This window comes from Gossypium hirsutum, chromosome D01 (genome assembly GCF_007990345.1).
Source record: "Gossypium hirsutum isolate 1008001.06 chromosome D01, Gossypium_hirsutum_v2.1, whole genome shotgun sequence".
Taxonomy (NCBI): domain Eukaryota; kingdom Viridiplantae; phylum Streptophyta; class Magnoliopsida; order Malvales; family Malvaceae; genus Gossypium; species Gossypium hirsutum.
Genome location: NC_053437.1, coordinates 61,036,519 through 61,108,607, shown reverse-complemented (window position 1 = coordinate 61,108,607; position 72,089 = coordinate 61,036,519). Strand labels below are relative to the sequence as shown.

The following is a 72,089-nucleotide window of genomic DNA, read 5'->3' as shown; positions in this document are numbered from 1 at the left end:
TGCTCGACCAGTTTCTTCTTTGCCTTTGTTAAGGCTCTACCTTCTGCTGCTGCATGTACCCTATTTTCCACTATGATCCAACATTCTTTTGATCGCAAAAAGGTTTTCATGAGCATTGCCCAGTGGTCATAGTGTCCATCAAATTTTGGAACAGCAGTCTGCACAAATGAACTTTCTGTTGCTATCTTCATCACCTAAAATATCATGTAAAGAGCTGTCGCTTCTAAATCAATTAGGTCCCGTGAGGAATTGCTGATACCAAATGTAAGGTAAAAAGAATTTTAAAAAGAATTGAATATCAATTATTGAAAGAGAAAATAGCTTTTTATAGTCATACATCACAACTGAAAAGAGAAAAGAAAGGAGTCCATGACTCAACAACTTTGAATAAATCAAACAAATAAATATCCTTAAAGAAATGAGATTTATTATCCAAACAACCTAAAACATATTATCAAATCCTAAAAATAGCAAGTACAAGTATTAATAGCATAGAAAAATGTGCTCCTCGTCACTAAATTAAAGTGTTTGTTAACAGTAATTGTGACCTCTCGAGAAAAAATCAGGGGTTGCATTTTTTAGGCATTTGCTAAATGATAAGTCAATAACACTAAGTAAATTTTTCCTAAATTATCCAACTTGCCTTCATGATGCAATGTATTGCACATTTTGAAGTGAAGTTATATACCAGTAATGCAATGTGATTATATAATGCATTGAGTTTAAGATATATTGGATTAACTAATCAAAATCTCAAAATATTTTTATTTTTTTGGCCAATTTTTTTAATTTTAATTTTAATTATTACATTGCTAATTTTTTATATATTAGAAAAATTGAATCATTTCCATCATTTGATAGTAATTAAAAAAAATATTTGTAAATCTATTAAATTTTATTTTAATGTTTTATGAAACAAAATCTTAAATTTAAAATTGTTTCAAATTTGTTTCAATTTCAAAAAATATTATAGTTATTTTTTATTATCCATAATTATTTTAACCAAAATTTAATTAGTTTAAAATTAAATAGATACATAACAAGAAAAATAGAGACATATATTGATATCAAATTTCATTATGAAAGTTTCACAGTTTTCAAAAGTTAGTATTCAATTTATGATCAAAAGATTGAGACTGTGACATAGTAATTTAATAGTATCACATGTAGTTAGATTTGGGTCAGGTCTTGATAAATTTTTAGGTGTATTTGATAGGTTAGGTCCGTAAAATTGGTTTAAAATTTTGTCCAAACTTGATTCAGATAAAAATGCTAAATCTGAGTCTGGTCAGGCCCGACTGTATTAAATTTTTTATATTATTTTAGAAAAATATATAAAATATTAAAATAAATGTTTCCCAACAAATTGAAAATAAATTTTTAAAAAATCTTTATACTTAAATAACACAAAGATAGGTGCAAGTTAACAAGTAAATGCCTCTAAAATAGTAGCAAAATTAACAATAAAATAAGAGTTGTACAATATCCAAACAATAACAACAAAATAGTAGCAACGTAACAGTGAAATGACAGCAAAACATCAGATTTTTTTTTCTTTTCGCAAATTTGGATCGGGTTGAACTAAAAAAAACCTTACCCGAGACTCGATCCGTTTTCTAAACGAGCCTTATTTTTTTACCTAAACTCTCCTACTTTTTAAGCAAGCCTTCGAGCCGAGCTGAACCATATGTAGTATAAGGAATAATTTTACGTCGACGTGTAGAATAGACTATAAGCTTGAGGTTAAAACAAATATTAGTGGATAATGCAACCTATTATTTTAAATTAGAGTGAAAATTTTAATAACATATCACTTACATCAACAACAAAGATTATAACAAAAAATAAAAAATAAGTAACTTATAAACTCACACAAGGTTTAAGAAATTATGCACTTATATCTTCAAAGACATATCATTCAACTCTAATAAGACGTATTCAATAACTTCTGTTGAAAACAAGTCTTTGAGAACTTGAACAAATTTCTAGAATAAAGAACGCAAAAGTAGATGATATCGCGGAACTGACTTTCAACTTTCGACAGGAATGAAGGGCTACAGCTGTTTGTAGAATATCCGCACAATATTTCTAGATAATTTCATTAAATTATTCTGTTTATCTTACATAAAAAATCTCTAAAATACTATGCGTTACCACGAAAATAATAAAAATATTATTTGTCACTATTCCATAAATAAACAAAAGAAAAATAAATAAACTATTGTCATTGTAAAAAAATAGTACAATCAAACCTAAAATATAATTAAAATTAAAAATTTTAAAAATAGAAAGAAAGGAGAAGAATTCTTATTTAAAAGGGTTGCTACAACATGAAAAAAAAATCAAACAAAAAATATAAGGTTTTTTTTCAAGGCCCGGCCCAAGTTTGTCTATATGTTTTGCTGTTGTGTTGTTGCCATTTTGTTATTATATCCTTACTATTTTGTTGTTATTGTTTGGATATTGTATAACTCTTGATTTATTATTAATTTTGCTACTATTTTTAATTTTTATTTTAATATTTTTAGTGTATTTGGTTATTTGATGTATTATATTTTTTAAATTTATTTTTATATAAAAAATTAATATGAACAGGTCGGGGCTGGACTTGAATAAAATTTTAGACCCAACTTTTTCAGCCTAACCTAGAAAACAAGTCTAAAAATTTGCATTAACTTGACCCATGATCAAATCTACATGCAATTAAAAGAAAAAATCCGTAACTTTCAAAGAATTTAATATATAAAATTAAGTACAATAAAATTTTTAATACATTCTTAAAACCCTATTAATTTAATTATTAATAAAAATAAAATGGTACAATTTGACACTATTTATTTCATAAGACTCTTTTAAGAATTAAAAATATATATTACACATAATCTAAGTTCTAGGGGTTTAAAAATAGAAGAGATTATTGATGAAATTTTGATAATAATAAAAAAAGGTAAAATATTCTATCATAGTGTTTATTAATTAGAATTTGGAAATTTACAGATTATTTGTAACAATTATGAAATTAATTGTATGTGAACAAATTTAAATAATTTCTTCAATGAAAAGATTTAGTTAAAATTATAAAATTATACCAATTTAATTAAATATTTTTTTAAAAAAATACCCTTATTAATTTTTTAAATACCTAAATTACTCTATTAATTCTAAAGATTTTATATGGAGTTGATTTTATATTATATAGGAAAAAGTATCCTTATTAAATTTTTAAATGGTTAAATTACCCCAAAGACTCTATATGAAGTTGATTTTATATATATATATATAGATAGATGTGTGGATATGATTTTTATGCATTTAAGTTCTGAAATTTATAAAATAATATTATTTTATTTAATAATTCAAGGGTAAATTTAGCTAATTATTAGTAAATTTCTTTTTGGTATAATAATTTATTTGGGTTTCTAATTTTATTAAAAAAAGTCATTTTAGTTCTTCATTTTATTTTTAGCTTTTTTTAAGCCTTAAACTTGTTTGTTTGTCAAATCACACTGGCATACACGTGGATTATCACGTAGATAATACGTTAGTATTTAATTAAATTTTAAAAATATTTTTATATTTTTTAATAATTTTAATGATTTTTATTTTTAAAAATAGTTTTTATAATGTTTTTTTTAAATTTTTAAATTTTAAAAAATTAATTAAATGCTGACGTGTTATCGACATGGCAGTCCACATATATGTCATATCAGCAAAGTTAAAAACCATTAATTTTTCCTTTCATTTTGGGTGATTTGACAAAAAATATAATTTTAATAATTATAAAAGACGAAAAATTAGATGAACTAAAATAATTTTTTTATATAAAATTAGAGGACCAAATAAATCATTGTGTCTTTCATATACAATTGAATTAAATATATATATGAATAATCTCATTATATGTTCTAATCATAATTTTTTTTACATAATGTTTAGAACTACCCATAACCCCTCCCCAACCCATAAATAGGAGGGTAATACACTTCAGTGCACTCGAATCCACGTCTTTCTGTATAGAGAACAATGCCAATTGAGCCAATACTCAATCAGCCTAATTGAATAAAATAATAAATGAAACTCTTATATCATAAACAAGCACCCACATGTAATATAATTATTCTTTTATCAAATATTGTGGATTGCTTAGCTAAATAAGCCTTGATCGAGAAAGACAACTTGCAAGTGTTTGATCTCCCCCACGATGGTTTGCACCTTTATTGATATGGATAAGTCTAATGGTGGTCCTTCTGCTCAGAATGTCGCTATGTAATTAACTTAGTTTTATCTTTTTTGTCAAAAAAAAAGTATAGATTTATCAAATAAGGTTAATAGTTCATTTTAAATTATAATACAATTATTCTTTCCTTCTTGGCCTTTAATTAGTGTATATTAATAAATGGTAAAACTTAAAAAAAAATTATAAGAATTAAAGTCTAGCATTTTTTTACTCCATTAAGTAATGAATTGAATCTTTCAAATAAAGAACACAAGTTGTCACAAATTGGAGTCCAACCCTGATCAACTTCGGAATAATTGGATGTTACACCACAAAAAATGCAGGGTTGTAGCAATCAGTTTCGAAGAAAACCCCAAGGCCCCGTACCAGTGCCTACCCTGATGAACAATGTTAATGGAGAAGTATTAGAATCATACAGAACTTTCCCAAATAAAAAACCAAGTGAAATTTTCTGTTTGGTTGATCAGAAAACACATGGAAAATAAATGAAACCATAGATGAATTATATTACCTCAAAAGACCAGCAAACACACGCAAATTCATAAAGATAGTCAAAGCAATCCAGATACCAATATAGCCAGTGCTGGAGGACAGTATGAACAAGCAAAAGATGCTCACAACAGCAACCAAAACCTAGGAAAATGACGAGAAAATTATATGAAGACATAGAAAAAAGCTTTTAACTTTGTTGGATATTAGTGTTTGATTCACATGCAGAAGTGGGTTATAATTGAACTAACCATGGAGTAAGCTGAATAGGCAAAATCTGAAGCTCCATAGTTAACTCCATCGAAAACAAAGGCTAAAGTATTAATAGGTTGAGTTACTGCAATGAACTATATTGGCAAGAAAATGTTGATGATCGAACAAGTTAGCATTTGAAGAAAGATAAAAATGTTTTTTTTTTTTTGTAGAAACTTTTAGGAGGGAAGAGAGCTATACAGGAAAGCTGAGGTTCATGAGTTGCATAACATCCCTGTCGTTCGTAAATAGTTGAGCAGCAAATTGTGATAGAGCTGCTAGAGTACATGATAGCAGAAACCCCAACAGAACACCAATCTGCAGATAGAAATTGTAAGCAGAATATAGAGTTTGTAAGAAAGTGAAACAAGTGAAGTTTAATGTTAGAACCTGCAGCACACGGGAAGAGGTAGCCACTATCTTCTCGTAATCTTTCTTTGCGAATGAACTTGCAAGGATTGCCTGGAAAAAACGTGGGAAGTACGTAAATTGGAGCTTGTTTTTATGGGGTTAGAGATGAAGGCAAGGCAGAGGGGCAAACATCATGTATAGGTAACTGATTGAATTGAAATGAAAGCTTACTTGTCCTGCAACAGCCAATCCATCAGCAAGCAAAGAGGTTGCCAGCCAAATCTGCAAGCAAACTTGAAATGCAGCCATTGAGTTTGGTCCCTGCCGAGCTGCTAATGATGCTGCGACGGTCACACAGGATGTTGTAGATATTACCTTAACCAATAGGTGAAATCCTGAAGTGGTGACAGCACACAGATATCATAGTCCTGCAAGTGTTCTATATCATTTTCTTTCTCGCAGAAGTTAGGGTAAATCAGTTGGCAAAAGCTGAACCACTAAATTTGATTTTACTTTAAACAATTAAACATTCTTTTTGAGTTTGTTAAGTACCATAAGTAAACCACTCACCACTTTTAAGGAATCGACTAAATTGTAGCTCTTTAAAGTTTGGCGGACACAACTCGATTTTACCGGCTAATCTCCAAATGAGTATGAGAAAAATTAAATACCTACAAATATGATGCATTAAGTGATTAAACCAGATGAAGATGCATTAAAAGACCAGACAGATGACAGCCAATGAACCAGAAAATAACTTACTGAGAAACTACATGAGCAATGCCAGCACCTTTGATACCAAGACGAAGTACGAACATAAGTATAGGGTCCAAAATAACATTCATCGAGTCTCCAATGACTGCATTGGCAATTGCAAACATCTATGAGGGGTAGTTTACTCACAAAATGTGATGAATAATAAGATTCCTTAAAACTAGTTTCACAATGGCAGCCGATAATAGAAAGCTTGCTTACTGATAGCATATAAGGGAGTTTTAGTATCCTTCAATCCCCGGAAAACCCCTTGTGCAGCTAATGAGAGAAGAATAGCTGGAGCACCGAGTGATCTTAATGTTAAGTACTGTTGGGCTATATTGAGCATAGGAGATTCCTGGAAAAAAAGCAAAAGTAGTATCAATAACCAGAGAAACAATGTTTAAAATGCTACAAGGGAATTACTAAATGAACACTCACAGAATTTACACCCATATAACCTAAAAGAGGTTTAGCACCGAAAATGAGGAATAAAGTTTGAAGTATCCCAAGTATGCTACCAATAACCAGAGCTGAAGATGCTGATGGTACATGCTTTTTACTGTTGCCATCAGGCTGGCTTTTTTTCACGTTGCCATTGCCTACAAATGAGACATTTATATTATCACTATTAAAATTATAGATAAAGCAGACAGATGCTATATGTAACAGATATAATCAACACTTGTAAAGAACTTGAACAAAAGCAGGGAGAGAGTATGTAGAAAGCATACCAGTTAGAGGCACCAATTCCTGGTTGACATCACTTTCCGTTTCCGGGTTTGCATCTGGCTCTGCTTCGGTACTCGGTTTGCTGGTAGCTTCTTCCTCAGCAACAAAAGAAGTAGTAATACTGACTAGTGGGAACATGGTAATTCTTGATACTTGATTAAAAATTGCAACCGAAACTCCTACAGAAGCTAACTCCACAGCACCTATACGAAAAGAGAGATATATATTATAACTGATTTAGTATTAGCTCTGTAATCAAATCATTAAAGAAAACATTTTATTTATGAAGAAATCTCATGGATGCATAATCATGTAGAGAAACCAAATGGTTTTTGAGAATCACAAACATTAGCTACATATATGGCAAACAGATCAAGCCACTGATGATACAGAAACTATATTAAATGACTTGTAAATTGGCAAACCCTGTAGGATGGATATCTTCTGTGTGATGCCTAGCTTCTATTTCCAAATTGTAATTAAAACAAAATATTTGCTTATGCATGAAATATTCAAACTTCCATAATCTTGATACATATTCGAACATGTGTATGAATAGAGGTATAATCCTAATAATATATGAAAAAAAGGTGAGATAGTCATGTCGAATACATACGCACTCATATTAAGTCCTTACAATGATATCAAGGGGAGAAGAAAGTGAGCACAAACCTATACGGCCAATGAATGCCGTGTCAATTAGAGAAGCAATAGGGTCTGCCAATAAAGCAAGTGTTGCTGGTACTGCGATATTTACTATTTCTGAGCCTAGTTCATCCCTCTTCAAAACATTTCTGGCAAAATTATTATCAAACTATAAGGTATTATAATCAAAAAGAAAATTTAAAATAATAATAATCATACTGATTGGAAGATGAAGAATACCTTGAATCTTTGAAGAACATTAAAAGGGGTAACTTTCCCATATTGCTCCACAAACTTAAAATGGCACCAACTCCCATGAATACACTGTGGCTACTCAACAAGCAACTGGCGAGTGGCAAGTTCAAACTTCCTAAAAAAATTTTATCTAAGAAGAAAAAAAAGAGTAATTATATATATTTATCCACCTTTTGGTTTTTTATTGGGACAAAGCCAAAAGAAAAACATGAAGTGGTCAACCCCCAACCTGCAATTCAAATTCAATAAAGGGAAAGAATTTAAAGGGATCAAAATGGATTCACAGAAATTCAAGGTGAGCAAGGTTTATGCAAATTCAAAATGGCTAGATATTTCCATTTTTTTAATAAGTTGTAAGGACCAGGTATTGCATAAACCTTCCTTAGATAAACAAGGCCCAGAGATCCCACCAAAGTAATTGAACAATTATATGTTATTCATCAACCAAGGGTAGCCGAAAAATAAAATAAAAAACAAAAGAAGACAGTACAACAAGAAATCTATATAATCAAAAGAAATTGCTAAGGACCATGGGTGCCAACTGTCTTGGTTCTCAACAGGGTACACTGATGAGTTTCATGCACCATGGTCTTCAGCAATGACTTATGATAGAAAATAATACGGGTGCCTATTGCTTTTTACAAAAAGGGGAAACTATTATACATATATAAGTATGCATGTCATGGAGGATAAACAGCCAACTCTCTCGCTCAACCATACATTCTACCAACATGTCCGTCTCAAAGGATTGTTTTTTTCTAAGAAAAGAAATTTTGATCCAGTCTTCCTTAAAAAACGATAGTTCACAGGGTTTGGGATTTGTGTCATCGTAAATTTTTTACTATTTTCCCTTATTTTCAGCTTAGGTAAAAATTCAGTTAAAAAATTATAACTAAATTTGATATATATGCAGATTTTAGAAAAGAAAAATTAGGGTTTCGGGTTGATTTTTTTATATTTAAGAAAATAGGTTGATTTTGGAGAGATAAATAAAAAACCGTCTTGTTGGACTCGTTTTCAAGCAGAGTTAATTGTTTCAACGGCAAAAATTCAATGGCTGAAAACGACTAGTTTATTTGCTATATAAACCCAAGCTATTTTCTTCCTTTCGAGTTCAAATTCCGTTCTCCTAATTTTCTCAATTCATCCATTCTCTCAATTCTAACAACTTTGTAGTTCTCAATTTTTAATTCAATTTCTCTCACAATCTTGTTGTTTTAATTTTATATTTCGTAATTTCTTTGTTTTAATTTATTTTTATAATGACAATTATGCTTATTCGTAAACACATACTCGGCATCCAATTGCAAATGGTAAGAAAATATTATTCAATTTTTTAATTTTAATTAAGTTCATTATTAAGTTATTAACATTATTAATTTTATATTTTTTTATGTTTATATAATCAGGTCAAAGGTCAGATTTTAGAGACGTACATACACAACTTAACTGCGAGGGCACCACTTGTTATTGAACAACACTTGCAAGAGACGAGATTCTTGCACATGTCTCATATGCTCAAGGGACTAAATTAGATCTCACACTTATCAGTGCTTTGATGGAAAGATGAACACCCAAGACATATACATTTCATCTTCTATGCGGTGAGTATACAATTACACTTGAGGACGTAACTTTACAACTCAATTTACCGGTGGATGAGCCAGTCGTTAAGGGGCAGTGATCATTGGCGATTAGAGTGCAATTTGTGAACAACTATTAGGAAATGTGCTAAACAAGTTCTTTGGTAGTCGGATAGAGCTAAAATGGTTGGAAGAAAATTTCAATTATATTGACAACTCCACGAGTGCCTTTGAAAGAGAATAATGCGCCCAAGCATTCATCCTGAGCTTAATCGGGGGTCTTTTAATGCTCGATAAATCTCAATAGCTGATACATTTAAGGTGGTTACTACAATTCGTCGACTTGAAAGAAACGAGGCGACTCATTTGGAGATCAGCTATGTTGACCAGATTATACTGAAATATAGGTCGGGTGACGCAACCACAAAAAAATTAACATTGGTGGTTGCATACTCCTTTTGTAGTCATGGGTATGGTACCGACTACCATTTTTACGTTCCCGAATAAACACGCCTTATTCTTTCTCACTCGTAAAAAGGTAAAATTCATTTGATAATATAGTTATCATAATATTTTTTTCATTATTATATTTTTTAAATAACATATTATTTGAATAAGTGAAATAATGAGGTGAGTCATGTTGGTATAGCGGACAAGCTCGAAGATATATGGCTACTATTAGATCAACAATCGAAAGCCAATGTTAATTTTTGAAATTTTAAATTATATAATATTTATGTAAGAATTTAAAATTTAGTATTAGATAGATAAAAAAATTATAATTTCGTACTATAGTTTTCAGCTGACTTGGCTGCCATGCAAGCTGAAAATACGTCCTACGAGGTGCACTTTTAGAGAACATTTTGCTACATCAGCTGAAAACACATCTTGCAAGACACATTTTCTTCCCTCACATTTTCAACCCTAACCATAACCCATGAAAAATTCCAGAACCTAGGAATCTCGGGATAATTTTTAGATTGGGATCCCATCTTATTTTTTTTCAATTTCTTCCCCTCAATTGCTTATATAAAAGAGGGTTTGCTCCCCCTACTCCATCAACTCTCTCGGCCATAGCCCACATTCGCATGTGTGCATAAAACAATTTATTTAAAAAATATATATAAGTGCAGCTTTACTACAAGCGTACAGGTCAGTTGTAATATTTATAGTGTTACAATGGAACACCGGAGTATTTCAAGGATCGAACTCAAAGGAGATGGCGATTGAGCAATAAATAACATACACGATAGAGTCTAAGCTGCTACTGATATGATTTTATAATGCAGAAAAGCATAACAATGAATTTTTGCAAGAAAATTAAATATTCTAATCTAGGGACTAAATTGAAAAGAGTATAAAACTAAGAATTTAGCCAAATAAATGACTAGCAGTGGTTGGTTGATTTCAATGTGGTTCACCGATTAGGGTTACGAGGTATTACCGAAAAAAAAAACACAACTTTCAAACAATTACAAATGCACACCTGATATATTCGAATTACTAAAACAATGACTAATTACATATTATACATACATTATTAATCATAAAACAAATATAGTATCTCATGCATATAATCATATTTACACCTTAAAAAAAATCATGCCTCAAATCCATACAACTTATGCTTCAAAATAAATACACGAATCGTGTGTTTATCATTAAAATGGTATTTAAAAAAATATAATGGCTTTTAATCATCTTTATGCTTATTAATAAACATGTACTTAATGGACTAAACAAAACATGTTACAAAACCTATCCTCTATTTCATATGCGGCATTAATAAGTATATCCGTTACTAATCAAATGAATATATATACATAATAATATTACATCATGGCCGAATCTTATAGTCACATATAAAATCAAATTAAACATAACAATTCACGTCATATCACATAATTTCAAAGTAGAACTAAGTTAAGACCGAATTATTATAAACATAATTTAATAAGCACCTAATCATGAACTAGACTTATTTTAAGTCATTACCTATATACAATGCCAAACCCTTAACATACCAAAATCAAACATACCATGCACATATATGAAATATCAACTCTCACACATTTTCAAGTTAGAAATCCACATTTTCTTACACAACCATACATGTACACATCTTGCAACTAACTTCAATTAACTATTCATTAATTCCATCATAGCCGAATATATATGCTATACCAACAACTAATAATCCATGCATATAATAATACCTTAAGCATATACCACACTCATAATCATTAAACACATGCATCCAAACCAAATTCAAATCCAGAAAGATAAGCCATTTTCGCATGGCTATTAATTGCACATATCATTGATACCAAAAATCAGTTCTTTTTTTTTTTTTACTTTGCTATACATGCCATATCTTCCATATGATATGGAAGACTACCCCTTTGTCCAATTTTGTTCCCTTAATGATGTCGGTTTCGCGATACCTTGAAGAGGATATCGCGATACCTCGGGCAGTGTCGAGCCTTGGGGTCTTCTTAGAAGGGTGGATATCATGATACCCAAAGTAGATATAGCAATACCACTGAAGGGTGTCTCCAATCTTCCATATTGTTGGAGGTATCGCGATTCCGAGGTGTGGATATCGCAACACCCTTTCCTTTAGTGCCATTCTTGCTTGTTTTCAACCTCTAACACGTCCCTACACCACTCAATCACACGTTAGGCCCCCCAACGACACCATTGGCCAAATTAGGTCACAAAATGAGCAAAAATGAGACATTTTCACTTATTGACTTAAAATTTAAAAATTACAAAAAAATTCAAAAAATATTATTTTGCTCGAGAATAAGCTTCTTAAGCATATCGGGAAAGCCTAATTGTCACATCAATTTGTGTCAAATCAACCACTGTTCCTTACAAAATAAAAAATCCTCTTAAATTGTTTTTTTTATTGAGTGTTAAAATTTTTGGACGAAAAGATTTATTTATGTTTGTGTTTGAGGGAGACAATGTGTAATAGCCCAATTTTCAATGGTGGCGGAAACGATGGTTTCAAAACCTCATTTCTGTAAACCAAGTCTATAAATATTAATATTTAATATTTACGAGGCTAATGTAGATGTATATTAAAGTTTGGTCTAGTAATTTTATCGAATTAATAATTAATTAAGATATAAGGACTACATTGTAAAAAAATTATCACTATAGTTTTTTTAATTGGTTAAACGTTTGGGGATTCAAATTGAAATTAATCCAAGGTCTAAAATGAAAAATAAACTATCATGAATAAGCTATAATGGACGGTAAATGATAAGATTCCTATAAGCATATTTAATAGTAATTAACCTTATGATTAATTATTTAAACTAATCCTTAATTATGGTATATGAGCAAATTAGTGGAGAAAGTTGACAACCATTGTCATTGTCATCTTTCCACTATCCCATTTAGAAGAAAAACACAAGGAAAAAACTTTGAAATCCTTCAAGCTTTCGGCTAAGAATTAATAGGTAATTTCAAGTTATTTTCTTGTAATTTTAATATTTTTGAGGTCATGGGAGCTTGATTTAGCTAGCCCATGTACCAATTTGTAAAATTTTTAAGATTTTTAAAAGTTTTCATTGATGATTTATTAAATAAATTGGTATTAAATTGATAGATTTTAAGCTTAGATGTGAAAAATGACCAGATTGTCAATATTAATTGTTAGTTTTGTTCAAAAGAACCAAAGTGAATAAATTGTGAAATTTATGTGAAACTTCTGTAATAACAGATAGTATATGGTCTATTATGGATGTGAATGAGATCGATTTTTAAACCAAAGCTCAAATTTGAAAGTTATAGCTATTTCAATTTTAGGGACTAAATTGAATAAAATGTAAAACCTAAAGGGGATTCAAAAAATGAAATTAAATAGGTACACGCATATTATAGAATGAAAAAAAGTTTGGTATTGATAAATTGAATTGTATAATTGTATGGATTAGTAATTTGATAAACCGGGGATAATCAAGAAAAAGCCAAAATTATCGAATAGTATTTGAAGATCCAACTTGTTTGTTATTTTTTTCCAGGTAAGTTTATATGATATTTGTTAATATTGGTTTATGTGCATTTGAATTGTAATTGTATATGTTTTTAATTGTGAATTGGTGAAATATGTGAAAGTTGAACTAAATTGTAAAGAAACATATATATGTACTTTATGTGCCCGGATGAACTTAGGAAATATTAGGATACAATTGACATGTCAATAAAGTCATGTGCACACTTATACGGATTGGTTACAGACAATTTTAAAGATCAAGCATTTGTTGCAGATTCGAAGATACATGTGACACAGATTTAGCCTGGATTGGTAACATGATGTTATTTTAAAAGTTTAGCTCGAACGGATAACCTGACATGTATATTTTCAGCTTGGATAACTGATCAAATGTGTCAATATAAAGGTTTAGCCTAAATTGATAACATGACACAAAAATGTATTCAGCTCGGACGAGCATTTGGCGTACCAAAATTACTTAAATGAAATGAAAAATCAAACAGTGATGAAATGAACATGTTGATCAAATTGAAATATGTAGAATTGAGCATGAGATTGAATTTGTAACCTAACACGTCATGTACTATCATATTGAACACTCATAGCATCATATGGTTTGGTTTTGGTATAGTACTTACCTTGTTGATTTTTGTGACACGTTATGTTTGCCCAACTATGTCAACAATGTGATAGTTTAATGTAAAGATAAGGTAAATTGTTTATTACCTATGAACCTACTAAGCATTCAATAGGTTTATTATGTTGTTTTCTCTTTTATGTTAACTATCCCAATCTTATCATCCCTCTTCTCATCCCATTCCGAAGTGTGGTGATCTCCTTATATTGTTGGTTCCTTATCTTTTTATAGATAGTGGGTCGCAATTTTTCTTCATTTTCATCTTTCGTTCTATTTCAAACTTTGTAGAAATCGGGTCATTTTCCTTTATAACGTTGGTAAATTTTTTTGGTTTGATTTCAAATCAAAGTCTTATTCTATATTTTACTTTAAAAGTTTTAAGTTACCTGTTTAGAATGGTTGGGTAACATACGGGCACGTATCAAGTGAAATAGGAAAAAAACAGGAATTTAAGATTTCAATATGCAGCAACACTATATCAATAAGTTTTGAGTGCATTGGTAAGACATATTGCATTCTTAAGAGGAGACTAAATTTAAATATGAAAAACAACATTATTAGGAGAGGCAACCACGAACCCCAAACATAAATAGTAAAATGGACATGAAGACTATCAATTTTTTTTTGTCGTAATCAAGGTATCTACCGTCGATAGTAATGACTGATCCCCTTGCCATGGTTGCTCCCGTGTGTGTGTATATATATATATGTAGCAACACTGAGCAGAGACTAGATAAATGCTGCCCACTATCTATTGAATAACACTTAAATGGCGGCATAAATAGGAAAGTGGTTGCTTAACTCTAGCATGCCTGATTACTAATTAAGCCAGAGAGAAAGGAAATAAACATGGAGTACATCAAGCTCCATCACTGATCAAATTTTCAAACATTACAAATTTAAACATAGGATAGTAAGTACCATAGTAGCACATTAAAAGCAAATAGATTCAGAGTGCCTTAGTAATCCCTGAGCATCAAACATCACATAAAGAAAAAAAAGATAAAAGGAGATATTTAATAAAAGCTAAAGTCTTCTTTGGTTTTAATTTTCCGCTTCTCATTTCAAAATTAAGGTACAATAATTATATTATCTTACATCTTGTTCATCAATAGTGTCACCATAGAAGCATTTTGCCATCATCAAACCTATGGGGCACTTGTTTATCTCACACTATAGTCTTTCAATGTAATTCTTTGCCCACTTGTTTCAGAATTTTGTTAGGATACAATAATGGTATCTTATACTTCATTCACCAATAGTCACCACAGGAACATTTTCCATCCTCAAAATGATGAAACCAATTGTTATCCCTAACAATAATTACTCTTCCAGTTGATTGCTGTATGACAATCACCACATATGCGCAAGTTCTTCATAACTCTAATTGGCCTATCTGATGGAAAGGTAATGAGCCCAAATGCAACAGCTAGTCATTCACTATTGTTGCGCGGAAGCGTGTGAAAGAGTAAAATTATTGTACTAAAAAATCACACTAAGTTCAATTCCCAGGAAAGAGAGGTGAATCACGAGGATCACTTAAGTACCAAGTCTTTCCTAGCCAGAATATCCCTCTATCGTAATTTAATAGCACAATAAATCACTACAATCACACTCACAAAATATGAACATTAAATAGTAAAGAACACCAAAATTTAACGAGGTTCGGCAAATCTTGCCTACGTCCTCGGGCACTACCAAATATATTTCACTCCAAAATACAAGTGAAACTTTACAAATAGGGAGAGAGAACAATGCCTTAAGTAGAGAATGGCAAATGTGGGATGATGAGAATGAGCAATGGTTGGCCTATTTATAGTTGAGATTCAAGGGCCACCTTGCAAAGTCACTATTCACTTAGGGACCAAAAATTGCTATTTTCCCATGCCCAACACTAAATAAAATATTTGGTGCCCATAACTTTGACCTTTCCAAAGTATGGGTAGGTATGGGAAAGGTATGGGCAAGGTATGGGGTATGGGTATATTCTAATAATCTCCACCTTGAAGATTTGATTAGGATAATCTTATCTTCACACAGTTCTTTCTGCTTTTGACAACAATACTTGATAGTGCCTTCTTCAACTGTTAAACTTGCAGGATATTAATCAAGTTCAAACAATGTTCGAACTTGGTTGCTGTTACCACCTTGGTCATCATATCTGCGGGATTATCTGCAGTCTTGATCTTCTGAAGACAAATTTTCCCCTCTTCAATAATTTCCCGCACAAAATGGAATCGTACGTCGATATGTTTTGTACGTGCATGATAGACTTGATTCTTTGCTAAATGAATAGCACTTTGACTATCACAATACACGTTAATATGCTCCTGAACCAACCCCAAGGTTTTAGCCATACCTTGTAACCAAACAGCCTCCTTTACAGCCTCTGTTACAGCCATGTACTCGGCTTCTGTGGTTGACAATGCAACTGTAGACTGTAGTGTAGACTTCCAACTTATTGGTCCTCCAGCAAGTGTAAACACATAACCGGTGGTTGATCTTCGCTTGTCCAAATCACCGGCATAGTCAGAATCAACGTACCCAATAACACCTTTACCAAGTGTATTATCCTGCTTGAACAGTAATCCAACATCCACGGTCTTCTGAATATACCGTAGAATCCATTTCACAGCTTGCCAATGTCCTTTTCCAGGATTATGCATATACCTGCTCACTATACTAACTGCCTGTGAAATGTCGGGTCTTGTGCACACCATTGCATACATCAAGCTACCCACTGCATTAGAATACGGAACTTGCAACATGTATTCTTGTTCCGTATTCGTCGAAGGAGATAGTTGTGCAGAAAGCTTGAAATGAGAAGCCAACGGGGTACTTACAGGTTTGGTCTGCTCGTTCATGCCAAACTGCTGTAGTACTTTCTTCAAATACTGCTTCTGAGACAAGCTAACTCTGCCATGAGCTCTATCTCTACATATTTCCATGCCGAGAATCTTTTTAGCTTCTCCTAGATCTTTCATCTCAAACTCGAGATTGAGTTGAGTCTTCAATCTTTCAATCTCAACTTTGCTCTTAGATGCTATTAGCATATCATCAACATATAAGAGCAAGTATATGAAAGTTCCTTCTTGTAGCTTTTGAAAATACACGCAATGATCAAATTTACTTCTTGTGTACCTTTGCCCTTTCATGAACTGATCAAATCGCTTGTACCACTGCCTCGGAGATTGCTTCAATCCATAAAGCGACTTTGTCAGTTTGCAAATCCAATTTTCTTTTCCAGCAACCTTGAATCCATCTGGCTGAGTCATATAGATTTCCTCTTCCAAATCACCGTGTAAAAACGCGGTCTTTACATCAAGCTGAACTAGTTCAAGATCATATTGCGCAACCAAGGCTAGCAAAATCCGAATAGACGAATGCTTCACAACTGGAGAAAACACTTCATTGTAGTCTATTCCTTCTTTCTGAGCGTAACCCTTTGCTACCAATCTAGCCTTGTATCGAATTTCATTTTTACCAGGAAATCCTTCCTTCTTTGCATATACCCATTTGCATCCAATTGCCTTCTTTCCTTTGGGCAGTCTCACCAACTCCCAAGTCCTATTTTTATGAAGAGACTGCATTTCTTCATTCATAGCTTGCTTCCACTTTACACCATCAGAGTTACTTATTGCTTCTGTGTAAGTGGAAGGAACATCATCATCTGCAATTGGAAGTGCATAGGCCACCATATCGTCAAAGCGAGCAGGCTTACGAATCTCTCTTCTTGGCCTCCTATATGCAATTGAATCTTGTTGCTGTAGAAGTTCTTGGGTCGAAACTTCTTCATCATTTGTTCTTTCAATATTAGCTGGATCATCATTAACCTTTTCAAACTCCACCTGCTGCAAAGTACTACTGGTTTTGTCATCCTTTTGTGAATCCTCGTTCTTCATCATGGTTGATTCATCAAAAGTTACATCTCTACTGAAAACAATCTTCCTTGTATCAGGACACCAGAGACGGTATCCTTTTACACCACCAGTTATACCCATGAATAATGCTTTCTTTGCTCTTGGGTCTAACTTAGATTCTTTTACATGATAATATGCAGTGGAACCAAAAACATGTAAAGAATCATAATCAGTAGCAGGTTTACCAGTCCACATCTCCATAGGAGTTTTTCCATTTATTGCAGCTGATGGCAATCGGTTAATTAGATGGCACGCATATGTAACTGCCTCAGCCCAAAATTCCTTGCCCAATCCAGCATTGGACAACATATATCGAACTTTCTCCAGTATAGTCCGATTCATGCGTTCTGCCACCCCATTCTGCTGTGGTGTATCTCGAACAGTGAAGTGTCGCACAATGCCCTCATCTTGACATACTTGTAGAAATGGATCATTTTTGTACTCAGTACCATTATCTGATCGAAGTCGTTTGACCTTTCGACCTGTCTGAGTCTCCACCATCTTCTTCCACTTCAGAAATACATTCAAAACTTCATTTTTTCTTTTCATTAGATACACCCATACTTTTCTTGAATAATCATCAAGAAAAGTGACAAAATAGTGCGTACCTCCCAAAGAAGCCACTTTGGTAGGTCCCCACACATCACTGTGAACATAGTCCAGAATTCCTTTCGTATTGTAAATTGCTGAACCAAATTTTACCCTCGTCTGCTTGCCCAGAACACAATGTTCACAAAATTCCAATTTGCAAGAATTTGCACCTTTCAACAAGCCTTGCTTCGCCAAAGTCTGCAAAGCTTTTTCACCAGCATGTCCCAATCGCCTATGCCATAACCTGGTAGCCTCTGAATCTGCATCTTTCGCAGAAGCTGTTGATGTTGATCCAATAACTGTACTTCCATTTAAATAGTACAAGTTATTTCTTCTAGTGCCTTTCATCACCGTCAATACCCCAGCTACTACCTTTAGTAATCCATCTCTCAAAGTGATTGTGAACCCTTTAGATTCTAGGGCCCCTAATGAGATGAGATTTTTCTTCAAGCTGGGTACATAGCGAACATCTGTCAGAACTTGGATTGAGCCGTCATGGTTCTTCAATTTGATTGTACCTACACCCATTGTCTTACAGGCACTATCATTGCCCATAAAAACAACTCCACCTTCTAGTTCTTCAAGACTAGAAAACCAGTCCTTATTAGGACACATATGGTAAGTACATCCCGAATCCAATATCCACTCATCCGTTTGACATGCCATTGCCATGCCAACCAAGCTAAAGTCTGACTCCTCATCATGCTCCGCTACACATGCATTAGAAATAGACTTGCCCTTTTGTAACTTAGGACAATTCTTTTTCCAATGCCCTTTCTCACGACAAAAGGCACATTCATCTTTGGCGGGTCTCCCTTTGGACTTACCCCTTCTACCAGATTTGCTGCTGTGTGAACGACCTCTTACTGTTAAGACTTCTGCGGTTGTATCTCTGTGATCTCTTTTATCTTTCTTTCGAGTCTCAGATCTATACAACGCACTACAGACTGCATCAAATGTGATCGTGTCCTTCCCATGAAGCAATGTGGTGGTAAGATGATCATATTCATCAGGAAGGGAATTCAACAACAATAATGCCTTGTCTTCATCTTCAAATTTCTCATCCAAATTTAGCAAGTCTGCTAAAATTTTATTGAATGAGTTCACATGGTCATTCATCGACATACCGGGTGCATACGTGAATCGATAAAGTTTCTTTTTCATATAAAGCCTATTTTCAAGACTTTTCATTAGAAACTTTTCTTCCAGTGTATCCCATAACTTCTTCGCTGATGTCTCCCTCATGACAGAGTACTTCTGCTCTTTGGCCAAACATAGGCGGATTGTACCACACGCCTGTCTATTGATCTTGGCCCACTCCTTGTCATCCATCTTGTCAGGTTTTTCTTCAAGGGCTATATCTAGCTCTTGCTGACATAAGACATCCAGGATCTCACATTGCCACATACCAAAATTATTGGTACCGTCAAATTTCTCTACTTAAAATTTTGCATTTGTCACAGTAGTCCTTGCTGATGACGATGCTGCTGCCATTTTTCTCCTCAATCCCAACTACTGTATACGTGAACAGTACCGTATACGTGAATAGTGCTGTATACGTGAATAGTACCGTAAACGGTCGTATTCCCCAAGTACGAACCTGGCTCTGATACCAATTGTTGCGCGGAAGCGTGTGAAAGAGTAAAATTATTGTACTAAAAAATCACACTAAGTTCAATTCCCAGGAAAGAGAAGTGAATCACGAGGATCACTTAAGTACCAAGTCTTTCCTAGCCAGAATATCCCTCTATCGTAATTTAATAGCACAATAAATCACTACAATCACACTCACAAAATATGAACATTAAATAGTAAAGAACACCAAAATTTAACGAGGTTCGGCAAATCTTGCCTACGTCCTCGGGCACTACCAAATATATTTCACTCCAAAATACAAGTGAAACTTTACAAATAGGGAGAGAGAACAATGCCTTAAGTAGAGAATGGCAAATGTGGGATGATGAGAATGAGCAATGGTTGGCCTATTTATAGTTGAGATTCAAGGGCCACCTTGCAAAGTCACTATTCACTTAGGGACCAAAAATTGCTATTTTCCCATGCCCAACACTAAATAAAATATTTGGTGCCCATAACTTTGACCTTTCCAAAGTATGGGTAGGTATGGGAAAGGTATGGGCAAGGTATGGGGTATGGGTATATTCTAATAACTATGATATCTGATTGTCTGATTCTTTTCTTCGCCGTTTATTTCTCTCCATACAAAACTTGTGTCTGCAATATAACCAGCTCGTCCCATTTCGTCTCCTAATTCCTCTAATTTTCTGTAAATTTCTTTTGCTTTGGCATGGGACCTATCCCCAGCAGCAAATGTGTGAACCTTATTTCCCTCCTCAACCCAACTCAAACCTGTCTCTTTCTTAATCCCCTAAGCATCTTCCTAGCTTTGGCTGCATCCTCGTATCTCCCAGCAGCAGCATAAGCATTAGATAATAACACATGCAAACCTGAGCTCACGGGTCCCAACTCAAAAATCCTATCAGCAGCATAAGCTGCCAATTCAGTGTTCCCATGAAGTCGACACCCTGTTAAAAAAGCTCCCCAGACAGACTCTGTTGGCCGAATAGGCATCTCCCTGATGATTGAAAGTGCCTCCTGCAGTTTACCTGCACGACCAAATAAATCAACCAAAGAAGCATAATGTTGATCACCTGGCTCAATTCCATACTCCTTCATTAACTCAAAGTAATGTTGTCTCTTCTCAACAAGCCCGGCATGGCTACGAGCATAGAGCACACACAAAAAGGTAATAAAATTCGGTTTGATCCCAAGACCTTCCATCTGCTTAAACAAATCAAGCACTTTCTCTGTTTGTGAATGCTGAGCACAAGCAATCAGCATTGCATTCCACATCCCAAGATTCTTAACACAGGCTTCATCAAAAACCCGGTAAGATCCTCCTATCACTCCACACTTAGAATACAAAGATATCAAAGAACTGCCCACGAAACTTGACATATCATAATTTGTTTTAAAGCACAATCCATGTATCTGCTTACCTAACTGAAGCAGCGTGGAATTAGCACAAACCTGTACAACACTCGAAAAAGTAAAGTCATTTACGTCCAGACGTTCACATAAAGCTTGTTTGAACAATGTTAAATTAAAATTCGATTTGAAAAGTTTTTTAGTCGAGTTAAGTGAAATAAAATTTGAGTCGAGTCAAATTGAGTAAAATTATTCGAGTTAAATTAAAAAATTAAACATGTTAAATTAAAATTGTCGAAACCATTTTTATTTTTTTGAAAAAACAAAAATTAGTTGTCGATTAAAATTGGAAAAATTGGGAGTCGCCACCAATCTTTTATTAAGGTCTGATTGGGTCACCTAAAAATGACTTTGGTCTACGAATTTAAAAAAAAAACGGGTTCAGGAGTCGGTTACGTATGAGGAAGGATTAGCACCCTCATTACGCCCAAAAATTGATACCTAGTTAATTAATTAATGTCTTAATGTCGAAAATTTGAAAAATATTATCCTTAGCAGAAACTTAAAAACGTTACATATTAAGACCCTTATCATTTCAGATAAAGAAAATGCCACACCCAATGCGTTAGGGCACGACATTCTAATTTCCTCAAAAATGAATTAGGCCAGGATACTCGTATAATAAAAATTTAAAAGAATATTCATTTATTCAAGATTTAAGAAATCGCAGCCCAATACGTTATGGCACAATTCCTCCAAAATCCCAAACTCGGAATATTTCCTTTATTATTTTTAGAAAATCTTCATTTCGAGAAATCAATGCGTCACATCCAATACGTTAAGACACAAAGTGTTGAATTCCCAATAATGAGTTCTTATTTTTTGATTAAAGAGAAATGCTCGATTATTAGATTTAACGAAGAGAATCGGAACCCAATACGTTAGGGCTCAATTTCCTTGAAAATCCTAAATACAAGCATTATCTCAATTTTGAAAAGTTTAAAATCGAGTAAAAAAATGATGTGATGCTACATTAAATATACAATGCAATAATAAATATTCCTATAACATAGAAATAGATGAAATTAATGTACATAAAAACATGTAAAGTATCAAACTAACCAAATACAAAAAGAAAACATGGATCAATATACAAATGAAAGAAATAAACAAAAAATATAATGAAATAGGTACAAAATATATACATGGAAATTAAAAGACATTCACATAATTTACCTATGAAATTTTGGATTAAAATTTATAGAAGCAAAATATATAATGCATTCAGGAAAATAAAATAAAAATAAAAATTATAAAGTAGGTGTTAAAAATACATATATTTGAGTACAAGAAAAATATATATATAATGTATATATAAATATAAAGATAAAGATATTTTTTTTTTAAATTTAAATACGTATACGTACACATGAATATACTAGCATAAATAAATACACATATACAAATATATATAAAAAATAAATAATAATTAAATTATATTAAATAAAAATGCGTATACAAAAAAAATATGTTCATAAAAAATAAAAATACATATATATGCATTAAAAAAATACATACGAGAATTAAAAAAGGAATAAAAATATTAATAATAATAATTACATTATTAATTAATAAATAAATGAAAAAATAAAGAAAATAGAAATAAAAAAACTAGATTGAATTGTAAAAACAAAAAAAACTGAGGCAAATTCGCGAATAATTGAAGATTGGAGGACCCTATTGAACACGCTAATAATTTAGAGGGGCTGGAAGGGAAATTTCCCCTTCTCCTCTAAACGGTGTCGTTCCATCGAGATGAAATTGCAATTGAAAAGAAATAAGGGATAAATTTAAAAATGAAGAAAACTTAATTAAAAATATATTAAAAGGCGGAGGGGCCAAAAACGCAATTTGCCCCTCCGCTCAAAAACGCGCGGACCCTAGGTTGGGTCGGGTCGGACTCGGGTCGACCCATGCCCCAAAACGACGCCGTTTTGAAAGGCTATTTAAGCCACTAACTCCTAAAAAAATCATTTTAAGCCTCATTCCAAAAAAAATAAAAAAAACTTTGAAGAGCTCTCCCCCCTCCGAGTCGTCCGGCCTCTAGTCTGATCATCGGCCGGTCACCGGCCACCGCGCCGGTCGCCGATCTTCGTTGCCGGCCCCGCCATATGCAGTGGCCAAAAGAGGGAAAAATCCCCCTTTTGGCCTTATCGGCCACTCTAAGCCCGATTCCGGGTTCGAATCTTCCAAAAAATCCACAAAAAGCCTCAAAAATGTCAAGAAACCCTTCGGTTTCCGGCCACCGATCCTCGAGGGTGGCTCCCTCGACCGTTTCAGAAGCAAACAGGTCGTTTCTTTCCCCTTATTATTTATTTTATTTATTTTACGAATGAAGAAAGAAAAAAAGTAGATTAAAATAAAACAAATAAAAAAAGGCTGTAAAAATAAACCTTTGGATTGATCTTTGCTTTGTATTGAGTTCTCTGTTTTTGATTGAAAGTATTTATTTCTTTATTGATTTCGAATTCGGATCCTGTTTATAGTGTGTAAATGGTCTTTTTATAGCCATGATGATAATAAAAATAGGGAAACAAATCATATTCAGTATCTTCTTGATCTGTGATCTTTGATTTTTGTTTCCTTTTGCTGTTTGTTTCCTTGCAGGTGAAGATTGCAGAGATTCGGAGGGCTGCGGCACAAGACATTGCTGTTGCTAGGGTTTCGGCAGTTTGGTGTTGGGTTAGGGTTAATTGGGTTCTGGGTCATTAGCTTAGGTTTGATATTATTGGGCTGATGTAATTTGGGCCGTTTTGGGTTTTAAGTTTAGTTGGGTTATTAATGAATTAACAGTTTGTAAATGGACTGGACACTTATTTGGTCTTAATGAGCTGGGCGAAAACTGGGTAGTACAAAAATCTTGTTACAGTATAACTAATTTCATATTAAAACGCATAAATTTGAAACTAAAAAAATATTTTAATAAGATAAACTTGAATCTTAATTAACTTATTTAGGTTTGAAAATTATTATTTTAAAATTATTTTAAAATTTTAATTTTCTTTATATATTATTTAAAATTATCTATAATTATTTATAATATATATTATTACTAAAGAGCATTAATCATGATTTAATTTTTATAGGGATTTTTAGTAAGTATATTTCACTGGTCGTTTTTTTCTAGAAAAGATATCGCACTGTGGTACTTGTAAAAATAAAATTCACTAAAGGAGATTTCCAGTGGAGAGAGGCCCAGACCATGCCAACGGTCGAATGGAATCGTATAAAACCTTCTAGATTGAAATAGAAACCCTGAATCTCCAGGGTTGCTAGCTAGAAACGGTCCGTACACTTCAAGTGCAAGCCCTAGTTTTCCACTCTCTGTAAATTTAACCAGAAATGGAGCGACGAGAAGAGCAAGAACAAAAACAGTTGATATGGAAATCGGAGCCGGAATCAATGGTTTCGGTCACAATCGGCAGAACCATGGCTACTCTCCTGGCCGCCCGTCCCAAGAAACTCCACCACTCCATTTCTCGCCTCTCGCCTGACTCCTCCATCAAATCCTCGCTCGGTAGCTGATGCTTTCAAACGCCTTAGTTTCTGAATTTTTCTACTTTATTTCCAATAAAAACTTGACCATTCTTTTAAATGTTAAATTTGCAGATTCTTTGGATTATTCGCTCTGGTTTCTTCACAAGTACGTTAGAGATGCAGCTCAGAGAGACGGGAATTTGGATGAGATTCTCGTTCCCATAATTCAGCACGTAATCTAACCCATGCTTCTTTTTTCTTTTCCTTTGTTTTTTTTTTAATGCTTGACCTTTGTGTCCTTTCAAATGAATACATGTTCTGCGGCATGTTTTTTTTTCACAAAAATGTAAATATTAACTTCAAACATTCAAAATTTGAGTTGAATTTCGTATTCAATATATGTGTGTATTGCATATAAAAAAATGAGAAATACTGAAACTAGTATGGAGGTTTATGTGTTTGCTCGATTGTTACCAGTCATTGAAGTACAAGGACTCAAAGCATGACAATCAACCTGTGATACTTCTCAATTGGCTCTTCCAAGATGAGTTTCTTTTTCAAGCAGTTGCAATGAATCTTGCAAATATAATTACAAGGAAAGATGACCGGTATATAGCTTTTGGTTGGTGTACTCTTGTGCGAGGGCTCATGGAGTACGAAAATGTTATGGATCAATATTTGTTTAATGGTACAAGGATGGATTCCCTATTCTATTTCTATATTAGTTGTCTCTATGGTGTAGATAATGTATCTATGTATGTGAAACTGTTATGTTAAAATTGCTTTTTTATTTTTATGGTATCAGCAAACTTATGTTAAAATTCCCTATTCTATATTTATATAAGCTGATATGTGCATACAAAGCATGAATTGGGGCTTGCACTACATTCTTCAAAGCATGAAGCCTAAGTTTATACAGTGTAGATAATGTTTCTAAGAATGTTGAACCTTATGTCAATGTCCTCTACCGGAAGTTCTAAATGTTTTGGTATCAACATTTTTTTGGGGGGTTTTAACTTGGAAATATGATTCTTTTAATAAGAAAATGCATAATTTTAGTTTTATGTGGAACTATTGTGTTAGAAATGGTGTTGCATTTTATTAATTTGCTCACTTTCAATTAATTATGGTTACTTCTGCTTGTTTTTGCTTTATAGCAAATCTTCAAGAGTATAAAAAGAAAGTAGCAAAAGGAACATCCAAAAACATACTTATATTCTATATTTGTGTCCTGGTAGAGTTGATTTTTCTTACCAAATTTCAAGTTACTGGTTTATATTCTGTTGGGAAGTTTGTTAAATAATCTTTAGTAATTAAAAATTGTGCTTTCACTCATTGGCATTGAAAACTGATGGTTTCTTTTTGAATATCTTATTTCAGGAATAAAGGAGAAGTATAGTGCTTTGTTGAAGATGCTTTGCACTTGTATTCCGCACTTATCATGTATTGCCCGTAAAGGAAGGTAGTATCCAAATATCATAAGTGTTGAATAAGTGTTCCTGATGTGACTAAGTGGTTGTTAGCGGTTGCTTGTATGCAAATTATTTGAACTAGTTTGCCTTTCATTAAGCTTTTGGTCTGTCAACCAAAGGTCTTGAACTTTATTTTAGATATGTTGGATGGTAAATTAGGCATCATGTTAGCAAGAATTTTTCATCTTTTCTTTTTGAAGAATTAAAAATTATGAAGATTTAAGTGGAGCATTCTAAGAGAAATTGAGCGGAAGAACAGTTCTCGTTAATTTGAATTTTACAGCCTTATATACGTAGAAAAGTAAACTATATAAGAAAAAAGAATCTCACCATTAAAACTAAAATCTCCACATGCTTTGTGTGATTGTGATGCACTAAGTTTCTCAAAATACTGACTAGATTATGGCACACTACAGTGAAAAAAATTATGTAAAATATATATATTAACAGTTCATACAAAAATCAAATGAAGCTTTGGTTGAAATGGTAAAGTTGAAGATTTAAAAACTAAACTGTTTTAGGTTCAAATCTTACCATGTGTTAGTTTTTATTGATTGTATATAAAATATAAAATGACAAAAACACCTCCAAAATAATATAACTTTGTAAAAAACATGGATTTTTGGTGATTTCCTAATCAAGTTGGTGCCTGTGCCTTGGTTGACTCACGACACCAATTCAGTCAGGGGCTTAAATAATAGTATAGATTGCTGTTTGATTGTCACTAAACAACTTCATAAAGACTTGAATTAGAAAATGAAGTTTTCTTAGAAGTTTTCTTTGCCACATTCCTTCACAGATTCCATGAGCTAGGGCTCAAAATTCAGCCCTCGCACTGCTCCAAGCAACCACTGATTGTTTTCTGCTCTTCCATATGACTAAATTTCCCCATAAATAGGAATGGTACCCCGATGTTGACCTTGTCTGTGCTCCCTCGGGTCATTATCTGATTATTGTTGCTAATGCTAATAGCATTTTTCTTCTCTTAACGTGAATGGGTGCTTCATGGCTTCATCTGTATCCGGTTTCCTGGCTTCTTGGAGTTTTTTTTTTTTTAAATGCTCTTAGATGAGAGATTGACATTATATCTACTTTATTGGTTTGTTGTGTTCATATTGTTCAGGCTATATTTGCAACTTGAGAATATAGAGTACTATGTAGAATGACAAAATTTTGCCACTATGTTTGACTAGTTTGTCAGTTTACACTTTTATAAGTTCCTAATGGTCTTTTATTGTAGAAAGCATTCTGATTTTATGTTTAACCAATTTGTCTCACAATTGCCATTTGTTACTACAGCACTTTGCAGGATAAATTTGAGCTCCCTTCACGCCTTTCAGTGGCTGCTGCAGATTGTTTGTTGACATTAACTGAAGGGCTGACAAAAAAACCTATGCTAAGTAGCAGAACTAAATCGTTGAAATCCAGTGAATCCAATCTGCCAGTTAGTCTATTAGCATCAAACATTGATGAGAGAAAAATAAGCACAGTTCATAAATCTTCTGAAGTCTTAAACGTGGGCATGGAAGATTTGTTTTGGGATTATCTACAGGATCTCATTTACCTAGTGGAGAGACTTCTTGCCGTAAGTGTTCTAAGTTGGTTGTTTTCTTTTTGTCTAATGCCTACCCTTATTTATCTGCTTTCTATATCTTTTCACTCATCAGAACATTTTCATTTTATTATTCAGTTTTTAGCATATGAGGGTCTACAAAAATTTATTTAGTGTAATTTTATATTAGATTTGTCGAGGGTGAGTGTTCTGAAGAGCTTTTATTCACCTTGTGCATGGTTTCATGGATGGATTTATTTTTTTTCTTTTTTGCGGTTATATTAGCTGTTTTACCTATTGGAGAGAAGAGCCTAGCCAAAAGGGATTGGAGAAATGAAAAAGTTGCTTAGAATTGAGGCTGCGGTCTTGCCGTGTATCCTACAGACTTATTTAAAGCAACTAGGGAGTAGGAAAAAGTTAAAGGTGTTCTTTAGAATATCTCACGTTTTGGGAGTCAAGAATGACTTCCCAAATATGGAACAAGAAAGTTATTAAACTGGAAAAGCAGGCTGCTAATACCCATTATAGTATGAAATTAACTGTTAACAAGTTACCAAAATGAAATTTGAGCTACCATTGCTTGAAAAGGCTTATCTTCCTCTAAATTATGGTTTGGTTTTTAAGCATTATGGGAAGAAATGGACTGGAATTGTTTAGGATAAGGGTCATAAAACTGGTATTGAAATTAGTTTTGTGATGAAAATTTAAATATTTGAAGAAACTATTTCGGTACATTGGAGAATGATTGCTCTTACCTTATTAGGCTGTGGCATTCTTTAGAATAGGTTACACCGTACTCTTTCTGATGGGAAGTTAGAGAAAGTGAAGTTAGCTTCTAATTCATGTAAAAAGTATCCACCTGTTTGACGATTCTCTTCTTTTGCTGCTTGTTTCATAGATATTAACTAGTACGTTTCCCTGTTAGGCTTCAAAAGTAATATTTTCCGACTGTTAAATATATTTCTAAAACAACTATTGATGAACATTAAACCAGAGTCATTCTACAACAAATGTTTTAGCAGATACTTCGAAGTTTTAAAAGAAAGTTGTGATGACTAATTGTTATCTGAATATCACTCTTGCCAAATATGCATGTAAATATCTTCATGTCCTTATTTTATTAAAGTCTAATGAAGGATTTGCTCTATAGTCCCAAAAATGAAAATAGGATGTTGATGCATTATAATGCATTACAGTGGAGCAGAAAAAGTCGTCCATTGCACGCTAAAGGATTGGAGCAAGTGCTTAAGTGGTTGCAGGAGATACTAGTGCATTATGGTGGCCTTCAAGAAGAGGCAAGTCCTGTACTTTAATTGTCTTTCTTAAGCATATCTACCTTTTATCACGTCTACTGTTTGTTGAACATGATTTGCTCATTTGCAAATATCCAAGGCAGGCTCAGATTCTAAAAACAAGAGCATTGCTACTCTCTTCATGCTGGAAGCATTATGGCATGCTATTACACTTGGAAGATAAAAAATTTAATAAGCAGTACAAGGAATTATTGGACCAGTACTTGTCGGGCATCCAGGTCAGATATATCGTTATTATATTCAAACTGTGATAATTATGGTTCTATGGCTTTATGCTTGTTGAATGATCACCTCTAATTATTTTAATTTATATTTTGATGATGGATTTTGTTCACGTGATATGTATGCTTGAATACTTTAATTTGTTTGATGGGATAACATACATGTAATCCAGTATTTTTGTGGTATCATAATTATGTATTGTTATTGATTATTTTATTTAAGTCTTGTTTGATTTCATGAATCTTTCAAGTTGCTAATGCTAAGAAAACAAATAAAAATGCAGTACTATACAAATAACTATGTTGAGGGGCATGCTGAGAGCAAAGATGGTGGTATAGAGACCAGAAAATTTTTCATAAATTGCTTATGCCTTCTGCTTGGGCGTTTTGATGGGAAACAACTTGAATGCGTATTGTTAGATTATGGAAAGCAGATATCACATGTGCTTTTATCGCAGGTAAGTATGTGTGGCATTTTTGAAGTATGTGAGGAAATGAGTAGATTGATTGTACTCAATCATAGTATTCATGATTCTCTAGATTTAAGTAGCTATCATGCATTGTCGTTGTCATTCTGTATAATATACAAATGTCTTAGTTATACAGTTGTGGTTTGTGTCTCAATATTGACATACTCGTACTGTTGCTGCATTTTGGCAAGCTTCATTGCAATGATGAAGATGTAATAGATGGGGTTGTCCACATATTCAAGGTTATCATTTTTAAGACAAATAATTCATCTGGAAGCACTGTAACTGACACCAATCAAATGGACTCTATGGTACCGTTGCTGCTTCACCTTCTTGATGAGCGAGATGCTGCAGCTAGAGCCGTTGTTATGCTCATTGCAGAATACTGCTCCATGTAAACTATAATTTTTCATTCACTAGTTTTTGACAGCAACAATAATTTAACGGCCTCTGTTTGAACCTGACCCAAATTATTGGTCCACCAGAAGTACTGATGGTCACTGCCTTGAGGAAGTTCTTAAGCGGCTAGATTCTGGCAATGCTATTAAAAGAAGGAACGCTTTTGATGTTATATCAGAACTGGTTCATATATCAAAAGATTCATCACATAAAGCTCATCACTCAACCTGGTATGTTAATTTAATTTATCTGCTAAACTTTTGTGGTTCTTAGTTTTCATTGATCTTTCCCTGTTTATATTACAGGCAAGTTATAGCAAATCACTTACTGGGGTGTCTTGAATATGAAGAAGCTGCTATCCAGGAGCAAACACCCAATTTGCTTCCACTGATTGGTTAGGTTTAACTTATTATACGGTGCTAAGTGTGTATTTTATTGTGTGTGACTTCAATAATAGAAACTGCTATCCAGGAGCAAACACGCAATTTGCTTCCACTGATTGGTTAGGTTTAACTTATTATACCGTGCTAAGTGTGTATTTTATTGTGTGTGATTTCAATAATTTATCACTTTAGCAAAAGGCATATGGATTTACATATCTTTACTGCATTTCCTGAGATCAAGAAATTCTCGAGGACCATATACGTTTTTTTTCTCTTTCTGTAGTGCTATTTTTTTTTTCTACAACTGGTTTGGGTATAAGTTGTAGAGTCTTGTTCTATGAAGCACCGACAAAGGGAAAACCCCCTTATACCAGTGTCGTACTGGCATCCGACACGGACACGCTGCCAACATGGCTGGATACGTACCAGACACACCTCGACACGTTAGAATTCTTTTTTTCCAAATTCGACACGATCAAGACACGCGTGTCAAAAAAGGGACACGGGTAATGACTTTCTTTTGGCCTGAAAATACATTTCAGAAACAAAAAAGAAAAACCCAGAAGAGAAGCAACGATGCAGAAGAAAAAAAAGGGTAAAAAAGTGTCTGAGAAATGGAAAGGGTCAAAGGGGTATGGGGAATAGGAAACTTGAGAATCGTGAAAGTATAGTATAAAAATATATGAGACCCATTATAATAAGAATATATATGTAATATTTTTCTAGTTAATGTACTTATTAGATTAAAAATATTTAAAAAAATAATAAATTTAATTATAAATTAATAAATATATTAATATTTTTATTTAAAATGAAACATTATAATGTTAAAATATTTTGTAAAAATACTTTTTATTGCGTGTCTTGTTGTACCGATATCCTTGATTTTCAAAAATTAAGGATTAGCTGTGTCCGTATGTGTGGTACCTGTATTATGTGTCCGTGCTTCCTAGGTCTTGTTTCTTTATGCGATTAATCACATATTTCAAGATCTTGATAAATGTTTTATTGAACATTGATTGTTTGAATGAACTTGCTGTATGAATGAATTATTTGTTTTTGCAGACCCATCATTTGTAATGCTACTTTTATATTCTAGAACTGGTTTGGGTATAAGCTGTTGTAGAGTCTTGTGGTGTTTTATGCAATTAAGCACATACTTCAACATCCTTATTGATGTTCCTTTGTCATTAAACTTTTTTTTATTGAACATTAATGATTTGAATGAACTTCACGGAATTATTTACTTTTTGCAGACCCATCATTTGTGTTACCTGCATTAGTTCATCTTGTTTGCTTATCAGAGGAAAAAGCACGAGCAGCAGCTAGTGAAGCTTTATTTAGAGTGCTCAAACACCATAACCAGAAACCTGAAGTTATATGCATGATGCTTGACAGTCTTAGGTATGTTGCTTTCGTATTTAACTTTTTACTCCCAGTATTCTTTGTTCATGAATGTGTGCATGTAGACGTGCAAGATTGTTGGAATGCATACATGTGGTTAGGGAGTTTCTCATAATGTGCAGGTTCTACTTTGTAATAGTGTTAAGTTAAACAGTTTTTGCTTTTATTTAACATTTGTCTCCACCAATCCTTGCAGAAACCTCAGTCAGGACCAAGCTGATGCAGAAGCTGGAGCATGTATAGGGAAAGGTGGGCCCCTTACTGTTACACAGCCTTAGGCTATTCTTCTTCCCAATTTTGTTGCTGAAACAAAGTGCTTTGGATGTATTTTGTGGACTGCTCTCACTGTCTTTAAGTTCCGAAACCAAGTGATATATGCAGTATCTATTTGTTTAATATTTGTATGGATATCTATTTATTTATTGTGATGTATTTCTTTAGTATTCTGACCGATACCTTTTTCTTGTTTTATAGCAGACTTTTCCATTTCTAAATTAACAGGGATGTTTGAAGCTTCCCTTCCCTTCTCTTTTCTTTTTGTTTTCTCTCTCCTTGTTTTGTTATTCATTTATCCTCCTTTTTGATTAAGCATCAAGAATTCAAACTTTGAGCTTTCTATTATTTTGTGAATCTCATTAGTTTCTTTTGACTATAATACAATCTTGGATTCATGTAATCTCTTTGTACTATTGTGGCAGGATCAAACTTCGACTGCAATCGAGTGCTAAGGCTGATCCCAGAGTGGTCAAAAACTGTAAGAACTGAGAATGATAATACTACCCTGCATCAGATGTATAATTTGCCATCATGTTTCCCTTTTCTGATGCATTGCAATGATAGACGGGATATGTGAAGTGCTAGAATTTTGAGTTACATGTTTTCTCAAGAACGCATGATCTGAAATTGCAATGAAATGTTAACAAATATATAGGTGCATAAATTCATATTTCCTTAGAATTTTTTTATCCATGCACAGACGTGCATAGTATATACATAAAAATACATATGTGCATAAATTCATATCCCTGTTAACCTACATGCATATTTTCCTATCAGTTACATACTAATATTAGTTCTAGCTGTATAGATAAATTTTTAGTGAATTCTTGCTTTCTGAACAATGGGAAGATAACAGAAGAGATAAAGTGTGAGACAAAAGAAACATTATGTTTAACTATGAACTTGAGTACTCTTCGAGGGAAGAACTTTGTATCATCGAGACTGTTTGAGTTACTCATTCCTAGCCTCCTTAAAACTGAACCTAATTTCTACAATTCTCGGGGAGGGTGGAGTGGGGATACATTCAGACTGTTTTACTCATTCCTAGCCTCCTTAAAGTATCTTAATGTATATCCTTCAGCATATTTGTGTGCATTCTATTGGAGTATCTTTCATGTTTAACAGGCTTTGTTTGAGCTCGGGAACATTTTTCTGATAATATTCTACTGTTGCTAGCCTAGTAGCAAGATGAGAACTTGACTTAATGTTAACTGGACTTGCAAAGCAATTTTCTGACATGCTTACTTCTTGCAAGTTGCAACATATTTTTGCATCATAACCATTAATGAGATGAGGATGATATGAAGTCCTAGAATTTGAGAACTCCCTCTCTCTCTCTCTTTCACACACACAATGGCCATGGACTGGGTTGAGATGTGCATGGTTAACACAACTTGTTTGAAATAATTTAATGTGGTTGGTTGAGTTAGTCCGGTTGTTTACTCAAATGTGGAAGATTTTATCTTCTTTTTGTTGGTTCTGTACTATCTGAGAACTAAGACAATTGCCTGATACATTCATTCCCCTCCACATGCATGTATCTTGTTGATCTATTTCCTGTATGCGTAGCCATGAAATTGGATCGTTGGAGCTCCAATTTTGGTGCCAGTATTTGAATTATTTAATTTTCTTGTTCATCTGAAATGTTTTAGGTTCAGGACTGGAATGCATTGATTGGACCCCTGATTGACAAGATGTTTGCAGAGCCATCAAATGCTACTATTGTCAGGTTTTTGAGCTGCATAAATGAACAGTTAGCTGAAGCTGCAGATGTAGTCCTTTCCCGTGTTGTTTTTCAAATGAAAGGTCAGAAAGGGTAAGCACATAATATACCATCCTATAACGTGTTTCTTGTCTTAGCTTTTTAAGTTCTGTTTTAACTTTAAAAGGAGTTAAAGTCTTGTATAAGGCTAGTAAGGTGTGGAAGTGTGTAGCTTTTAAATTAAGGAAACAGGAGAGTATTATTTGTAGAAGAATGTTCAAGAGAAAAATAGAAGTCATCTTGTGAATTATAAGGAGATATGCGTATAGTTACTGGGCAATCTAACTAATTAGTTTTCTTTATAATGTCTTGGCAGAATACTTGATGCGACCACCAAGACATAGAAAGTTTGGGTGCATAAGATAAAAAAGTTTGTCAGTTGACCTACTTTAATGTTTTGATTACATATTATGTGAAAATTTTATTGGTACAAAAGAGGCCACTGGTTGGGATTTGTACCCTAGACTTACTGAATGCCATCTCTTAAGGTTGGCTGCAGAAAATACTTTGCTAAATCTCCGAGTTAGTTACTGTTTTGGTAGTTAACTGTTAAACTAAGTAGCATGGACACTTTAAGAAAGGAGGTGTGCATGTATGTGATACAGAGAGATCTGAAATTTCCTTGACCAACAATCATTTATTCATGCAATAATTAAGATATATTTTGGTTACATTTTTTATTTTAAACAAGTTTTACAGGGGCAAAACCTTTTGTAATCCACTGGTTTGTTCCAGCCTTATGAGCTTGTAATTGATTTTCTTATGAACTTATATTGTAAACTTTCAATCATTAGCTTATTTAAACAATGGTATTAATTTCTAGATGCCAAGAGGTTAGGATATTCTACTTGTCAATATAATGTTTTTTTTTCCAATTGTGGGTCATCAAGGAGATTAATTTATGTATAAGATACATTAGTTCAATGGTTGATCTCACTGTTTTTTTTTTTTTTATATGAACCATCAATTTTCCCCTCTTGTAGGATTGATGAAGATTTCTTTTCTAGATGGGAGACTAAAACTTGTCCAAGTGATGACTCCATGAGAATGCAGCAATCCTTGTTTGAGCGACTTTGCCCTTTACTCATAGTTAGGCTACTTCCATTGAGAGTATTTAATGATCTCAATTCCTCTGTTGTGTATGGTCAGCTTCGTAATGCGCCTTTTATGCATGGTATCTTTTCTTCCTTTACTGTGACAATCCAAGTTGTTCCACTCAACTCTTTTTGTGGATAGAAGATCTGATTGACTCCATTGCTTTGTTATGCATGTTACAAATATTAAATTCTACCTTTTCCATTTGTTCATGAAAATGTGATTCATTAATATAAATTTAAATGATTGATAGCCCTTTTTTCTTTAAAAAGAAGAAAAATAAAATAATGTCATGAATATAACTTTTGATACATCTATTATTCTATTCTATTGCAGAATATGGAGATGTCAGCGTCACTGGTGATGATAGTGTTGTTGCTTTCCTTGTAAATAGGTCAATTCTTGACAATGAGTATTATCCAACTTCTGTACACTGATTTGCACTCTCCTGATGTCTTGTTACTTTCCCCTTTTCAGAGCATTTAGTAGGTTCGAGTTTGAAGATGTAAGAAAACTTGCTGCTGAGCTTTGTGGGCGCATCCATCCTCAAGTACCCAGAAACGACTTAATCTGTTATAACTTGTCTTTCCTTGACATTTTCTGAAATTTCACAAATATTTTCATAATCCTTATATAGGGATTTTGTCTTATTGGCCTCATGGTTCTTTAGGTTCTGCTTCCACTTGTTTGCTCGCAATTAGAACATGCCACTGAATCCCGGGATATATTGAAGATTATAGCTTGCCTATTTTCAGTCTGTACATCCCTTGTGGTGATCACCTCCTCCACTCAGTAGATACCTCTTACGTCTGGTTTATTCCAGTGCTTCTGCAATGATTGTGAGCTCAGCTTTTCCATTCAAGCTGTAGTTAATACGTCTTTCTTCTTGTTTCTAGGTGCGAGGAAAGGAGTCCCTTGTGCATCCCTTTATTCTTCAAATCTGGAGAACTATTAAAGTGATTCTGTTATGGCCATCATCAGATGGAGATCAAGGTACTTAACCATGCAACCGATTAATTCTCCTTCCTCCCTCACCCCATGCTGGAAATGTCTAGGATCCTTAGCTTAATACTTAAAACAGTATTTCTACATTATTCTTTTTGTTGTCACAGTTTCCAAAGCACAACATGGTTGCATTGATTGTCTGGCGCTGATGATATGTGCCGAGTCACAAGCTCCTGAATCGTTCGAAAATTGCACCTCATGGAGGAGAAACATTGCTGGGAAGAAAGGCAATCGTGGTTGGTATTTTGTTCTTGCTATGAATGATTATGTTAATACAATGGGCAAGATATGACCTCTTGGGCATAAATTGTAGGGAATGCTATCACAGAATTCTGTGCCTCAGAAATGTGATCAGCCAGTTAATAAATGATGAAAGTGATATCTCTGGGTCCAAGTTGCCATATGAAAACTGTGAACCAGTTCCTGTTCCTTTTCGTCTGTGCATGGCTAATGTTCTCATCAGTGCTTGTCAGAAGATATCTAACTATGGGAAAGAACCCCTAGCAAAGACGATTCTTCCTTGTTTAATTGATTCAGTTGAGGTACTTCTGTCACTAAATTCATTCATGTATCAGGTAAATTTTAATTTCTTTTAGTTTCAATGACCGAAGCTGGTATTATAACAAATTCTTTTGCCTACGTGGGATCAAATTTTGCAGGTAGAAACTCAACCAGAGATTAGAGCTGCATTCATCCAGGTTATGTTCTCTGCTGTGTATCATCTGAAGTTGGCAGTTCTTCCGTATTCCCGTGACCTCCTCAAACTTTCTCTGAAATTTCTTGGAAAGAGATCAGAACAGGTATTCATTACCTCTCGATTTACTTTTTTGTAGAAAGTATCTTAACCTCACTTTTGTTAACTGTTTTTAGATTCTAGTATGCATTGCATGTGGTATATATTCTTTTAAATATTTGTTATTGATATATTTTCAAATTATTATAATAAAATATAAACAAACCTTTAATTAATAAGTGATTGTAACAATCTACCCACATCCTTAAATATTAAGAAACATTATTTCATGAAATTAGGATTCTTATATTAAATGAAAATCTTAGTTGCAAAGTGAAAATGTTCATTTGAATGAGTTAAAATATGGGAAAAAATTATAACTATTTTCAAGTATAAAAACATTGATTTGGAGTGATTGATTTGAACTCTAAATCCCTCCTTAGTTATTTCCATGGTGGTATTCATACATTCTAATTATTTTCTACTTAATTCAAAAAGGAAATGTGATGGTGAATTAGAACTAAACAATAAGAAGGACAATGAAAAACAAAAATTCTTGGACCCTTCACTTTCTTTTTCAGTCCGATCACCCCGACAGGTGTTCTTTCTTTCTTTCTTTCTTTATTTCCACGCTGCATCATTAGAACTTTGGCTTTGGTTGGTTAGATAGAAAATAGGAAAGACGAAAAATTGAAGGTATAGACAAAAAAAATTGGTAGTAAAGGTGGAAAATTTGAAAGAAACGGTATTTTTTTTCCATTTCATTGAAAAATGACGGGAAAGAAAATGAAAACTTTAAAAAATACTTAATTTTATACTACTTGCATCTTTCTTGTTTTCTCTCCAAGTTGGAATTATTTGTTTTTATGCTAATGATGGAAAATGGTTGATTTTTCCTATGTGCTGATTGGCCGCTTGATTATCACCATCAGGAAAGGATGGCTGCTGCAAAGCTTATGGCTTCACTTATGACTAGTGAAGATCCAATTTTGGAGAGTATATCTCATGGATTAGTAGAAGCGAGGTCTGTACTTTCTGATATAGCTTTGAATGATCCGTCATTTGACATTCAACAACTTTGTAAAAAGTTGGCAACATGCATTACTTCTACATAGCTTCTCCTTGACTAGGAAAAGCATACATCACCATGTTATATTATGAACTAGAGTTATCCTTGGTTCATAGGTGTACATTTATGAGCAGAAAAATTGCATATCATTCAATAACATCTGCAGCCCTAACAATATGTAGATGTATCGTCTTTATATGTATATGTGTATATATATTGCCTTTTAACCATCTAAACATGACATAAATGTGTTAAAAGTGGTTGAAAACAATCAATTTGGTGAACATCTATGATACCAAGTTATCCCTCATTGACTGTTTTGAGAACAATAAAGCAATGATATTGAGTTTGATGGGTTTATTTTGGGCATTTCAAAGTTGTTTTTTTTTTCATTTAAAAGAAAAAAAACCATGAATTTCATATTCATATTTTTATTTTTTTGTGGTTACAATATTATAATTTATATTACTTGTAAACTCTTTTAAATTTTTTTATAAATAATATAAAGTATTTTAATATATTTTAATTATTTATATATTTTATTTTTATTGTGTGATCATATTATTCAAATTTATCTTGCAATTTAGTTTCCTAAATTTATGAAGGTGGTCCAATAGACAAAGACGTCAGGTAAAAAAAAAAAACTTAAATGAAATTTCCAAGATTAATCAATGTTTTGACATAAATGACACATGCGGATTTCATTGTTGCACGTTCATTGCCATAATCCCAGAATCAATCTATCATTTTCTCATTTATAGTTTTGTGCAAAATTAAATTTTAATTTTTTTAATGGTAGGGGAATTTATTTACCTTTAAAACACATTGTTTGGCTGTAAAATTAGCTCATCCCATTAGTTAAATATTAACTAGTCATGTGACCTACCCTCAAAATATTTTTAAAAAAAAAAAGAAAAAAAAAGTCATGTTATCTCATTTTATTGAAGGAAAGCAATTTTCCTTTTATTTTCTCTGAATAGATCGGTAAAAGTGGTATGTAGGTTTTTATATTAAGAGTTAAAAAGTACATTTTACTTCTACTAAAAATATGCATAAATTTATTTTTATACGTTAAATCAGAGTAAATTGGTCATTTCTGTTAAAATATTCATCCATTTGTATTGTTAAAAACTAATGTGGTTGACAAATAATTAAAAAATAATATGTGACATACCACGTATATTTTATGTTGATAATATAAAGACCAATTGGATGAAATTTTAAACAAATGGATCAAATTGCTTTTTGATTTAACATATGGGGACTAAGTTGTTCATTTTTTTAGTATAGGTAGTAAAATGTAGTCTTGCTCCTTGTACAGGAGCTTTTATAATACTTTTACTTTACTGTCGGTTGAATTTTATTTTATTAGTATTTGCTATTGTAATAATTAAAAGGACGTAAATTTAAACTCGTTTAGATGCATTTTTTTTTCTAAAGTAGGTTTTGTATAAAAATGTAAATTAACACCATTAGTTTTAGGGTTTTTTTCCAAGCACACCCTTACTAAAACAAAAGAATTATATAGTTTGCCATTTATCTCATTTCACGTTTAGGTTATTGAAAAGTTGGAAAATCTTTTATATTGGCAAACTAATGTTCCAAGCAATTACATATTTTTTTTTATAAATTTTTCGTTTAGTTATTAATGTAATAATATGAGGAAAATTTTATTTATTATATATGTATTATAATAGTTAAATATAAAATAAATAATAGTGGGTAGAATTTTAAATTTGAATTTAGAAAGATGAGTAAAAATTCTTATAAATTTTTTTTTTCAAAATCAGTAAAATTTTTCCTTCTTTTTTTTTCTAAAAGGAAATCATTAAAGTAGTTAAATATTATCAATTGAATTACTTTATTACTAACTTATATACTAAAACATAACTAATAATTCATATGGTATTTATTAGTTAATATTAAAAATATAATATTATAGGTTTTTCAAGATTTGATTTTTTGTGGAAGATCTGTTACATAGTATAGGTATGGGATTTAAAACTTAACTTTTCTTTTTGAAACACTCCCCATTCGGGCTCTTCACATAATTGAGAGCACCGAGATGCTAATACAGAGAGTACTAACGTGTTAAAAAATAGAGAGTGCACTGAAAATTCTTAATGACATATTACTAATATCTGAGTAATTATAATTCTGTCTATTTAAACATTGAAGCTGAATTTCATACAATTTTAAAAAAGGTTCCACATTTCCAAATTTAGTCCCTAATTTATAAATTACATACATAATATCTAATTCATTCATACTTCTTTTTTTCTCAACATAATATCTAACATACTATTCCATATTCTTCACATATATTTTTCTTTAACATATATCATAATTTCACCAATTAGTTCTTTATTTAATACATACATATATATTACATTTTTATCCTAAGTAACTTCTATACTACAATATAAACATTTAAAGAAAATAATTTAAATCCTTGTAATACTTACAATAAAATAGTTGAGGTGATGTATTTTTTCTTTCTTTCTTCACTCCTTGGCCCTTCTCCTTTTCTTTTCCTTCAATTTGATCCTCTCCCTTCTTTTTTTTTTTCTTAAATACTTGAGATTACAACTAAACCCTAGCTTTCTCTCTCCTACTCCTCTATGGAAGCTCTCCTCACAAAATTAAGGTATCTATTTGCTTTATTTAGTGTTTTTACTAAAGAAACATAAAATAAAAAAATACAAGGTTTTGAGCTTGGTTTGATCAACAGTGGTGGAAAGACTTGTTTGGAAATAACAAAAAAAAAGTTTAATGGAGGCTTGGGGGTGGGTGGAGGTTTGGCAATGTGAAAAGATGAAAACTTTCATCTTTTCTTCATTCTTCTACACAATTCCATGAAAAATCTCATAACTTTTACCTAAAAATGGTCAAATTACTAACTAACCCCTTTGCCTTATATCTTTACACTACAACCCCTAATCATTATGTGCTGATTATTATTTTATCCCTCATCATCTTTAATAATCCCATAGGTGACTCATATTTTTACTAAGTAAATTTCCTATTAGTCCATTATTTTGCCATCTTTTCTATATATTCACATAACTTCATAATTTTCTACTTTTGCCACAATAATTTCTATACTCTTACAATTTAGTCAATGCTTCTATTTAAATATTTCCTATTTAAAGAGTATTTTTTTTTAATTTCCTATCGGCTCTTCTTACTTTCTAATCTAATACTCAAAAATCCTATTTAGTCTATTTCGAAAATTCTCCACTAAATCCTAACTCGATTCCTCCTTATATCTGACTCTGAGGCATAACGCGAACGTTACATTAATTTGAGTTGGTATATAACTAATTGATATTAATATAAAATAATATCTAATAATAATACTTAATTAATATTACTTATTCTTAATAGGTCGAACTCAAATGATATAATTCAAAGGAATAAAAAATTTATTATAAAAAGTTTTAAATATTAATTTAATAATATAATGAATAATAAATTATATTTTTATCGGTTTAAAAATTTATTTAAACTCGTGCGTATTATATATATTTTTTCAATTTTAGATGAGCCAATATAGTAAAATTTTAAAACTTCCATATCTATCTTTCTGTAATATTACTACTAAAATTTTGGTGTTATACTAAAAAAAGAATTGTACAGCTCCAATGCATGTATATATATCAATTGTTATTTCTAATAAATACATTAATTTACACGTATCAATTTTGGTGAATTATAAAAGGAAGATAAAGTCTAAGGATAACACGATTAGTGCGACTTTAACCCGAACCACGTTTAAAACGAGATAAGATTTGAGGTTTTTAACCTAAAAATACAAAAAAGGAAAGTATAAAACAAAATGAAACGGGAAGGTAATTCAACCACCTATATAGAGGTCAACTGGTACCATAAGCTAGGAGTCGGCATCCACAAATTCGCTTTTGCCCCCAACTACTATTCAAACCACCCTCACCACATTCAACCTTTTCTTCAAACTTCCAAAGTGGTATTCGAAAGACCAAACGAAGAGAAAGCAGATGCTGCAACTCTTTTTCACGGCAGCTTTCTCGGCGGTGCCATTAACCCTTTATGTACCGCCGATTCGAAGTCTAAGTCTATTCGTAGAGACAATCGAAGATATGCTACGACAGACTACCTTGTATACGCTTAGGGTTTATCCTCGTATTCGCCTTGGGTTCTCTCGGATCTTCCACTCCATTTTTCGCTTGTCTAGGTAGATTCCTTTTCTTTTTTAGTTTTGTTTTCTTGCTGTGAAGTTTGGATGTTTTTGGAGATGATACGGTCTGGTATACAAACCTACGATTGCTGTTTGCCATTTATGAAATTGGGGTTCTTTAAAAAACCCCAACTTTTCTGATTAACCTGTTGTCTTTGTTTAAGCTTATGGTTGATGAATGAAACAAATTTTCTTCTGCTGGGTAAATTTGATTATTATTATTATTATTATTAGCAATGTTCATCTTATCATCGATTGCTTTCTTATCTTTTATGGAAAGAAAAAAAAATCCAAATAATTTGATTATTTGTTTGTGGTTGGGGAAAAAAATTATGCTATTGGCTGGCCATTGTTGTTTAGACTAAAGATTCCTTCTCTTTTTGGCCCTTTTGGATTTCTTTTCCTCCATTGGATTCTGGTTTTTGGGAATGATAAAAAGAAAATTTTTATATTTAATCTGATTTTGATTCGGCTATTCTGGTTTGTGGACACGTTGGTGTATGTAAAAGTCAGGGTTCTTGTACTGACACGTTGGTATGGGGTTTTTTTTTTATATTATAAAAAAATAGTTAAATTTTAGTTTTATCCCTCTAATATATCCAAATTTAAAATTTATATTTAATTTTTTAAAATATTTTTATTTCATAAAATAATTAATATCGTAAAGTACTGTTAAAAGAATTAACGGTGATGATGTTGAATATTTTTAATGAAATGTAATTTATTACTGAAATAGCTTAATAAGATATTTACATGTGAAAAATAATAAAATAAAATAGATAAATCCTACATGAAATTAAAAAGATAACTCTTAATTTAAAGAAAATAAATATAATTTTCTAAAAAATGTTTCAAAACAAATGTTGGTTGTTAAGAAAGGTTTAAAAATATAATTAGGGTCATTTTAACAAAACATACAGACATTAGTGGCCAAATTTTTCATTAAGCTTTTTTTATTATTACTTGATTAGTGAGTGAATCTTTTTAATTTTAAAACGTCACTGTAGTGAATTCAATAGAAAAATTTTAACGGTAGTAACAACTGACTCGCACTTTTAAATAAAAAAAGTAGAGAGGCTAAAATCTTGAAAATCAAAGTAACTCAAAACATGTTTTAACCTTCAAAATTTTACTTTATAACACCCGAACAAATAATCAATCTAACACAAAGCATAACTTGAAATATCCAATCAATTATAAATTGTCAAATGTCAAATGATGACATCACGATGGTGTTATAATAAAAAAATCTTTAAAATAAAAAAAATAATTAACAAATGGTAAAATTTCTAAAAAGTTGGAACTTTGATTTAGGATGAGTTTGAATGGGCGGTGCGTTTACATGCGGTTAGTATAAAAATAGCGGTGGCGGTGAGATTAGATACTGTAGCGTGAGACAAAAAGTAAGCTAAACGCACCGTACCGCACCTAATCGCCCATCCAAACCCACCCTTAGTTAAATTCAGTGCAAAATGTTAATAGATTGATTTGTTTTATCGATAGGTTTTGAACGTAAAAATTAAAATATTTTAAAATGTAAGACACTTCAAATTTTTTCATCATTATGGTATTGGAGAAGAAGAAAGAGATGAGAGAGTTTGAAGCACTACTCTTATTTGATAAATAAATGATACGAGTTCAAACATTATCATCTCTTTTCGACTCGTTCGATATTATAATGTTAGTTGCTTGTAGTAATTTTGTATATGCCTATTGGAACCGAGGATTAGGCAAGTTTTCAATGGTAAAATAGTTGTTATGATATTGTCCTAAAATATAATTTATAGAATTTTAAATTAATAATGATAAAATTATATTTTGGTCCCTTAAAAAAGATAAAAATTTGATTTAATTTTTTTAAAAATGGTAAAGATATAAATTATTAAAATGATGAAATTACACTTTTAATTTTATAAAAATATACAATTTAATTCCGACCCCTAAAAATGACTTTCGCCACTGATCTCAAAATATTAGAATGATAATAAAATGAAATAAATTACTTTCTTAGGTGAGATAAACATGTCCATTGAAAGAAACTCTAAAACCCAACTACTAAATATTAAAAGTAGAAATAAATATCTTTCCAAATACTAAAAAAATATTTTTATTATTATAAAAATAGGAATTACAATTTTTTTATAAAAGATGAAAATTACATAATTTTAAATTTAGTATATAAATTTAATTTTTTATTTAATGTTTATAACTACTTATAATTCCTCCCCAATCTTATATAGGAGGATAAACACGTTTCAGTGTGCTTGAACCTACATTCTCCTATACTAGCAACAATGTCGATGCCAAATGAGCTAAGACTCGATCGGCTCAATATATAAACTTAATTTATACAAAAAGTAATAATAATAAAGCAACTAAATCATTATTGAAAAGTTATAAATATTAGTAATTAATAATAATTTCCAAATGATATATTAATCAACTTGGTGGTTATTGAATGAACTCAACTAATGCTCTCCCTCGCGCGCAGCGGGGGTGCAAATCCAAACTCACCGGGGCCGAGGGCACACCATCACGACGTAGGCAACGCGAAATGTCCGAACCGGTCGAGCCTTCTAGGCCTTAAATTAAAAACATATCATTTGCTACTTATATTTGGCTTCAATGTTTAATTTGGTACTTAAATTAAAAACACCATTTGGTTCGATAAATATTTGACATCTATGCTCTAGTAAAAAAATCATATGTACTTAATTGAGACAAAAGAAAAATTTAGGTATCAAATTAAACATTAAAATCAAACTTAAGTACTTGTATGGGAGAAAGAAAATCGCAAGGTATCAATTTAGAAAAAAAAATTCAGGAACCAAATTAAACATTAAAGCCAAACTCAAGTACAAGTTGAGAAAAAAATTGAAGTACTAAATTAAATATTCAAAAAAATATAGGTACCGAATAGCATATTAACCCTATTTTTAATAATTAATGTGGAAATGATTACGGGGTGGGTGCATTGATGGGTCCCCAATTTACCTGTCATTTTGTTTTTCCTTGAAACGAGAAAACTGCTTTGAATTGAAAGTTTATTTTTTGCGTGTGTGTGTGTGTGTGTTCATCGGTTTCTCCTCCCTTCTTTTTCTATTTATTTAAGATTTTCCAATCTCTACAATTCACTCAGTTTTACAACAGTCACTGTTCTTTCAAAAATATTTTCTTTTGTATGAACAATCTTTCTTGAATGAATTCAATTATCCCATACTGAAGAAAGGAGTAATAATCTTCTTTTATCAACCAATAAATCTTAAATATAATTCTTGTTATCAACCCAAATCTAAAATCTTACTACAAAGTACAAACCCACCCTTTTGCCACGAATCTCTAGAGCTGAAGTAGTTGTGGTCCATGGCGATTGCAGCAGCAACTGTCATCGTTCCATTGGGCATTCTTTTCTTCATCTCTGGCCTCTTTGTCAATCTCATTCAGGTTCCTTTTTGGGTTTTATTTTTTATTTTTGATATATTCAATGAGGGATTTGCTTCATCTTTTGATTTAATTACGTTTTTTTTTTGGTAATTATTGCTTTCTGGTTTTCTATTATTCTTTCTTTGTTGAATGTTGCAGTCTGCATTTTTTTTTATTTCTTTTTGTTTTCAAATTTGTTGTGGTTGCATTGAAAGGAAAATGCCGGTAAATGGTTTTTTTTTTTAATTTCATCTTTTAAGCTGAATTATTAATGAATTTGCAGAAGTACATTTAGGCTTTGAATCTACTTCACTTTTGAGATAATAAAGTTCAGGAGCAAATGAAAATTACATTGGGATATTTGATTTAAGCTTGTACAAGCTGCTTCTTTTGTTGCCTTGTTTGCTTACTCCTTTTTTCACCATACCAACTTAATGCTAAAAATGGGACTTAGAATCCATTTTTGTTGCCTTTTTTTTGTCGTAATCAAAATTTACTGTGTTAGATAAGTTGATCCAGTTTGTTTCATTGGCTGATGTGTAAAACTTTTTTTTTTGAATATCATGGTCAATGACCATTTTCAATCTTATACCTTCTGGTGCTTTTTCTAGGCGGTATGCTTTGTTCTCATTCGGCCTCTGTCCAAGAAGACGTATAGAAAGATCAATCGTGTTGTGGCAGAGTTGTTGTGGCTTCAACTTGTATGGCTTGTTGATTGGTGGGCAGGAGTTAAGGTGCTAATAAGCTCCTTTATTGCATTGTTTAAGATAGTATAGTCTATTGCTGAAATCCTCTGGCGTAGTATAGTTTAATGTTGAAACCTGAGACAACAATTTATGATGATCAAATGCCTAATTGCTTTATATTTCAGTTTCCAACTAGACTAAGGTAGGTCTTAAAAATAATCTTTACATTGTAAGTGCCAAGATATAGAATCAGTAAAAGGCTTTCATTGCGTCCTTTGGAATTTCGAGTGTGGTTGTGGTACTTTCAGTCAATGATTATGATTGAAATTTTCGCAATCTCAAATTGATAGCGGATTACTTAGTACTTACACAAAGATGTTAGAAATTCGTATAGTTGTGTGGTGCAAAATTTACTTGCCTCCAAGGACCTGCTAATTCCATTTGATGGGTACGCATTAGTTAGGTGAAGTCTGTTTGCCAACTCTTATTTCTGGTTTCATAAGCTTAAAGACTGTTGCATTGTCAATCCTTCTAGATATTAGGTAAATATGAGTTGAACTAGCTTGTAAAGTTTCCTATCTTCTTTAAGGGCTGCTAGGTGTTATATGAAAAAGTTGTTATCTATTGAACCAACTTCTGTTAATGTGGGAAAATAACTCGTACCATCAATGTCACCTCGTTAGTGGTCTCCTGGAGATTAACTTTCGATCTTTGATACATTTTATTTGCAGATTAATGTTTTTGCAGATAATGAAAGCTTCAGTTTAATGGGTAACGTCAATCACCTCTACTAAGAAACTTAGGGCTTGGTCTTTAGGCCCTGCTTGGTATGAAGAATGGAAAATTTATTAATCAAATGGTTAAGCTACAAAGTACGAAAGTAGTTATGAATCTTAACCATTTGATTAATAAATTTTCCAGCCTCACTCCTTTCCATCCTTTGTACCAAGCAAATACTTAGAGTTACATGTATAATGGTTATTGTTCAATCCTAGATCTTTTGAGCTTTTGTCATCTGATATGGTAAATTTTTCCAGGTAAGGAACATGCCCTTCTCTTACCCAATCACAGAAGTGATATTGATTGGTTAGTTGGATGGGTTCTGGCTCAGGTCTGTAGTTGAAATGTGCATTCTAAAAAACATTTGCAGTGCTTCTAAATTTTCTATTTGACATTTTAACCTCTTTTTTCCTCTTAAATTGCTATCTGCGGCTAAGATTCAATTAAATTTGCTTCTGGCAGCGATCAGGTTGTCTTGGCAGTTCAATAGCTGTGATGAAGAAATCATCAAAATTCCTCCCGGTATGTGTTGGTGTTATTCCTTTGAAGTTTTAACTTTCAATTGTGAGATTGTGTTTGTTACTAGTTCTTTTAGTCTCAGAATTCGTAGTTTGTCTTCAACCATGAATGGTGATAGCTAATGACAGTTCTATGTACATGGCATTTTCATTACACTGTTGTCTATGCTCTAGCGCACATGTTAATGTGTAAAGTGTTACATGTGATTAGTGCAATAGGCAATTGATGAGATAAGAGAGAAAATTAAGATTATTAGTGTGAGATTCTAATAAATATTCCTCAACTTCTTTTTTATGCTATTAAAACTGGAGCAGGATTCTTCACTTGAAAATCTAGTATCCTTTATCATATTTCAAAGTTTGGCTTGCATTTCATGTGTTAAGTGAGTTTGCCTGGAGTAGGGAGGGAAATTATACACTTCCATTCCTCTTAGAAGTAGCTATTTATATAAGTTATCATAGTTTACAGAAGGAAATAAATCAAAAAAATAATAACCTATTAAATCCCTAATAATATGATCCCTAAGATTATGCATTATTGGTTGCTAATATTATGTTATACGACTGTGTAACACTTCTCAAATTGGAGCATAGATGTTAATCATGCCTAGCTTGTTACAAAGATAATCGACTGAGTCCAATTAAAGCCTTGTGAAGATGTCACCTAGTTGATTACTTGTCTTCACATATCCGGTAGAGATTAACATCACACCTATCGGGATGACTCAAGGTCTCCTGAATTGTCTTAGGAATAGAAACGGTCTAGAAATGCAATTAAAGAGTAGGGTGTGTTTGTTGTGGAAATAACAAATGCTATTGCAGTCCACTGTAGATATCGTAATCATGAGATTTTCTCACATTTGCATAACTTAGGGTCTGCTTGTTTTGCGGAAAATGATTTTTGAAAAATGTTTTACACATTTTATTGTATTGGCTTCACAAAAAAAAAAAAAAAAACTTAGTAAATGGAAAATGACTTGAAGGCCAAAGGAAATCAGACGTGTTTTATTGAAGTTGTCTTTCCCTTCTTAAAAGAAAAAAAGAGCGCCTTGTAAGTAACATAATTTTTAAATAAAATTAACTTGAATAAAGTCAAATATTATATATTAACAATAAATTTTAATTTTTTTAAATATTTTCAAAAGGTTAAATTATTGATCTCAGAAACTATAATTTTAATGATATTAAACATGCATATTTATATTTTAATAATATATAATTAATATTCTTATTTTAATAATAAATTATTAATATAATTAATACTATTTACTATTTTAATAACAGTATTATTTAATATTACAGTGTTATTAATAATAAATTTTAACTTTACTAATCATTTTAAATTTTAAATAATACTCTTAATATTTTATTTAAAAAACATTTTACTTTAATATATTAATAGTAAATATGTAAATTATAGTTTATAGATATTTTAATAATAAATTTTTTATAATATAAAAATATTAATATTTAAAATTACAAAATATTAATATGATTAATGTAATATTATTATTCTTTTTATACTTTAAATAATATCATTTCAGGTACTTAATATTAATATAATACTTTGAAATTTGAATATTATTATTAAAATATTACATTTTGAAATATTAATACTAAAATTAATAGTTTAATAAAAATATTTAATAATAATTATATTAACATGAAAAATATTATTATAATATTTAAAAATTAACATTATTAATTTATAATAGTAAATAATATTATTTTATGTAATTAATATGATATTTTACTAAATTTTATTTTTAAAATTAGAGGTGAACAAAACTTGATTCGACTAAGATCTTTTTGTCTGCCTTGCCATCTGTGAATATTACTGTCCTTTTGATTTTACTGCATACTAGTGAATCCCGCAGGTTATTTTTAAAGTTTCTCTATAAAGAAACAAGTATGACTTACTTGTGCCTAGTTATGAAGAATAAAAGCATGTCTCATTGTGCAGGTCATAGGTTGGTCAATGTGGTTTTCTGAGTATCTGTTTTTGGAACGAAGCTGGGCCAAGGATGAAAACACGATAAAGGTAGAAGTTTGCTTTTAGTATTGTAGATGCATATGTATCAAGAATTACATATGCCGCCTCTATATGGTATACAGATATAATGACCATAAATATTTCTGTGTTTACTTGTGTGCTTGTGTATGCTTGATTTCAGACTGCATTATTGATCTTGTCAAAATCTTGTGGAATCATATTTGCAGGCAGGCCTTCAACGTTTAAGGGACTATCCACAGCCATTTTGGTTGGCGCTTTTTGTAGAAGGAACTCGCTTTACACAAGCAAAGCTTGTTGCAGCTCAAGAATATGCGACCTCACAAGGATTGCCTATACCTAGAAACGTTTTGATTCCTCGTACAAAGGTTGGATTCTTGCTGCTTTGGTTTTCTTGAATTTCTTGTCATCTTTTATCTGGGTACCTTGTGTATATATAAATATGTGTAGCACTCTTTTAGTGTTCATAATATTTCAAAGTTACCATATAGCATTTTGTTAAATTATAGGTAGATTTTGTTGCAAGGTCCACCAAAGACTAAATTTCTGGCCAACGCAAGTTTGCTTCTTTAGCACAGTTGTTCAATACTTAGCTAGCCTCATCAGTGATACATCTGTGCACCCTCGCATATGGACCTGGTCCTAGTTGAGAGTTAATCATGTTGGACGTGGATTTACTTATTTTGCCTGTAATACTGAACTTCTTTATTTTGTTAATAGCCACTGATCTTATAGGCCATTACTAAATCTAATTCCATATGAAGAACTTATGCCTGAAATATCAATATTATGTTGTGTTGCTTCAGGGTTTTGTTTCAGCTGTAAGTCATATGCGATCATTTGTCCCAGCCATTTATGATATTACAGTGGCTATTCCCAAAAGCTCACCTTCACCTACAATGCTTAGACTTTTCAAGGGGCAATCTTCTGTGGTAAGTCAGAGTTCAACCTGTGTAAAGCAAGTTAAATATCTTTGCATAATTATGTATCAGTTTTGAATATTTACATTGCTTTCTCTTTGTTTAATATTGATATGTCTGCTTTCTCTTTGTTTAATATTGATATGTCCTTGGGGAGAGTTTGATGTGCGTCTCCTCAAAGGACTTCACTTTTAAATTCTGTATTATCGTGAAGTTCAGACCAAGTTTAAAGGTATAATGTGATGTCAAAGATCTCTGATGACAACATGAAGTGAAGAGCCTGCTTCTTAATTTCTTCTCTTCTTTTATCTGATCTTTTAGAATCCCAGGAGTGAAGGCCAACAAGTTTGTTGGTCTTGCTGAAATAGTTTTTGGTTTTCCCCTTTCTTTTCCCTTGGTTGAAACATTTATGTCATTCCGAAACTGTGATCATTAAAACCTACCAGTATCATTGATCTTTCTTTTGGGTTTATTGAACTGATTAAGATATATATCCTTTCACTCGTTTACAGGTACACGTACATATCAAACGACACCTCATGAAGGAACTGCCTGAAATGGATGAGGCTGTTGCACAATGGTGTAAAGATCTGTTTGTGGAGAAGGTGAGTATTGCTCATCTAGTGTTGTAGGAAGACACTGTTCTAGATGGTCTTTCATGCATGTTTGAGATAAACGTATGCTTAAAAATGAATAGAAGAATTACTCTAAGCTTTGACCAGGTTGTGTATCGTTGTTCTTTTATGTCTAACGATTAACCATGTTCGTTCTTGTCCTTGCGATAGTTGATGCATTAGTTTCCTACTTATTGTTTTGTTTCTCTTTGATTTCTCAAATAGGACAAGTTGCTGGACAAACATATAGCTGAGGATACTTTCAGTGACCAACCATTGCAGGATATTGGGCGGCCAGCTAAGCCTCTTCTGGTGAGTTTCTTTTTGTCTCAAATCAACCAATTTTCATATTGATTTTCTTCAGTTAGCATGCCATTCTCTGGATATTTCGGTGTTTTTAAGAGTTGTTTCCGGAACTAATATGACTTGGTCAGGTTGTTTGCTCTTGGGCGTGTATCGTGGGTTACGGGGCTCTCAAGTTTCTCCAACAGTCTTCGCTTTTATCCTCATGGAGGGGCATTGCATTGTCAGCATTCATATTGGCCATCGTCACCTTCCTCATGCAAATATTGATTCTCTTCACTCAGTCCGAGCGTTCAACCCCTGCCAAGGTTGCAGCGGGAAAGCCTAGAATGACGGGGAGAGTTCGGCAACAATAGATCGAGCTCCCTCCTCTGAATGGCAGTAACCTTATGTCTGAATCACTTTCATTTGCTTTCGTCTGTTTTCATTTTAGACATGTTTTCAAGCATATTTTTTTGGTCATGAAAAGACACAAGTTCGTATGCATTATCAATTCTTTGGCTTTTTTTGGTGGTAAATTAGGGTAATTTCTGTAATAGACAGTTAAAATGACTTTAGAAGCAATGTTTACATGAGGATAAAATTAGGGTAATTCGTGTTCTGTTTATTCTTTGACATATTCGTATACATTCTTTTTGTGATGGTGATAATTTTGTGTTTTGTTTAAACCTCACTAAAATTAACATTTGGTATCTGTAATTTGATATTAAATATTTTTTTTCTTGGTCCAATTTAATTTCAATCCCAAGCCCTTTTTTGGTCTAATTTGATTGTTAAACTTGTAAAATTATAAAAATTACTTCAATATATTAATAATATTAATTCTTTTACGAGGTAATAAAGATAATTAATGTATGACCATGATAGATGACATGATTTTTTTTCTGTATTTTAAACATTTAATTACTTTTTGTTTAATTAATTTATTTTATATTAATTTTTTTAATTCAAGCTGATTTTTTTTTTTTGGATTTTTAAAACTCTTATTTTCTTCAATATCCATTTGTTAAACATAGCGTGGCACAATTTTTGAACACAGATTTCCTCTGTTACTAACTATTTTTGTGGAATTGAAGAAACTATGTTTTAAACATGTAGTGCCTCTTACATCATTCCTATAATTAGTAGTTAAAAGTAATCTCAGCCGCAGTGAGTAAAACAGATAAAACTTCAAATAAATGTACTATTTCCTGTCATTAAACATGTTGGTCATACGGACCTTAACCATTTCTACCCCATAAAAAGGCTAACATTGTTAGTTTTTAGAGTTAATTTGTATAACATTTGAAAATTTTAAGTTCCAAATTGAACAAAAAAATGCTCAAGTGTCAAATAAGGAAAAAATGACAACTTTAGGGACAAACCAAGAAAATTACTTTAGAAGGGGCAGAGATGAATAATAAATTCTTAGAGTTAAAATGTAAATTTGCTATTAAACTAACTTGTAAACTTTAAAGAGACTAATAGACATATATATATACCATTTTTGAAGTAATAATGCCAATGCCAATCCTTTATCTACACCCCTGCTTATTGTTTTGAGCGCGTGAAGGAAAAAATAAATATTATATTACGACACCCAGAATATGGATGGAAAATAAAATCATATAATCAATATATTTATGAAAAATAATTTAAAAATGGTAAAACATAAATAATACAATTTACTTTATCAAAAAAATTTAATTTTTTAATTAAATAGATATCTAATTAATCAAAGGCTTTATAACAAATAATATAAATTTCTGTATCGAGAAATACCAGCGTGTTTGATTGGCTTGTAATGGTCAGCCAAATTACTCCCTACTCCCTAATCCATTCCCAATTCCATTCAATTGCTTCGTTCAAATTGTATAGCGATTTAAAAATTTCATTCCCATTAAAAAATTTAAAAAAAGTATTGATTCAACCGATATTTACCTATTTTAGATCAACCAATCTAATGGCTTTCTTCATACCAATAAGCCAACCAGTTCGAGTCTAACTGGCCGATGTGGTTCAATATTCCCCAAAATCAATGAAAATGCCCATTTGGTGATCACAAGGAATAACCCCGATATATTTATTTCAGCTCACCTAAACATTACAGCAACAAAAGCCATTTGATATACCAGCTTCAGCTAAACAATTTTTTTTTTTAATCTTTTAAATTAAAAACTCGGAGATTTCAGCTCATGAAAATGCAGAAGCTCAAAGAGATGGAAACAGATAAAATACAGCATCATCAAACAACTATTTTTGAAGTAAAAAAGCAGGCACTGTAACCATCCATGAAGTTAAGATCACTGTACAAACAGGATAAGAACAGAAACTTCGCATCTCTTTAAGTGAACCGTTAAATACCTGATTCAAGGTTTAAGATGGAGAAGGCTCAGCTCCATCATGTAGTGCACAGCAGACAGTGGCTTTATGATGTCCTTGATATGTCTTTATCTCTTCACCACTTGTCATGGACCAAAGCTTAGCTGTTGTATCAGAAGAAGCTGCATGGTATATCACACAATTCTTTATATTGGGGGAATTAAATTAGGAAATATTGCATTTTCTAGAAAGAAAGAATAAGGAAATTTCAGTTATTGAGTAGGCCTAGCAGAGCAATGAAGTAGAAGAAGAAAGAAAATCTTTAACATTTTAGAGCAATGTAACAGCCATTTGATAATGGATTTAGGGTGGCCAATCGCCATGTCTGTCATTCCCTGATCCGCAATTATGAATGCATGAAAAGATCACCAATGGCATTAAAGTTCCACAATTCAACCAAAATGGCTCCAATTGAACAGAAATAGAGAGCAAAACGGGGCCGGGGGGGGGGGGAGCCTAAGATGGTATATGAATATCTTTTCTTTGATCTTGGAAGGGAACCATGGATTAGGCTTGGAAACCCAAGGATGGAGCAGCTTAACCATTTCTGCAAAGTGAGAGAGGAAGAAAGGTACATGTCTTGGAGTTTCATGAGTTTTAATCCAATACAAAAATCTTCATGCAATTGTTTAGTATCAATAAATCACATTAGAACTAAATAAGTTAATTTTGAAGATGTGAGTTGTTTTAAAGAAATCACAATTTTGACAACCATGACAGTTAATGTAGCATCCACAGTGCCATAATAATATATAGGGAGACAGATGCCATCATGACTTGGGTCAGTAAGTTATGATAGTCATACTAGAATCTACGTGATTCTGTCACAGGTGTTCAGGAACAGCCGAATATATGTGGATGAAATAAACTAAAGGCACTGAAATGGTTAGAAAAACTGATGTATGATCCAGACATGAAATATTAAAGCCAAATACCTGTTATGAGATATGCACCATCCACAGAGAAAACACAGTCCCATACCCAGCGCTGATGTCCTGAAACGTAATAACATATAAAACAAAGAAAAACCTCTGAAAATCAATTTACAGCAGGGTTAATTTATGTGGACGAAATTATAGCATGGCTTAAAGTTGAGATTTCAGTGCATACCTATCAATGTTTTCTCCAATGTGAAGCCATCGACATTCCATATCTTGACAGTGTGGTCAGAAGATGCAGTAGCCAAATATCTGAATGATATGTTAACAGTAATTACACTAGCATCACAATGCAGAAACAAAATTAATTGGCTCCTGAAAGAAGCCAAAAATGAACAGAAAAACCAGAAGATTAATCTTAACCAGTACAACCTATGGGGTTCACAAAACTCGGGAGAAAGGAGACATTTGAGTATGTATCCATTATGTGCTTGTAGCTTGTGAAGTGGCTCAAAGTTGGTCATAGTCTGCAAGAAGAAAAAAATTATTGCTTCTTAAGGAAAAACATAATAAGTTGATAAAAGACCATTGATAACACAACCTAGATAAAATTGCAACCTGGTTTCCTCTTAATAGGCGCCAAACATAACAGGTACCATGATTATTTGCAGCAACTACCAAGCTTCCATCCCACATGACTGTAAGAGACCTCACAGCTGTATCAACCTCGGGCACCTAGATTTACAAAATTGATAATAATTGACAGTTTAATATACATGTTCTCAGGTTCATCAACGAGTCTTTTTTTTCTTTTTTTGGGGGGCGGGGGTGGGGAAGAAGGAGATTGAGGAGTAGAGAAGTAGATGAGAGGATGAGGAAAGAAGCAGACAATGCAATTATTCAAGGCCTACGCATGAATATTCAAGGCATTTCTGAAGGATATAAGAGGCAGGAATAAATGAACAGACCCAACAAAGAAAACAACCAATTTCCTTAGTCCAAGTTACTAAACTGCAGTCTAAAATCCACTAAATTATTTTCCTTCATGTGATGACCATAATATCTAGCTACAAGTGCTTCCAGGCTCATCCATAGAGCTTTAAAACAGTTATCTTTAATAAATGCATGGATATATTCTATAACTTTATGATAATTTTGTCAATGAAAAATGAAATAAAATAATCCTCTACAAAAGTCAATTTTTTAAATATGGTACAGAACTACCAATGTAGATGCCCACAAAGGCACAAAGTTCATGTTGATGCAAGAGACATCTCACATATAAGTTCTTCATTGAAAACGGTAAATCAAATAAGAAGAAATAAACAGTACAATGAAGATAGAAGAAAGAAAAGAATACCAATTCACAGCTGCAAGAATTAGCTGTCAAATCCCATACACGAATGTTACCATTCTGGTCACCAGATATCAACTCGGTCTACAAAACCATGGAATTGCAATTAAGAAAACATGTCAAACAATCAATGCTGTACAAGTAAGAAAATAAACAAAAGCAACAAGAGAACTAGTGGGAAGATATGCTTTGCTGGATAAATACTGTTCAAGAAATATCAAAGATGAACAAGTCCAATAAAATTTATTCTTCTTTGGTTGGTTAACATACATAGTTTTTTCAATCACCATATTAGCACGAAGACTATGAGAAACAGGTAGGTTTGTTAATTAGCATACAGGTATTTAATGAAGCAAAGCAAACATCTCAATACAGCAACAGTATTAGAACCAAGAAATAGAAAGAAGGAAATGGACATCTAAGAAAAGCCAACATAACCTCTGCTTAATGCATAACTTGCATTATACAGACACATCTTCTTTTGAAAACAGTAACTTTGCAGAATATAATAGCATGCTCAGAAAAATATTCAAGTAAATACCACTGTAAAATTTACATTATATATTATCACCTGATTTGGATGTAAGACAACGGTGTTAACTGCACCACGACTTTCATATTCCCTTTGGCAACCAGGAGCTCTGCATTAGACTTAACAATGTGAAATAAGTCTATATAATATGCACATAAAGGGAAATATAATTAAATAAATCAGTGTTAGGGTATGCACATAGGGGGCATGCCTTTGTGCTAGACAACAAAAAAGCATCAAACCCTTTTGGACAAGGCACATGACTGATGCAGTTAGGCACTTTTTTTTCCTAAAGCTGTAGGCACAAAAAAGAGCCTGCCTAAGTGAAGTCCTTTCTAATTTCTAATTTTTAATTAATTTTACCATTACTAACAAAAAGAGGATATTCAACAACAAGCATGGCACCATAAGGAAATCATTCATATTTGCCAACAAAAAAAAAACAGAATTTTGCATGTTGTTGCATAAACTGAACAACACTTTTAGAGTTTATTATCATAATTATATGTCTTAAGCTTACATGTGTATGTATGTGTGTATGCGTACAGATATAAATATATGTATGTATATGTATATCTATAGACATACAAAAATACATACGTAAATATTGCGTCTTATTTCACTCAGCCTAGTGCATTTTTTGGGCCTTACTCCTCAGGCTATATAAAGTTTCTAGCGCCTAGATCATGCCTTGCACCCTTGACAGCATTGCAATAAATTAAGGCCCCTGGTCTGCATGTACAAATTTAATCTACCTTAAATCCCAAATCTTTACAGTGCCATCCTCAGAACCAGAATACATCCACTTTCCATCACATTGAAATCCTACAGCCATAACATTATTTGTATGCGAATCATAGCTCATTACCTGCCATGTAATCAGTATGTATAAAAGTAAAAAGTAGTGCTTAATCAAAGTCAATGATATAAAATGAAACAGTAGGACTAATGTATGAGAACAAAGTCCGTGAAGATCATGCAGAAAGGGTAGAAGAACATACAGGTTGAGGGCTGCTGGAATTAATATCGAACAAACGAATGTGAGGATTACCAGCTGCAGCCAAGTAGCGTTTGTCTGGGGTTATTTCAAGCCGATTAACTTGCTGCAGGCATCACATAGTGAAATTAAATCCCATAGAAAAATTTACAGGAAACTTACAGCCTCAAAAACACCAACTAAACTAAGTTGGAGGTAAGGTGTCATTCACTCCTCACTTTCTCATAAGCATTTTAACAGATGAGCCCGAATTTTGCATCAACCACATAAATCATCTCAACCAGATAGAATTATCCACATGAATGTTCTTTCCCCGATATCACCAACCTAATGTCATCCCTATCTAAAGATAGATAGTAGATTGGCTGCAGATCATTCATCTTTTTCCTGCATTATTTAACTTAAATGCAGGGACCTCTTAGTTCCAACTTTATCTTAAATCAAGGCCTTCAATTTGCACAGAATAGTAATTAAACAAAGTATAACGCATGAAATAGGTCCAAAAATATGTATCCATAATAAACCTTTTTGCATCCCAATATTTGTAAGTCGTAACAATTAGAATCACATAAAACTTACAATTGATGGGCAAATATTCATAATTTTATTTCAAATGCAGAATTTCCAACAAGAAAAAAAAATATTAATTCCTGAAATCCTTAAAGTATGAAACAGAAGAATAGATTTAGGGAGAAAATGGGCGAAGTAAAGGAACTGACAGAATCGGGGTATTGAATAGTACGGTAACAGCGGCCGCTTTTTGCCTCCCAAAATCGAATAGTGTGATCATAGCTGGCGGTTGCTAGTATGACCGACGGTTGTGTCATCTTAATCTGCTGCTAATCACCATTCATTAACCATTAATCATCAAATTAATACATCTTTTTACAACAAAAAAGAAAAATGAAGAAATGAGTAGCTAAGAGCTTACGTCTGGATCATGTGAAAAGAAAATGCTAATAACAATTTGGGAAATAGAGGGGAAATGAGAATTATTCAGGGTTTTTGAGAGAGGGAAAGGGAGTGACGGAGAGGAGAAGCATAACTCTTTTTTTAATGGTCAAATGCCTTTGACTTCTTTGTTTAGGTTTGGTCTAATTTAGTTTCCGAGCCCAACAAAACCCCAATCTTTTCGGCTCAACTATCTTTTCTTTCTTTCTTTTTTACAAATTATTATTTTTTTTAAATTGATTTTGTTTAACTTTAAAAATGATTGGAGGATTACCGGTTGAGTCTTAACTCGATTCGTACAGGCATTGTTGCTAATGTATAAGGACGTGAGTTTTAGTGCGTTGAAACGCATTATTCTCGTATTGATGGGTTGAAAAGGAATTATGGGTAGTTCTAGATATTGTGTCAAAAAGAGTAGATAATATCAGAACCTATAATGTAATTATTCAAAAAATTTATTCGAGGACATTTTTTAAGTCTATGGAGCGCAATGGATCAAATGAGAGATAATATTAGTTAAAAAAATTTAAGTCCTCTATGTTTATTAAAGTAGGAACTTTTTTCACTAACTCAAATACATTAATGAAGAACAATAAATAGTAGACTTGATCGACTCAGAAAGAAGGATGGTATCAATGTGTCATTGATGTGGAGTTTTTTAATATATATGACCCAAATACTACAAGATGTTGGGAGGTCTTTGAAAGGTTAAATATGGAGCTAACACAAGTGCCTACAAGAGTTGCCACAAATTCTCAACATGCAAACAAGTATGTGTAGAGACAAAAGGAGCAAAAATGTTATGTCATTTCTAATACCGTGATAAAGACTTTTACAAACATTTTTTGTGTTTTAATAGTGGTTATTTGAGACATATGATTGGTGATGAAACAAACTTAAAAGGTATTGAGTGTTGCTTTGAGGGCAAAGTCACGTTGGAGATGAAAAGAAAGAAAAAATCATTGATAAAGGTACACTAAATATTAAAAACTTTTTGAATATTAAACAGTGTTGTTGATATAGGGGTTAAAGGTAAATTCAATAAACAGAAGTCAATTATGTGTTTAATGACTTCATGTACAATTCAACAAAGACAGTTGTAATGTTATTAATAATGAAAAAGTTGATAACATAAATGGAGCAAGAACCTTTGATAACTATTGCAGGATTGTAAATGATTACGTACATGACAAAGCTTTAATTCAAGATTTAAAGGTTTGGCACCAAAAGCTTGGTTATTTGAACTATCCAAATCTTCAAAGGTTAGTTTGATATGATGCAGTGTGTAGATTTCTTAAATTTGGTAGTGCAGTTGTAAGAACTTGTGGAGATCATGTTCTTGAGATATATTCCTAAAGAGTCTAATAAGGTAGCGGGTGCAATAGCAAAATTGGCTCCCTCACATGATGAAAACTTCCATATGTTTGAGATCCACCCTGTGGCGATTCAAGAAGTTTTAAAAGAGGACAATACTAGAGGCACTTTGTTTATGAATAGTTTCATGTAACCTTTTATTTATTTTAGTTATATTACTCCAAAAAGGACCTCAAAGTTGCTACATAGAGATATATTTGGTCTTATGTAAACATAAAGTATGAGATATACGAAATATGTGTTTTGTTTTGATGAATTTTTTTTTAGATTTACTTAGGTTGGCTTTTTGAATGATAAATCTAAAGTATACTGCACTTTTAAAGGACATTGCACCAAATTGATGATAGAAAAAGAAAAAAATCATAGGAAAAATCATATCCATCAGAAGTGATTATGAGTGTAAGTTTGAAAAATGAAGAATTTGTTTATTTTTGTGACAAGCATAGGATGGCACATGAGTTTTCAACTTGAAAACCACTTCAATAGAATGAGGCGGTAAAAAGGTTATATGAATTTCAAAGAAGCTACCAAGTAAGTTACGAGTAGAGGCAATAAACATAGCATGCTACATTGGAAATAGTGTGTATCTCAGACTAAATACTACACTCATTCCCTATGAAATTTGGAAAGATAAAAAACCTTCTATTAACTATTTTCATATTTTTGGTAATACATGGTATATATTACATGATAAGGAACATAAAAGGAAGTTGGATCCTATAAGTGATGAATGGAGTTTCCTTAGGTATGCAAGTAACAACTGTGCTTATAGAGTGCTAACAAGAGAATCAATACAATGATAAAGTCCATTGATAGGATTGTACATGATGAAACAAAATGAATCAATAAGACAAATAAAGTTGACCATGAAACTGAAGCAGAAAGTGGTCAAATAAAGGTTGAGAAAACATTTGTTGATGATGTGCCCACAAGTCTCGCCACAAGCCAAGCAACTACCTCAAAATTACAACCATCAATTATAATACAAAAAACCATCTTTTGGAAGATGTCATTAGTAAGGTGAATTAAGGAATAAAAATTAAAGGCAAGTCACATTCAAACTATAGAAACATGATAATATTTGCTTATTACATTTCAAATATTGAACCTAAGAAAGTGGGAAAAGCTCTATAAGATGAACTTTGGTTACATACAATGCAAGAAGATCTGTTACGGTTTGAGAGAAATCAGGTAAGGAAGATGGTGTCTAAACTTGAAAACTACAACATCATAAGCATTAAGTGGATTTTTAGGAATAAAACTAATGAGTTTGGTAACATTGTTAGAAATAAAACTAGATTAGTTGCATAGGGGTGCACTCAAGTTGAAGGAATAGATTTTGGTGAAACATTTGCTCTAGTTGTAAGAATTGAATCCATCATATTATTATTGGTTGTGGCATGTCATTTGGATATCAAACTGTACTGGATGAATGTCAAAAGTATCAAATTATACCGGATGAATGCTCAACTTAAGAAATTTGTTGATTCTAATCATCCTAATCATGTCTATAGATTAACAAAAACTCTATATGAATTAAAGCAAACTCCAGAGCTTGACATGAGAGGCTCACTGAGTATTTATGTAAGAAAAGTTTTGTTAGGAGGAGTGTTGATACAACTCTATTTATTAAAAGAGCGAAATGAGAGGTTACAATAACAAAATTTATGTCGATGACATATTTTTTGCTCTACTTCATCAAAGGAATATGAAGATTTCTTAATCTCATGAAGGTTGAATTCGAAATGAGTATCATATTTCATTGGATTTCAAATTAAGCAACTCAAATGAGGACCTTCATTAGCCAATAAAAGCATGCTCGAGGCCTAGTGAAGAAATTTGGGTTGGATACTTCAAAGGTTCTAAGAACTCCATTAGGTTTGAATGATAAACTCACAAAACATGAATTGGGTATGGCAACAAATGTTGCCACTTATCGAACTATGATTGATAGTCCTATATACCTTACAACTAGTTCATCGTATCATTTTTATGCATTGGTATATGTGCAAGATATCAAGCATTTTTAAAGGAATCACACTTGAAAGCAATCAAACATATAATTAGATATGTAAATGGTCCTTTAAATTTGGGTAATTTGTTTATTAAATATACTAATCTAATGATGATTGGGCAGGAAACTTAGGTGATAAAAAAATTGCCTCTAAAATATACTTTTACCTTAGGAACAATTTAGTCTCATGGTATAGTAAGAAGAAAATTCCTATCTCTTCTCCACTTCTGAAGCATAATACATAGCAACTAAAGCATTATGTGCTCAATTAATTTGAATGAAGCAAATGATTGTGGACTATGATGTGGTCGTCATCATTTTATTGTTAGTTAGTAATTTTTTTTAACATTAATCTCATTATAGGTTCTTATCATATATGCTCTTTTTGATACAATGCTTATAACTACCCATAGTCCCTCCCCAACCCTTAAATAGGAGAATAATGGGCTTCAGCGCACTCGAACCTACATCCTTCTGCACTGATAATAATGTCGATACCAATCGAACTAAGACTCAATCTCATCAGTTATTAATTACAAATTTGTGCGTAAAAAGAATTACATTTTCTTGCTTTGTTTAATCTTTTATGTTTAATACATATTTTAGTTGTTGTACCCACTTTGAAATACCTTGTTAGAGTTGTGTGACCCGAATCCCGTCACTTATTACAAAAATAAAATAGAGAGGCAAAATAAGGGGATTTGTAGGGTGAAGGACTTCTTCTATTAGACATTGATTATAACAGGGTTTTTTAATCCATAAATAAATGTAGTCGAACTCCTCTTGTATCGTGTGTTTTTCAACATAGTGAATTTCTCTTCCCCTATGATGTGTGTTTTCCGTACTAACTAAAATTTACGACAATAGTATAGCTACGGTGAGTAGAGATATCATATTCACGAGGACTAAAATTATTAGTAATAACCATTTTCTTATTATTAGCCAGCAATTTGAAGTGATGAGTTTTAATCTAAAATTACTAAACTAATTTAACTAAGAACACAACAGAGAATGAATCAGGAAAATAATCGAAAGATAACTAATGAAAAAGACAATACTCAGGAAAGAATTCACCTAGACTCCTTCTATTATTATTAATTTGATTTAAACGATTTATTCACTTGGTGTCTTGATCTGTAGAAATCCCTAATTTAATATCTCTTTCGAGAGTAGAAACAACTGACTTTAGGTTGATTAATTGAAATCTATTTCTAATTAAAACCTCTATTGTTGCATTAACTCGATCTATGGATTCCCCTATTAGATTTGACTCTAATCCAATAGATTTATGTCGTCCTATTTTTAGGATTGCATGCAACTTCACTCAATTAAGCTAGATCTACTCTTAAATAGGGACTTTTTCTCCATTGAATTAAGCACATTAAACATGAATAAATATCCCGGAAATATTAAAACAAGAAATAAATATACATAATTGAGAACAAGAATCAAATATTTATCATGTAAAACACAAATTAAATAATATAATTCGTCATAGGTTTCATCCTCCCTAGGTATCTAAGGAATTAGTTCATAATTTTGAATAAAAACATCTCAAAGTCAGAAAAACCACAAGAAACAAAGAAACTCATAAAAACTTCAGAAGAAATTAAAAGGAGGTCTTCGATCTTGATGGAAATCTACTTCCGAAATGGCTCCAATGATGTTCCTTGAGTGTTTTCTTCGATCTTCTCTGATGGCTCCCTTCTCTCTTCTTCTAATTAGTATTTATAGACTTTAGAATTCCTAGAAAACCTAAAAATTGTATTTTTTCGTGCATTTAGGAAGCAAGGTGCAAAATTGATACAGGCTGGCACATGGGCATGTGCCTAGCCCGTGTGGCTTTTGCAATCTGCTCTTTTTCTCCGATTTTGGCTTAGTTTTCGCTCCTTTCGCTTCCAAATGCTCTCCAACGTATAAAAACATAAATTTAAAGGAGTAGGAGAGTCAAATTCACTAATTTGCATAATTAATCATCCAAAAACGCATTAAGAATGAGATTAAAATAGGTTACTTTTATAGCTTATCACCCTGCCTATAGTTTTTCCGGCAAGAATTTTCCACGTAAAATTTGTGTGTGCTTATTTTTCTTTCTTATTGCTTTGCAATCATTCCCATTGTTATTATCCAACCTGATTGTAACATACCTCTTTTAACCTTACGACAACCTTGATTTATGTGATTAACTTGAGGGAAATAGTTTTAGTTTATCTCTATGTTTCGATCTTGGTCAAAGTAAAAGAAAACAAGTGCAAAAGATCTAGAAAGGAGAAGTGATTCAGAAGAACAAATCGTTAAGGAATTTTCACAATCATTTGAAGAAAAAGAATCGAGTCAGACTCCAAATAATGAGTCGAATAACTCCAACTCAGAAAATTCTGAAGAATCAAAATAAGAAAATGTTGCAGAAAATGAGTCCAACTTAGAAAGTGACTTGTCTAAAAACTTGAACACCTTCTACTTTTGCAACTAATCCACTGCATATTTCTAATGAACAACAAACTCCTGAGCTTACTATTCTAATCGATGTACCCATATCTCCAGTACCTATCATAGACCCTAATGATTTGAGTACCTGTGTAGTGGTTCCTTTTAATCCTAAATTAGCAATAAATTATGATACTCCTGTTGATCAAGGAAACCTCATTGCCCTTACTGAGAAGTAATTGCAGAACATGCAGCTAAGTCTACAAACGACGTGGAACCAGTTGTGCTCACTAAACTTGCCACAAGTAAAAGTGTGTTTTCTACTATCCCTCTTATTCTGAGCCTGAGGAAGATCCAATGCCCCTTTCCAAGCTATAAGCCAGGGTTAAATGATGCCAAAAAGAAAGGCCAAGACTCCTCTAGCTCCACTACTTAAAGCAAAGAAACCCCAACTTTTTTTAATTAAACCTGTAGGAGCAGAATGAATATTTTACAACAAACATTTACTAGAAGAAAAGGATGATAGCCTAGAAGATTTCACCAGAGTTGGGGTGGTACAAGCACTAAGAAAGATGGGTTTCTTGACAACTGCCAAGTTTTCCCAACAATACGTGAAGAGCATTGTGTTGGACTTCTATGCGCACTTGAAGAAGGACATCACCAACAAAGAATAGTCACTTTAATTTCAATCCATCTATTATTTGTGACTTTTTTGGAGTCTTTGAATAGGAAGTGTACAGCCCAATATTTACCCGGGACAAAAAAAACAGACCCAACATCAGATAACCCAAGTGAAACCCAAACTTGAGCCCAAAATATCAACCCAATTACAAGCCCAAACACCCTGGCCCAACCACCTAAACCTAACCCAATAACACAATTAAAACACTAGCCCAATTTCCCACTGCCCAAATGGCCCAAAACAAAAAAGGATCTGGAAACCCTAGCCCTAGGTGCGTCGCACCTAGGGCCTTCTGACCCCTCTTCCACTGTCCCATCGCCGCGCCACCAACTCTGCCACCTGCTCCATCAAACGTCAAATACCTGCAAGAAGGATGAACACGAAAGCAGCAAACAGAAACAAGCTAAACTGAAAATAAATCATGTGTATATCTCGGTTATAAAAAGGGAGATCTAAGGCTTGTAAAGTTTTTTTTTACCAACATAAAAATAAATAAAAACACAGAGATAATTTTAAGGTGATTTGCTTCATTTTTTTTTCAATCTTTCTATTTTATTTTTTATTATTATATACGGAAGTAAAAAGAAAATAAGGGGAACTCACCTAGCGGATCTCGCAGCCACGGTGCCCGAAGCCACCTTTTCGTCGCCGGATTCGGTTTAGAAAATGTGGTGGAGGGTATTTTCTTTTGGTTTTTTTCAAGCTAGGAGTGCCTAGCCTTTGTGTGCGTTTTGAAGCGAGGCTGAAATGCCTCTTTTGAGCAACGTCGGCCACCGGCCACGGTGGCGATATGGCGGCGCTATGGCCTGGAGCCTTGGCCGGATTTGGAGAAGAGAAAGTGGGGAGAAGGGTTTTTGAAATTTTTTTTAAGATGGGGGTTGAAATGAATTTTTTTTTTAAAATTGTGCTTAAACAGCCCATAAAATGGCGTTGTTTTGTAACTAGGGTTTAGGTGCCAAAACGATGCTGTTTTGGCCCTGACCCGCGCGTCGACCCGATCCAACCCAGGGGATCCGCGTGTTTTTTATTAACGGGCTAATTGCTCTTTCAGCCCTTCAGCTTTTTAATGTATTTTTAATTAGGTTTTTTTAATTTTTTAAATTTCACCCCATGTTTTTTAGCGATTTCATTTTGGTCCTCGCTGGAACGACATCATTTTGGAAGAGAAGGGAAAATTTCCGTTTTAGTCCCTCCATGTTATGCGTGCGTTCAGAAAGGTTCCCCTTTTACTTTATTTGCAGATTTGTCCCCCCAAAGTTCTATTTTATGTTCAAATTAGTCCTTTTTATTACTTTTTGCTATTAAATTAATTAATTTTAATAGTGTTATCAGTATTTTTACTATTATTATTATTTTTAATGTTACTATTACTATTATCGAGTTTATTATTATTACTTACCTTATTATTATTATAATTTTTTTTACTCGTTCATACCTTTTTAATTTCAAATTTAGTTATATATATACATACATTTTCATAATATATATATACATACGTACACATATATATATTATAATTTATTTATATATATACATACATACTTGTATATATATATTTTTATGTTTTATAATTTATAATTTATATACATATCTATATATATCTATATACATATTTTTTAGTTTTCATAAATATACATACATACTTGCTTATTTTTTTTTATATTTTACAATTTATGTATACATATATCTTTTACATTTTTATTCATGTTCTTTATTTACGTTTTCGTTATTATTTTAAGAGAATGTTACTTTTATTTGCCTATATACTTGTTATTTTGTATAATTGATTTGTCCTTTTATCTTTTTTGTTGTTGTTGTTGTTGTTATTGCCCGTATTATTTATGCTTACATCATCGTATTTATTTTTGTTTTGTTACGCATATTGATACCATGTTTTATTTCTACTATTTCGTGTTAGATTAATTTTATTCAATGCATAAATAATGATTTTTGAATAAGCAAAATCTCGTGTTTAGATTCGAGAAGGTCGTACCCTAACTTACGGGGTTTCGATTTTCACAATAAATCTAAATACACGAATCTTTTCAAACTCAAGTTTTAAATGATCTCAGGAATTAAGAAGCGATCGTGTCCTAACTTACTGAGCATGATCCCTTTTTTCTCTCAAGTTTTAAACGATCTCAGGAATTAAGAAAAGATTGTGTCCTAACTTACTAGGCATGATCCATTTTTTAAATCCGAGATAGCTAAATATCTTTTAAATAAGTAAATTTTTTGCATTCATTCGCGCATCGAGAATTCAAGATATTGTGTCCTAACTTACTGGATATAATTCTCTTTCTCGATTAACGTAAAATATGCTATTTTGTTGAAAATTTTCAACATTTCAATAAAGGATCATATTTTTAAAACTCTTCAAAATTTTCAATTTTCGACACTAAAAACACTAATTAATCAACTAGGTACCAATTTTTGGGCGTTACGAGGGTGCTAATCCTTCCTCGTGCGTAACCGACTCCCGAACCCGTCTTTCTAAATTTCATAGACCAAAAAGCGTTGTTTTAATAAATCGAACTGATTATTTAAAACAACCATTTTTTGATGTGACCCGATCACACCTCATCAAAAAGGATTGGTGGCGACTCTCATTTTCGTTTTCATTTCCAAAATCCAAGTTGATCTCGTTTTATCAAAAAAAAGTGTCAACAGGAAGATTTCCAACGTTTTAACTAGAGGAGTTAGAACAACCTGGAGCAAAAAGCCTAGAATACCTTATTTAAGCTTAAGCAAGTTATATGTTGCTCTTCACAAGCTTGCAATTGTAAGATGCCTACATCACATGATACTTTAATTCGAAAAGCACTTGGTTTCATCATTTATAAAGTTAGGGGTGAGCGTTCGATCGAATCGAGTGAATTTTATTTTAATTAATCGAGTCAAATAAAATAAAATTCGAGTTGAATCGAGTAAAATTGTTCGAGTTAAATTAAAAAAGTTAAACATGTCAAATTTAAAGGATCATTATTTAACTTATTTAGGTCCAAAATTATTATTTTAGAAAAATTTTAAAATTTTAATTGTCTTTATATATTCTTTAGAATTCTTTATAATTTTTTTTAAATATAAAATTTTTAAAAATTAGTTTGATTTTTTTTATAATTTTTGTTGAGAGAAATACCAATTTGATCATTTTCAAAATTGACAATGACCAAATGGGTATTTACATCAATCTATTATTTGAATTATTCGAATTGTAAAATTCAACTCAACTCGAACTCGAAATTCGAATTACTTAACTCGAATAACTCGATTTGATTAACTCGAAATTCAATTTTTTTTCAAATCGAATCGAGTTTTACTTACTCCTATTGAAAGTTGGTAACTCTACGGGACATGCTTGTTAGAGTTATATGACCCGAACCCTATCACTTGTTAAAGAAATAAAATAGAGAGGCAAAATAGAGTTGCTTCCGCGGTATGGGCCATGTCGCACAAGTTAAATCTGTATAAAACTATACTTTTTCTATTAGACATTGATTATAATATGGTTGTTTAACCCTTAAAATATGTAGTCGAAAACCTCTTGTATTTTTGTTTTTCAATATTAGTGAATTTCTCCTCCTCTATCCGTACTTTTTTCCCATTTTTTTTATGTAACACCCCGACCCGCGTCCGTCGCCCGGATTAGAGTTACGAGGCATTACTAAACAAAGCACACATTCGAAAACACATAAAACCCAATTTAAACAAAATGATCATGAACAAAACATTTTTTTTAAACCAAACTGATCACAAACATGGAAATTAAACCATTTTCGCATGGCTATTTATATTTTATGATCCAAAACTAACCAAAAACAAACTCAAGTCTATACATGTCATAAAATCGAAATCAACTTAACAAAATACCAAAAGAAGCCGATAGTGTGATAGGCTATGCTGATGATCCCCGAGCTCGTAACGCGACTCCAAAATCTATAAAACAAATGGACAAAAACAATCAAAGTAAGCTTTTATAGCTTAGCAAGTTTATAGCAAATTAAAAATACATATAAACGAACATATGTATAAACATTATATGCTTATAATCAAGTTACAGACATAATCATTAATTGCATATACTAATTTCTAATATACTTATCATTTGGATTTCATCGAATGCATTTCTATGATCTTTTCAATACATATGTCAAAAGCTTATATTTTTACTTATCAACTTCATGAACCAAACGCACATTTATACTTCTAATCCACATGTGCCGAATGCCTACATGTATATTCAATAATCTTCATAACAACCAATATATATGTGCCTATTCACTAAACACATAGATCCAAACATTTATATGCTCATCAAATACATATAAATAAATGTTCATATACTTATCCATTATATAACCCAAAATCATTTACATATTTATATATATCAAATGCATATAATCACTTAATTTAACATATTCATCGGCACTTAACCTGCTAAGCTTATAGCCTGATTCAGATCACCGGCACTTAGCCTGCTAGGTTTATAACCTGATTCAGATCACCGGCACTTAGCCTGCTAGACTTATAGCCTGTTTCAGATCACCGGCACTTAGCCTGCTAGACGTAAAGTCCGAAAAATTCACCGGCATTAAGCCTGCTAGGCGCTTAGCCTGAAAATTTCAATTTCATAGATACAAAAATGATTCCTCGTACATTTCTTAATAGCAACACATGTTCATAACATTTATGTATAATTCACAACCTCAACTTTATCTCCAGAAAATTTGTAATCCATGTTCGAAGCATACAAGCATTTACAAATTATACTTTTAATCCAACTCAAGTATTTGTATATGTATTCATATCTATTCGAACCACACACATGCATATGTAAAGTCCATACTTTACATTCATTTCAAAAACTTATATATATACACATAACTATATATTCGAACCTCACACATATGCATGAAAATATAGAATTCATACTTTTAATTCCATTCAAAAACTTATACATGCATATACATATATATTCAAACCTTATATATATAAATATATCATCCATACCTTTAATTAAACTCAAGATCTTATACATATTCATATATACATATTCGAACTTCATTTATGCATATATATAGCATTCATACTTAACTAATTTCAAATTATATACTTTCAATTATAGCTCATCAAATATACAATAGATATACATATATATTTACATATATTCGAACTTCATTTATGCATATATATAACATTCATACTTAACTAATTTCAATTCATATATTTTTAATTATAGCTCATCAAATATACAATAGATATACATATACATATATATATGCTGATTTAATAACATTAAATTACTAATAGACTTACCTCGGACGATGGAAAATCGAAGTCGGACGATTATTTGACTAATTTAGCTTTTCCCTGATCTAACTCCGATTTCTTTGGTTCTCGATCTAAATATATTCAAAATGAGATAATTTATTTATTAACACATTCAATTTAGTCCAAAAACACATAATTTGGCAAATTACTATTTTGCCCCTAATATTTACACTTTTTGCAATTTACTCCCTATTGCATAAAACACAATTTACACAAAATTTGCCCATACCACACAAGGGCCGAATATTCATGGTTCTCATACAAGTCCACACATTTCATTTATTTCACATTTTAGTCCCCAAAAATTTAAATTTCACAATTTAGCCCTATTTACTCAATTTCACTAAAAATTTAAAGACAAAACATTTTAATCTTTCACCCATCTTTCATATTTCATCATCAACTATCGAAAAGCTCAAACATTCATCAATGACATATCTCAAAATCACCATCAAATTCTAAAATTAAAGCATGGGTCTTGTAGTACACAAAGCAACGATCTCAAAAACGTAAAAATTATAAAAAAAAACGAAACAAAACTAACCTCAATCAAGCTATGAAAGTGCCGAATTTTAGAAAGCCATTGTTGGGTTCTTCATGCTTAGCATTCGGCTAAGAAAAGATGAAAACATCCATCTTTTCATCATTTATTTTTAATTATAATGTTTAATTTAACAATTGACTAAATTAACCTTATTATAATAAATATATATAACATATATATTAAGGTCAATTATGTCATATGCCACCCACTATCTACTTTATGGTCTTATTGCATCATAAATCCTCCCATTTAAAAAGACATCAACAATTAGGTGCTTTTTAATTAACCCCTAAATTTTCATTTTACGCGATTAAGCCCTTTTATTAAATCGGACGCTTAAACGACGAAAATAAAACACGAAAATTTCACACAATCAAATGCACACAAAATAATATTAAAATATTTTTTTGACTCGGACTTGTGATCCCGAAACCACTATGTCCGATTAGAGTCGAAATCGGGCTGTTATATTTTAAATATGTGTGTTCTTATTTTTCTTTATTATTATTTTGCGATCATTTATACTGTCATTATCGACGTATAACATATCAATGCTATTTTTATTCATATTACTAAAAATGAGAACTCGACTTCCATTTCCCTCCTTGATTTATCAATTAATTATGGTAGTAATATTTTTTATCAATTAAGCTTCCAATGTTAATATATTCTATCAATTTGATTTTGATTTTAATTACTCACTTTCAAAACTAACATATATTAAATTGTTAAAGTATCAATTTATTTAATATCGAAATTGAAAGAGGGAGTAGAGAAGTGTTTTTACCAAATATATAAACACAAGTACAAGTGTTCTACTTTTGTAGAAACTTATTACAATAATGTTTTTAATGTGGATGCATATGCTGAACAGCAATGGAGATCGGAATTAAATTATGTATTTTTATTATTATAAAAATATAATTTTATTATTTTAATACCCTATATTTTTATAATTTCTAAAAAATTAAATTAAATTAAATTATTATTATTTTTGAGGTCAATATATAATTTTATTATTATTAATTTAAAATTTTATAAGTTATAAAAAGTTTGAATTGAAAATTTACCGGGCCACCACT

At 32.1% G+C, this 72,089-nt stretch overlaps 4 protein-coding genes, 1 long non-coding RNA gene and 1 pseudogene across 14 annotated transcripts; 2 read left to right on the top strand and 4 right to left on the bottom strand.

The window, feature by feature from the left end:
* Positions 1-4,420: 4,420 nt before the first annotated feature.
* On the bottom strand, positions 4,421-8,361 carry LOC107921368 (protein DETOXIFICATION 42). 2 transcript variants are annotated; one of them, XM_041087587.1, is made up of 14 exons: positions 7,700-8,361; positions 7,487-7,608; positions 6,817-7,017; positions 6,524-6,684; positions 6,305-6,440; positions 6,092-6,188; positions 5,900-6,000; positions 5,705-5,724; positions 5,561-5,611; positions 5,369-5,440; positions 5,180-5,296; positions 4,978-5,073; positions 4,749-4,870; positions 4,421-4,614 (listed from the first exon to the last, which is right to left on the bottom strand). In XM_041087587.1, exons 1-14 carry the CDS (start codon positions 7,774-7,776, stop codon positions 4,572-4,574), a joined length of 1,416 nt encoding a protein of 471 aa, XP_040943521.1. In that variant the 5' UTR covers positions 7,777-8,361; the 3' UTR covers positions 4,421-4,571. The 2 variants fall into 2 exon arrangements, with proteins under 2 accessions (XP_040943521.1, XP_016706725.2); XM_016851236.2 differs by having other exon boundaries at positions 5,561-5,724; positions 7,700-7,844; positions 7,944-8,360.
* Positions 8,362-15,119: 6,758 nt separating this feature from the next.
* Positions 15,120-21,559, bottom strand: LOC121214007 (putative pentatricopeptide repeat-containing protein At5g52630; annotated as a pseudogene).
* A 3,036-nt stretch (positions 21,560-24,595) lies between these two features.
* On the top strand, positions 24,596-38,451 carry LOC121213615 (uncharacterized). The gene is made up of 24 exons (XM_041086414.1): positions 24,596-24,974; positions 25,067-25,167; positions 25,412-25,622; positions 26,315-26,396; positions 27,706-27,991; positions 29,155-29,253; positions 29,355-29,489; positions 29,777-29,950; positions 30,154-30,356; positions 30,448-30,591; positions 30,667-30,755; positions 32,001-32,148; positions 32,345-32,397; positions 32,847-32,902; positions 34,080-34,243; positions 35,173-35,363; positions 35,621-35,678; positions 35,762-35,834; positions 35,955-36,056; positions 36,181-36,277; positions 36,397-36,529; positions 36,645-36,831; positions 36,949-37,089; positions 37,955-38,451. The coding sequence occupies exons 1-24, from the start codon at positions 24,800-24,802 to the stop codon at positions 38,135-38,137; spliced, it is 3,285 nt and encodes a 1,094-aa protein (XP_040942348.1). The 5' UTR covers positions 24,596-24,799; the 3' UTR covers positions 38,138-38,451.
* Positions 38,452-45,345: 6,894 nt separating this feature from the next.
* LOC121214006 (1-acyl-sn-glycerol-3-phosphate acyltransferase 2) lies at positions 45,346-52,154 on the top strand. Its single transcript, XM_041087586.1, has 11 exons — positions 45,346-45,751; positions 46,342-46,464; positions 47,148-47,187; positions 47,454-47,527; positions 47,659-47,718; positions 49,678-49,755; positions 49,935-50,093; positions 50,532-50,657; positions 51,158-51,250; positions 51,485-51,571; positions 51,694-52,154. Exons 1-11 carry the CDS (start codon positions 45,671-45,673, stop codon positions 51,916-51,918), a joined length of 1,146 nt encoding a protein of 381 aa, XP_040943520.1. The 5' UTR covers positions 45,346-45,670; the 3' UTR covers positions 51,919-52,154.
* Positions 52,155-53,416: 1,262 nt separating this feature from the next.
* LOC121214005 (target of rapamycin complex subunit LST8-1) lies at positions 53,417-58,790 on the bottom strand. Of its 9 annotated transcripts, none has more exons than XR_005909610.1 (12): positions 58,616-58,790; positions 58,404-58,520; positions 57,689-57,790; positions 57,443-57,555; positions 56,727-56,796; positions 56,162-56,239; positions 55,420-55,536; positions 55,234-55,328; positions 55,034-55,113; positions 54,859-54,918; positions 53,906-54,470; positions 53,417-53,638 (listed from the first exon to the last, which is right to left on the bottom strand). XR_005909610.1 is itself a non-coding variant. In XM_041087581.1 (12 exons), the coding sequence occupies exons 2-11, from the start codon at positions 58,509-58,511 to the stop codon at positions 53,918-53,920; spliced, it is 951 nt and encodes a 316-aa protein (XP_040943515.1). In that variant the 5' UTR covers positions 58,512-58,520; positions 58,616-58,790; the 3' UTR covers positions 53,417-53,638; positions 53,906-53,917. The 9 variants fall into 9 exon arrangements, 8 of the variants coding, with proteins under 8 accessions (XP_040943515.1, XP_040943519.1, XP_040943518.1 ...); XM_041087581.1 differs by having other exon boundaries at positions 53,906-54,045; XM_041087585.1 differs by having other exon boundaries at positions 53,906-54,045; positions 58,404-58,517; positions 58,616-58,771.
* Positions 58,791-69,561: 10,771 nt separating this feature from the next.
* Positions 69,562-71,118, bottom strand: LOC121214004 (uncharacterized). The gene is made up of 3 exons (XR_005909609.1): positions 71,008-71,118; positions 70,449-70,534; positions 69,562-69,745 (listed from the first exon to the last, which is right to left on the bottom strand). It is a non-coding gene; the product is annotated as an uncharacterized lncRNA (long non-coding RNA).
* Positions 71,119-72,089: the final 971 nt, after the last annotated feature.

Excerpts from the sequence above, each read along its gene's own strand:
- LOC121214006 (XM_041087586.1), top strand. The coding sequence starts at position 45,671 with ATGGCGATTGCAGCAGCAACTGTCATCGTTCCATTGGGCATTCTTTTC. Across the intron at positions 47,528-47,658 it reads TTGGATGGGTTCTGGCTCAG|CGATCAGGTTGTCTTGGCAG; the intron begins GTCTGTAGTTGA and ends TGCTTCTGGCAG. Across the intron at positions 50,658-51,157 it reads TCAAGGGGCAATCTTCTGTG|GTACACGTACATATCAAACG; the intron begins GTAAGTCAGAGT and ends ACTCGTTTACAG.
- LOC107921368 (XM_016851236.2), bottom strand. The coding sequence starts at position 7,776 with ATGGGAGTTGGTGCCATTTTAAGTTTGTGGAGCAATATGGGAAAGTTA. Across the intron at positions 5,725-5,899 it reads TAGTCGATTCCTTAAAAGTG|GATTTCACCTATTGGTTAAG; the intron begins GTGAGTGGTTTA and ends TCACCACTTCAG. Across the intron at positions 5,074-5,179 it reads TCATGAACCTCAGCTTTCCT|TTCATTGCAGTAACTCAACC; the intron begins GTATAGCTCTCT and ends TTGCCAATATAG.
- LOC121214005 (XM_041087577.1), bottom strand. The coding sequence starts at position 58,511 with ATGACACAACCGTCGGTCATACTAGCAACCGCCAGCTATGATCACACT. Across the intron at positions 57,791-58,403 it reads CTATTCAATACCCCGATTCT|CAAGTTAATCGGCTTGAAAT; the intron begins GTCAGTTCCTTT and ends TGATGCCTGCAG. Across the intron at positions 56,240-56,726 it reads TTGTCTTACATCCAAATCAG|ACCGAGTTGATATCTGGTGA; the intron begins GTGATAATATAT and ends ATGGTTTTGTAG.
- LOC121213615 (XM_041086414.1), top strand. The coding sequence starts at position 24,800 with ATGGAGCGACGAGAAGAGCAAGAACAAAAACAGTTGATATGGAAATCG. Across the intron at positions 35,679-35,761 it reads GTTGCTTTCCTTGTAAATAG|AGCATTTAGTAGGTTCGAGT; the intron begins GTCAATTCTTGA and ends TCCCCTTTTCAG. Across the intron at positions 36,278-36,396 it reads ATCATCAGATGGAGATCAAG|TTTCCAAAGCACAACATGGT; the intron begins GTACTTAACCAT and ends TTGTTGTCACAG.